The sequence below is a fragment of the Populus alba genome, chromosome 1, assembly GCF_005239225.2.
Source record: "Populus alba chromosome 1, ASM523922v2, whole genome shotgun sequence".
Taxonomy (NCBI): domain Eukaryota; kingdom Viridiplantae; phylum Streptophyta; class Magnoliopsida; order Malpighiales; family Salicaceae; genus Populus; species Populus alba.
This window is the reverse complement of record NC_133284.1, coordinates 23,366,143-23,438,231: the sequence shown is the minus strand read 5'-3', so window position 1 is coordinate 23,438,231 and position 72,089 is coordinate 23,366,143. Positions and strand designations below refer to the sequence as shown.

The 72,089-nt window shown below is 34.2% G+C and overlaps 3 protein-coding genes across 3 annotated transcripts in view; 2 read left to right on the top strand and 1 right to left on the bottom strand.

The window, feature by feature from the left end:
• LOC118040200 (uncharacterized) overlaps positions 1–484 on the top strand; it is a 7,704-nt gene extending 7,220 nt beyond the window's left edge. Inside the window, exon 12 of the transcript XR_004686029.2 lies at positions 1–484. This exon is cut by the window's left edge and continues 73 nt beyond it. The gene's annotated coding sequence lies outside the window, so the exon portion shown is untranslated.
• A 15,454-nt stretch (positions 485–15,938) lies between these two features.
• LOC118040253 (potassium transporter 7) lies at positions 15,939–23,891 on the top strand. The gene is made up of 10 exons (XM_035047144.2): positions 15,939–16,459; positions 16,551–16,779; positions 16,872–17,120; positions 17,315–17,365; positions 18,374–18,634; positions 19,796–19,848; positions 19,995–20,115; positions 20,329–20,583; positions 22,156–22,678; positions 22,970–23,891. Exons 1-10 carry the CDS (start codon positions 16,199–16,201, stop codon positions 23,505–23,507), a joined length of 2,541 nt encoding a protein of 846 aa, XP_034903035.1. The 5' UTR covers positions 15,939–16,198; the 3' UTR covers positions 23,508–23,891.
• A 6,329-nt stretch (positions 23,892–30,220) lies between these two features.
• LOC118040250 (copper-transporting ATPase PAA1, chloroplastic) lies at positions 30,221–66,724 on the bottom strand. Its single transcript, XM_073405261.1, has 16 exons — positions 66,228–66,724; positions 66,047–66,100; positions 65,619–65,772; positions 61,931–62,005; positions 61,547–61,824; positions 52,854–53,087; positions 52,440–52,538; positions 52,115–52,264; positions 51,660–51,691; positions 47,419–47,565; positions 45,653–45,785; positions 34,667–34,764; positions 33,744–33,984; positions 32,635–32,838; positions 31,245–31,325; positions 30,221–30,531 (listed from the first exon to the last, which is right to left on the bottom strand). Exons 1-16 carry the CDS (start codon positions 66,639–66,641, stop codon positions 30,271–30,273), a joined length of 2,655 nt encoding a protein of 884 aa, XP_073261362.1. The 5' UTR covers positions 66,642–66,724; the 3' UTR covers positions 30,221–30,270.
• Between the last annotated feature and the right edge of the window lie 5,365 nt (positions 66,725–72,089).

Sequence of the window (72,089 nt, the reverse complement as noted above, 5' to 3'; positions counted from 1 at the left end):
CAACGTCGACAAAATTGACAGTAGGGGTTGACGATGAGTCTAGATGATGGATAGTCCAAAGCTTGTTGAAAACACTACTAGCACAAATGACAACATGTATAAGCAATGACAGCGTGTATGGACAATGATAGATTAGGTAGCAATGTATGTCTAACAATTCAACAAGACATAGATTGATGTTTGACGAATTCTGACTTGGACGACGAATATTTGAAAGCACGCAAGCACACCTATTTTGGCAGCACTTGAGTTGGTAGAATAGACAACTGGTTTGTTGGGTGGCAAGCAAGGGAGATGCAATAGTTGGGGCAGTTATTAGCATTTGATTGTTCACAAAACTTGCATGTAGTCTTTATATAGTTTGTATGTAAGTGTGTAGCATGTAAGTTCTATGAGTAGGTAAAATCATTGTGCATAGCATGCACAAATAAACTTGTGTATTCTTTTTGTTGAGATTAATAAAATGTTGAGATTATTCTTATAATTCAGTGTGTTAAACTGTGTATATCCTCTCTACTTTTGTATTTCTACTTGTGTTATACAACATGGGATAGTGTGAGAGGAACTTTTTGGTAAGGGGAAACACTTAGTTGCTAGGTAAAAACAAGTGGGGCGACAAAGGGAAGGTTGAGTCTGGTGGGGGCTAAACTGTCGTATAGTAGCATAGATTTTGATGAGAGAGTCAACCTTGTGGCAATTAGTATTAGAGCATGGGATGTTTTGGACAAAACAACGAACAATACTTTGGGCAAGATAATAAACAGTTTTATTGAAGCCATTGTGGGATAGTTTGCGAAACTGGTGGCTTTACATCACATGCCAAAGGGCATGAATGCGATTAGGAAAATATTGGAACGTCTAGAGAACTTGATGGGGTTAATTTTTGAAGATGAAAATAGTTTGTTGAACGACAAGTTAGAGTTGGCAATGGATGTTGTTGAAAAGGCTGATGGACAATATGTTGAATTTGAGACTGAAATTGGTTGAAAGTTGCAGGTTGTCGATGAAGAAATTTTTGTCTGGGGGAGTGTCTAAGCTATGGTCAGTGTTGGTTTTTCAAAGCTTAAGGTTCTAGAACCTAAGCTGTTTGGTGGGGCTAGGAGTTCCAAAGAGTTGGAAAATTTTGTGTGGGACTTGGAACACTATTTTAGCGTGGCCAAGATCAACATTGATGAACGAGTTGACATCGTGATGATGTATTTGTTGGTTGATGCAAAGTTATAGTGGCAGACAAGGTCTAAGGAGGACTTAAATGTTAGGAAACCAAATGTGGAGACATGAGAGGGTCTGAAACAGAAGATAAATGAACAGGTTTTGCCCAACAATACGTCCTGGATTATGAGAGAAGACTTGAAAATGTTGAGGCATGACAGGTCAGTGAGAGATTACGTGAAGAGATTCAGCTCTTGGATTTTGGATATTGACAACATGTCTAAGGAGAACAAATTGTTCAACTTTTTGTCTAGAGACTTCAACTGCAGGCACAGTTGGATTTGTGGAGGAAGAAGATTCCAGACTTGTCGTTGGCCATCATTGTTGTCGATGGACTGGCAGGCTTTAGAGTAGAGGCCAGTGAAGGGACTCCTGGAACTTCTGAGTTTTTGTCAAAGCTTTCGGGGAAGAAGGATGACACCAAAATGAAGAAATTTCGTTGTGTAATAAAGCTAATGAGTGCCTAGAAGCATTTGAAAGAGGTTAATTATTGTTCATTAACTTTGGAGGGAGAATATTGTAGTTATCACTCATTTACAGTCACTGTACAGATTAAATTCACTAAAAACATAATTTTATCTTTCTCGAAGAGTTTGTTACATCTTCCCATTCTTTTAATAATATTTTGCTTTGAACTTTTATTGGTAAATCCTCCCACCTTTTTTTTTTATTTAGAACCGATTTTTATGAACAATAAAAGTAAAGATTGCTAAAATAATTATAAGCCTATCTAATTAACAATAAAATTCAGTTTTTATTCTAAAAATTTGGTGTTGAATTTTGCTTTTTTCTTTAAATACTAATCTTTTTAGAGTTTGGAAAATTAATAAGAAAAATAAAAATGTAATTTAAAGTGACATGTTTTGTAACATGGTGCTCCATTTTTAGAGTTTAATAAAACATTTTTAAATAATTGTGGGGGTATGTTTAAACTTAAAACGAGGGTTTTTTTTTTTTTTGTTAAGAGTTTGATTCAAGGTGAGTGCTAATAAGGGTATATTTGCTATTAAAAAAGAACATTACTAGCACAATTTTCGTATAGTGTGTAGTTTAATAATTATATAGAAACAAATGTCATGTGAAAGAATTCATAGAATGTGTTGAAATAGCCTTAATGTGAAAAATTTTATAGTACTCAATGGGTAATTAAATAAGTAATTTTTTTTGGTCAACTTGGAAGAAAAATAGTTGATGAAAGATAAAAACACATTGGAATTTACTAGAAAAATAATAATATTTTTATATATAGTAAAAAAATAAATTTTTTAATCATATATATATATATATATATATATATATATATATATATATATATATATATATATATATTAGTAGTTACGCTTAGAGAAGATGAAAAGTTACTAAACGCAAGTATTAGGTTATGTTTGTTTTCCGGAAAGTAATTTTCGAGAAATCACTTTCCAAAATTTTTTGTATTTATTTGCCATAAAAAAAGTTGGTCAATGGAAAATACTTTTCAGTCAAAGAAAAATTTAGCTTAGTTTTCAGGAAAGTGTTTTCCTGGAAAATTTGGGTGGAAAACACTTTCCGGAAGTTGTGAAAAATTTAGAAATGTCATATTATTTGTTGATTTATCAAATTTGATCCTTAAACTTTTGATTGCTATATATATTTTGTTTTGAATATTTATTTTTCAATTTCATCTCTTAAAATTTAATTTTTATATTAACTTTGGTCCTCATTTTTATAATTGTTATTTGCTTTTTTTTTTTTTTTATTGAATTTTTTTATCTATCAAATTTGGTCCTCATTTTTTAGATTGTTAATTATTTTATTTGAAATAATTTATGAAATGTTAATTATTATTATTTTAATTTCTTCATCTTTCATTTTTTTAAAAATTTAATCTCTATTATTTTGATTATTATTTATTTTATTTGAGATAATTTATGAAATTATATTTTTCTTCAATTTCATTATCCTTCAACTTTTTAATTTGTAAGATTTGTTCCTTATTATTTTAAAAAACTAGAGAAAAATAAAACATTAATAAGTTATTTTTCAGCTCATTTTCCATTACATAACCAAACACTATAAAATGTTTTCTAACTTATTTTTTATTACACTATCAAACATTGAAAAGTAATTCACTTTCCTAGATTATTTTTTTAAAAAAAAATTATTTTTCAACAAACAAACGGGACCTTAATAATTACTCTAAAAGTTATCGCTTTAAAGCTTCTTAGCAAGGGCTTCAAAACCTATTTTTTAAAAGTTAGAAAGGAAGTAGAATAAGGAAAAATATTTTAGGTAGCTCCTTCAAGCACCATAAATATCCAAAAGTGTCCCCTCCTGCTCCTTCAATTTTTGCATGGACTGGCCTTAAGTCATAGGGCCATATTATTTTTTCCTGTAAAAAATTATATTTATTAAGTGTTGTAAGTATTAAAAAAAAAAAAAACTTGAGATTCTAGTCATAGACCCGACCCTAAATAAGCAGATTTTATTTTATTTAAATGATAACAAAAATTACCAACAACATCAAATAAAAAATAATAATTAAGATAGCTTGGAAAAAACTTTTTTCAGAAGAGGAAAAACATGTAGCTCAATTCTTAGTCAGTTAAATACGGAACAATAAAATTGGATAACAAAAGAAAAAAAATTGGCTTAAGTCAACTTAAGTTAGAATGACAAACTTGTACCTCGGGTGATAATGATTGAGTCAAACTGGGTTAACTCATCAAACTTGCAACCTAAGTCATTAGATTAGGATAATCTGATAGAAAAGAAAATGACAAAAACAACAAACCCTTTTATTTTAAAAAAAAATCTAATGAAATTGGAAAAGAAAATGTGTAAAAACACCGATGTCAACCTGCATTAACTTTTAAAACTCATAACCCGAATCATTACATCGTAAACAGTATATCTAAAAAAACATATGAAGTCCAATTCCTAACCAATCAAATGTTAAAGGACGGAATTAAAAAAAAAAAAAACTCAATTATATAGAAGGATCCAAAATTAAAAAAAAAAATAGCGATTAAAAAAATGATGATCAAAATTAAAATAAAAAATAAATTAGAGGACAACTATAGACTTTTTTTTATTGAAGGGTTAAACTAGAAAGAAAAATCAATTTAACAAAAAGATAAAAAATCAAAAGAATGAGGACCAAATTGAAAAAAATAATATATCATAAACTAGGATTGAGTGATGAAATTGAAAATAAATTAAGATTTTACAAAAAATCCAAGAAAAAAAATAGTGTTCTCTAAACTTTAAAATGGTCAGCGTGAATTTCGAGAGGAGAAGAGAAAAAAAAAATAAATCATCGTTGGCGACAAATCATCCCACCATTGCTGCCACGCATCGTTATACCAGGAAAAAGGCATCATAACGATTCCAATGATACAACGAAAGGGGAAGTTTTCATGTCAATAGACATTACATGCGCCAATCACCTTTTCATTTAAATAATATTTGGTATTTATTAAAAGACCAGAATGTTATCATTCAATTTGATAACAAAAAATAAAATAAAATGAAAAGATGAAAAAACCCCTAAACACAAGTTTATATATATATATATATATATATATATATATATATATATATATAAGAGTAATTGAGTCATTTTACTTTGTTTAAAGTAGTGAAAAGACAACAAAGACCCTAGATGCCGGGTTTAAAATTTGTGCCTTTAAGATTAATTTAGTCATTTGGCTGCTCTTAAAAAGAAAAAGACAATTCTACCCCTGATCAATGTGATACTGACAAATGGATATTATGAAATGATTGAATTACCATCAACACCAAGGCCATTGATTTTTTAAGGAATAATAAAACGGTAATTATATTATTCTAGTGAATAGTGATCTATGTCTAGATGTACAATGAATTTCCCTTTTGTTTTAGTTTTTTTTATACACACACTTCAAATAATAATTTATTATGCAAGTGGTTCTGAACAAAACGCGAAATTAATTACACCTAGTTAGTGCCAAGAACAAGTGTAAGTAAAAAATTAAAAACAAAAAATTTTACTTTTTTAATATAATAATAAATTAAAATCTATGTTCTAACTTGTATAGAACTAGAAAACATATGCTTTGAAAGATAAAATAATTTGTTTTCTAACTTTTGAAAAAGAAATTTATTTTTATTGATTTTGTAGTTTTATTTATTTTAAAATTAGATTATCTGAAGATATTTATTTCAGGTGAGCTGAGCTAATAGGATAAACTTTGTATTATGCACATCCCTTAGATGAGCTATATAAAATCAATAAAGAAATATAATACGAAATGGAAAACAAAAACAAAGAAATCAAAGGAGACCAAACTCTATTTGTATTGTATTCAAGATGAATCTCGTATGTTCTCACCTTTCAACTTCTCTAAACTAGATTTTTCTTTAAAGTCTTTTATGCAATTAATTTATCCTTTTAAATCCATATCAAGTATTCATTTTTTGATCGAGAGGACATGCATTATGGACAAATAAAAAAAGAAAAAGGATATGATCATTTTTTAAAAACACACAAAAGTTGTCATATCTTGGGGTTACAATCAAAGAAACACTTTTAAAATTATATCTCATGATTTCTTTGCAACATTAGACTTGAATGGAGATGATCCTTAAAATTTGCGAGTTGATTCTAAGGCAAGAAAGTGATTTTCAAACAAAAACCGGCATTGATCGAGTTTGCAAAGTCCTTGATGGAAATGACATTGACACTTTTTATAAGTCATTATTGAAAAGTTGAGTAGTTAGGGGGTAATGCAATGGACCTTATGAGAGATAATAAACTTACTTTTTAAAATCTCTTAAAAGACTTTATACTGTAAGTATTATAAAGAAAGGGGTAACTATCAATATGACAAAAGAATAGTTAGATTATGATATTTTGACAAAACAGGCTGAAGAAAGGCTTGATAGATAAAAATTTAAGTTTGAAAGTCAATTTGGTGAAAATTAGAAGAACTAATTAAGTTTAAAGACTTAATTAAACTTCTAATGAGTTTTATGGATTCAATCAATGACTTATTTGAGGAAAAATTAATAAGGGAGGCCTAATTCGAGATAATTTGCAATAAATGGAAGATAAGAGAATTGAGGACTACATTGAAAAAACCACAGACCAATGAACACTTTGTAAAAAACACTGAAATTTAAGGGTTCAAGTGAATAAGGCTAAGGGTGAAACTAAATGGAAAATTTAGAAGAAGAAAAAAACCCTAGTTTCCCCCTAATGGATGCAAGTCATTTGTTTTTTAAGCCTAAACCTTGAATGACATGTCATTCAATCACCATTCATTATTATATTCCTATATATAACAAAAACAAAGTTTGTTTAAATTCCCACCTTTCATCCTTAATTCCTCCCTTACATTTTCACCACTCCATACAAATCTTAAGCTAACTTATACCTTAGTACTTGTACTTCTCTCTAATCTAAAATTACAGCCCTAATTGCATTAAAAACACTTGCAAATTCTTTTCTAAAAATGCTACCTAACACTACTCCACTTGTCAAAAACAACCTTTGTGTCCTCCATTTTTTAGTTGTAGAGCAGGACAAGCGTTTGTCCTTAACTTTAATCCATGGCCAGGATCTATCCCTAAACAGCAAGGGTTTAAGATGACCTAACTCACTAGCTCTAGATCCTCCCTATTTATGCTATAAAATATCTCAAAAAACCTAAACACTATCATAAGCATCATCTTTTAGCAACGACTGCATCATCATTTTCCTTAATTTTTGCAGCCTAAAACAACCCTTAGATCATCACAAAACAACCCCCACCAAAACACTCTATTAAGAGAGAGAAAAAAAAAACAAGACAAGATAAATTTTGTGACCTTTCAAGCTCAGAAGAAAAGGAAAAGAATAAAAGAATACTCCTTTTGGAAACAAGAAATATGACTTATCTTCTCCCAAACAAGTTGCAACCTTTTTAGGCCTTACACCACTACAACAAGCACCATAACAAGAAAGCAATGTCCACTTCTTTTTCTTCACTCGCAGCATCTATAATAATAGACTTCTCTAGTAAAGAGCAACAATAGCACTTTTGTAAGACAAGAGCAATAGTAGATCCCTCAAGCTAATTATAGCAATCATTCTAATCGAGAGCAAAAGAAAACCTAGTCCAAATTGAGAGTAGTTATTTAAAGGATTTCAGTTCATCCTCAAAACAAATCAGTATAGCCTTTTAGTAGAGAAAGCCTCAAGTTTCAACAGGCTTCCTACTTCATTCCTTCATTGAAACAATCTTGAGTAACAACCCTCCTCCATCTGATACGATCCAAGGTCATATTTGAATTTTGATGTAAAATTTTCTACTATCTAGTTTTACACTATCAAACACAACTATCAACTCAATCATTAGATTATGTTGAAATTTTCACAAGAGTTTTTAGACATTGTTCTACGTTGGGGTAAAATTTTAAATCAATTAAAGTTCAAGAAGGCCTTATGATATAAGTTATAAAAGACTATATGAATTTTGTTATTTACTTCCTTTTGACTTGTGAACTTTATATTTGGCAAAGATGTGGCAACTTGTTTTGAAAACTTCCTAGTTCTACAAGGGTCTTTAATGGGTGCACCATAATTTTCATATGTGGTAAGGATTCATTAATATTTCAAAATCTTTTTCGTACAAGGATTTTTTATTCATCCTAGCTACACAAGAAAATAAAAGCTGGTGGTATTTAATGATAGATTGGTTAGTTTATTTAGGGGAGTTTTCTAATCCTACAAGGAAGGTTAAAGGAAAGAAATAAGGGTTTCCATGTTTTGAAATTATTCTTTAAAACTACAATTAATTATCCTAGACAAACAAGAAAACTAAATGGGAGGTAACTTCAATAATTAATTTCCTAGCTTATTTTGGATATATAAAGGTGGCAACAAAGATCTTAGTGTTTCTAGGATGAAATTTTTGTTTATGACATTATTTAAACTAGAAAATTTATCAATCTGATGTTATTTTGTTTAATTAGGTGCAAGAACTTTAGTTTATGCTTCAAATTTGTTATTTGTTATTATTTTCATCATGTTTTAGCTTAATTAATATACTTTGAATTTATTGTAAGTGGGTAAATATTAGCCCACAAGTTTTGGGTTCATTAGTGTTATTAGTTAAACTATTATATAAGGTTTTATAAGTTGAAATTATCAACAAACAAGGATTTATAAAATAAACTTGTGTTTTATATGATGCAACTTGTTTTTTTTTGTTAAGATAAAGAGCAAATTTGACTTATTGACGACCAACTGACTTTATAGTATTTTTCTTATACTGGTGTCTTAGGACAAGTTTTTATTGTGTTATACCTTTATTAGACCTGTTTTAGTTTTCTGAGATTTGTTGAATCTTGTTATGTGAGCACGTGATCATGAAGTTCACATCACTATCCTTGAGCATTAGTCTCTATTATAATCAAGAATACTGCCAAGTATGGCACTTTACCTTTTTATAAATGCATTACAGTGATAAAGTTAGTTGGCCTTCTTAATATATTTTTGGTTCACTAAGGTTGTTCTTTCTTTCTATCCTTTTCTCTTTACTTATGATAATGTATGATTACATATCTTTTATATTTGCATTTGTATGCTTATGGTTTTTTTTGTTTTTTTTATTAAGTTGCTCCTACAGTTGCAAATAAAAAAGGGCAGCAAAATAAAAAGCAGAAAACTTAGAAAGGGTTTGTAATATGTGTGTGTGTATGTGTGTGTGTGTATCTATAAACACCTTTATTTGTTGCACTCACCATCCAAACCCATGACCATTAGCTTTTAAAACAAAAGATAGTATGTGTGATTGTTTCCTTTTCACTTTAAAATATCTAGATAAGTTGAAAAATAATATGTTAGATCTATTAGACATATTAGTTTGTCTTCATAAGTTGTTTATGAGTCAAACTTCAAGTTCTATTTGGTTAGCATGCAAAACTGGTTTGAATGACATTTTATTCTTTATTTCTTATTGAAATCAATTATGGGGAAAGTTATTGAAAAAATAACATGTTTGATCTGTTACATGCATAACTTTGCTTCTTTATTTTGTTCATGGGCCAGGCTTCATTTTCTTTAGTCTTTTTTTTTATGGATTTGGCTAGCCTCCCTCCAATTTAGAGATTTTTTTGACTTGTTTTAACATGGGCTAGGCTATAATATAAGCATGTGTGTTATACAACCCAAGCTACATGAGCTAATCATTTTTTTTGGGTTCTTAAGGCTTGTTTGGCAAACAAGCCCCGAGGAAAATTCTAAGCCTTGTATTTTTTTTTTTTTTGTAATATTTTGTCAAACATGACTTTAGTCTAATTTTAATAAATACTCAAAGTTTTGGAAGATCATTTTGTAATTAGTTTTAATTTTTCATATTATTTTTACCCTTTAATATTTAATATTTGAAATTGTGACATACATGCGAAGCACTTTTTCAATATTAAATAAACTTGTTTCTTTCTGCAAAAACAATAAAAATCTTTCTTTAAAAAATACAACTTTATCTTAAATTGTATTTGGTCAAGTCTCTCAAATAAAAATCATATATGCATAAAAAAAAACATCGCATGATTTAATATTTTTTTAATATAAAAAATTCATGAAATATATATATATATATATATATATATATATATATTATCTTTGAACGTATTTTTGGATTTAATAACAAGTTTATTAAATCCATGAGAGCCTGGTCTATATTTCTAAAAACACAAAAAAAAAAAAAAAACTAATTGTTTATTAAGGATTATGAACTTATACATAAAATGTATTCTCAGTATTAAAAGAAAAAATACAAAAATATTTTTGGACTCTAAAATGACTAAACTTGACTTAAAAGTCATGGTCCACTCTACTGAGATGAATCAACTTTTAACTAATAGCCAAACTAATAGTTAGAAAAACATAAAAGTGCTTTGGTAATTAAATAAATATGCAATTAGGTAGGGTGTACTGTGGGTGATATTATCCTTTCTATACAGAACCAGTTCCCTTATCCAGACTCTGAAAACCAGTTAAGGTTTTTAGTGACCAAAATATTAGGTGGCGACTCTAGACCTATTTAACTAATAAAGGTCAAGAATTTCTTGTTTCTTTAACCCACGTCTAAAGATCCCGATCTGGGAAGACGATCACCACGATGACACATATGTACGACGTACCTCTTTTTAAACCCATCATGCTTGGCCTTCATGTTAAACTGCCAAGGTCTCCTCAACAAGATATGTGTAACATGTATAAGAACAACATTATATACAACCTTACTTTTAAACTCTTTTACTATTAATAAAAACAAAACCTGTTTAGTCACCCTAACTTCTCCACATTCATTCAACCATTGAAATTTATATGGCTTAGCATGCTTAGATGTTTTCAGGTTCAACTTTCTAACCAAAATTAAGATAGCAACATTAATACAACTACCATTATCAATTATCATACTACATGCCTTATTATCAATGTATCACTTGGTATGAAAGTTATTCTCCTTTTGTTATTTTACATCCTCTTCACAAACCTGAACACTCAAAGATCTTCTTATAACTAAGGATTCTCCTTGCATAACATAATCTACATCACTACAATCATCAAGATTTGACATTCCTTTCAAATCATCATCACTAGCCGATTCCACCTTACCATCATCTTTTATAACCATAATTCTTTATTGAGACATTCATATGCATAATGCATAGGCCCTTGACATCGAAAACACCTAATATGTCGCTTATGCTTTGGCTGAGCAATATTTTTCCCTTTTTCCTCCCATGCCACAAATTGCTTCCTAACAAAGAAAGATTTGGCTACTTTTGGTGTAGTCATTGGTTTCACTTGTACATTACCCTCTCTCATAAAATTCAACTTCCAACCCAAAGAGAAACTTAAATATCCATCAAGTTTTGCACTACCCTTTCTCCTCAACTGTTTCTCCACTTTTATAGCCATGTGTACCATATCTTTAATTTTCATATAATGTTGTAATTCCATCATATTAACAATGTCTTTATTTAATCCATTAAAAAACCTAGTCATTATGGCTTCTCTATCCTTGGAAACATTAGCTCTAATCATAACAACTTCCATGTCTTTAAAGTATTCATATACACTCTTAAAAGCTTAAGAAAAGGTTTTCAATTTATTATAAATCTCCCTATAATACAAACCTTTTCCTTAAAATTGTCTTTATTTCATCTCAAGTTTCTATTAGCATTTTTTCATTATACCTTATACTTATAACAAGTTGATCCCACTACCTAATTTCATAATCAATGAATTCAATCATAACTAATTTAACTTTTTTTTCTTCTAAATACCTATGGAAATCAAATGCAAACTCCACTTTATTTTCTCAATCCAAATAAGCTTATGAATAACTCTTTCTATGGAACCCTAAAATTTTGAGTTTAAACACTACACAAATTATGATCTAAACCATCATGCTCCTCATAAGTCCTACCCTAGCCGAATATGTTAGTTAGTCATGACCTACCTCCCGTTCTCCTTCTAGACCATGACTCATACACAGGACTGTATTGCATTCAAAATTTTCCACCATAATTAACTGCATCATCCTACCTTTCTTCGTCAAAATTATTACTCACACTCTTATCATTCACTATAACTCTAATGGTAGGCATTTCAAATTTCTTTTCCTTACAAATATGAGCTTCTTGTCTACAAATCATCTAATCAAACTTACTCATTAATGCCTCTATCATAACTTCCATTGTATCATGTCTTTCCTCTATAATTCTCGCCTTTTCTTGTTCAACACTTTTGGAAGACATTATTTGTACTTGAAATAATGGTTAGTAACGAAGAAAAGTGTTCCTTACATAAACCTCATGTTTTTACTCATAAAAAAATAACTTTTCTCATGTTTCATATAATTTATTAGGCTTTTCACTCTACGCTTTTAACCATTTTATTCCCGTACTTTGGTTCTTAAAAGTAATTTAGCAAATGATCGAATAACTTACCAAACTATGCAATGATTTATTTATATTTAAAGACTCAAGAATAAAAGAATATTCAAACTTTTCAAAACAAAACTTGAGGACAAACTTTTGAATAACAATGTAAATTTGTGAAAATATAATGACAAAAAATGAAGACATGAAATAAGAGTAAGAATTATTATTAAGAAACAATGAAAAATATGAAATTCAATCAAATAAAGAAAACGATGCAAGAAACTAAAGAAATTAATGCAAGATAATTCTATTCTACCCAAATTTGCATGAAATCAATCAAGATCACCAAGAATTTCTAAGACAAGTTTTGGTTAATACCTTAGTTCATGCACGATCCAAAATTTCTAAATTTTTTTTCCAAGAATCCTTTCAAGATTGCAATTTTGATTCTTATTTCTTTTGTTCTTTTTTTCATATGTTTCAAATTTCTCAAGTCTCGGAGATGATCATAATTTGTTGTATTGTATGCAATTTTTTGACAACTTTAAGACTTTTCCTTATCAAAATCGATTTTCTTCTTTCATTCTTTTTATTAGTCGAAACCTTAGAGAGAGAAAAACCAAGAAAACAAACCATAAATATGACAAGATATATATATAAAGAAAACCCTATAATTACTTGTAATAATAAAAATTAAAGAGATATAACTTGAAATTAGTCATGCTCTGATACCAAACTGATGTGGAATTGTCCCTTAAATTGCTAATTTAAGGTTTGAAGAAAATTTTACAGCTTAAACTAACAATAACCTTGCCTTGGAGAACCAAAGCTATATGCAATTAATCACCCTCACCTTATGTCTATAACGAGCGCAAATGAGAAGTATAAATCATAATGAAGTTGATTAATCATTCAAAGAGTTTACAAGATTAATTAAGAATTTAGTATGATAATCACTCAACTACACAAAAAGAAACAAAGCATGTGGCAACTTTAGAGAAAATTTTATAAACTAAAAAATAATGTTAATAATTGGTTTACATAGTATAAAGCTAACTTTAATTTGGCTTAATGGACCTAAAAGTAATAAATTGGTCTTAACACATTAAAATCTCAAAATAACTAAAATAATAAAGTAAAACCTCACCCAAACAAACCCTTAAATGTTGTAGACCCTATAAACTAAAATATAAATAAATAATATCCCAACTAATTAAAACAAGACCACAATCAAATTTCATAATATGTTGGAAAAATTAAAGTCTGACTTCAAACAAATGATTCTCCCATGTCTTGATGAATTAAAAAGTTTATCATATATCACCATAAAACTATGAATGTCTAATTTTTAATGCAACTAGAATTACATCAAAATTCATTATATATATTCAATTATGGCCAAAATAATAGTGAAGTATCAAAACTAGCAGATTTAATCTTTTTATTTCCAATCTTTCTGTAATGTCTGGATGCTCTCGTACATACCTCTCTTGAACATGAATCAATTTGATCAAGTCTTATTTTTCATTCTTTGATATGCTCTTGAAACCCACCTTAGCTCATGTATTTTAAAGAAGTCTATTAATTGTTTCATTAAACCTCTTTGCTTTAAGTCTTGTAACTAGATAGACCAAATAAAACCTCTAATAAATCTTTTTGTATTGAAGCTAGAATCACATCATCTCCCTTTTGATATCAACTCTCAATTCTTTCATTTTTCTTTTAATGAAATTGTGTTTCGTTGCATATTTAATTAAGCTCAAGATTGGCATAGTTTGGATCTTAACTATTTGACTCAACAACTTAAACACATTAGCATATACAAAAAAATTGTAGGGCAAAGCTTTTAAAGACAAGATTGAACCACTAAAAATTGTTGGGATCTTTATATATATATATATATATATATATATATATTGAAACGGGAATACAACATGAAGCTTCTCAAATAAAAAATAAAAAAAAAAATCCAAGAAAAGAAGGAAAAAATCTTTCAATAACCAGTAAAAAAAATAATTCTTTCACGTTATGTTTTTTTTTTAAAATAACTTATCAATAATCTAGTACATGAGGCACGTCACTACATTTTCCAATACAAAGGATCACAAAATTCAACTAGTAAACATGGGAACAAAAGTCCAAACAAAAAAAGATTGTTCAGCCACACACACACACACATATATATATATATATATATATATATATATATATATATATTAGAATCCACGATTTTTATTTTACAAAAATATAAATATATTTTTTGTATAATATGCAATGGTTCAGTGATCCTACAAAATGGATTTTTTATTACATTAATTGGATAAATATTTTATCTTATTTGATTAAATGTTTTGATTTAAACTTATTTTTTAATTTTATTTGTAGTTAGTGTTAGTATTTTTTAATTTATTATTATACATTATTTTTAATTTATTTAATTATATATATGCATGAATTTTTTTATTTGCATGTGAAAAAGCTTTTAGCTATAAAAATACATAGAAAAAATATCAGTGTATAAATTTTTTTTAATAAGAGATAAAAATATATAATTCGCATGAAGCTTGCATTACATGCATAGTAAGTTAATAAAACCTAATTTTATTCAAGTTGTTAGATACTTTTAATTTGAATAACATTGAAAAAAATAAAAATCATGAAAAAAACTAAATAAAAAAACTACCTCCACTAGCATTGTTCTCTAACGGCTTCGTGCATGTTTGTTATTGTGCAATTGCAATTAAAAAAAATAAGTTTTAAAAAATATTTTAAATTGTGGTTTTCAAATAGCAAGTTTTTTAAAATATATACTTGATTAAAATTAAGATAAAATTTTAAATAAATCTCCATTAATAAAAAATAGATTTTTTAGCTTTTACAAAACCAACATTTAAAATATAATTATGTATAAGATCTAATACAAAAATAAAACTTATTTAACTAACTAAATAATTTTGTTCCAGCAAGTTAATAAAAAATAAAAGTTACCACCATAAATTTTAAAAAAAGTATATACATTTTTTTAATTATCAAAGTAAATTAAAAGTTTTGATAGAATAACACCATAATTTTATAAAATAGCACACTTTCATTTTATTGTGCTTCTGAAATGTAACATTTACAAAATATTACTATTCCTAAGCACGACAAAATAATTATTTTATTTTAAAAAAAAAACATTTAAATATGTCATGCTTTTAAAGCGTTATAATTATTAACTGGTCGACCGATTTAATATAATTATATAACCATAACAATGATTATACAATTATATATGTATTTATAGATCAATACAACAAATTTAGGCCTTTATGAGAAGGTTTGATCGCATCATACTAAAATAATAATTTAAAAGGACCATAACTTTCAATATAATCATTGAATCGAACTTAAATATTTATAAAAGTTTTTATAAATTGTTTTTTTTATAGAAGTTAAGAAATGAACTACTTCATTATTAGATTTTTAGATTTTAAAAATCTCAACTCAAGGTCCTGGTTTTGAAAGTTTTAGTAATTTTATAACTTTTTTATAAATCGAATTGACCAATTAATTTTGAATTTAAATAAATATCACATATATAAACTATAATAACAATTAAAATTTTTGTTATAATTACTAATCATGTTATGTAATAGATATTATGGTATTAAAATCGTGATATTTAATTAAATATTTATATATCACAGTTCTTAATAGCATATTTTAAAATATATTGTTTTACCAAAAACTTCTTGCTTATTAACTATTTCGCAATTTGTTTGCATCTTCCATGCTAATTTCACAATTTATCCTTCAACCATTCGCCTAAAATTGAGAGACCACGCAATAATTTCATTTTCACCCATTTTAATTTATATGTATAATTTTCTGAGAATTTGATTGATTGATAATCGAATAGAAAAACTAACGAAGGTCAAAAAAATAAAAAAGGAAAGGAAAGGACAACAGAAAGAAAGGACCCTAACGGCAAGTAATCCCAATTCGATCGATCTTTTGCTTATGAAACACTGGTACAATTCCAATTGTAATGGCAGAGGAGAATCACATTGGCTGATCCGAGATAAACGGTAGATTTGCTTCGATGGACTCTATGGACTCGATGGAGTTACGGTGGGTGTTCCAAGACGACGACGACGACGAGGATGATGATGATTCAGTGATGGACAACGACAACGGCGACGAAAATAGCAGACAGCTGCACGGCGGTGGATTAGAATCTGACGAGGAAGATGAAGAGGACACAGGGGAGCAACGGCTGTTTCGAACAGGCCCCCGCATCGACTCCTTCGATGTGGAAGCCCTGGAGATCCCGAGCGCCCACCGCAACGATAATTACTACGAGGTGGAAACCATTATTATTGTTGCTGTTGCTGTTATTGAATTTGGTTTGTAGAAAAAGAAAAATTGATTTGAAAATAGAAAATGTTTGGCAGGAGTTGGGTGTGGGAAGGAGAATAATACTTGCATTTCAAACACTGGGAGTTGTATTTGGTGATGTTGGAACCAGTCCTTTGTATACTTTTGGTGTTATGTTTACAAAGGTGCCTATTAATGGAGAAGAAGATGTTGTTGGTGCATTGTCTTTGGTTTTGTACACATTAATCTTGATTCCACTTCTCAAGTATGTTCTTGTTGTTCTTTGGGCTAATGATGACGGCGAAGGTACTACTTAGTAGTTACTACTGCTCACTTAATTACTAATTATGCCTAGTTATAATCTTACCATACATTTGATTCTATTCACTATATTGCAGGTGGTACTTTTGCTTTGTACTCTTTGATTTGTCGACATGCTAAGGTCAATCTTCTCCCTAATCAGCTTCCTTCCGATGCTCGTATATCTAGCTTCAGGCTTAAGGTGCCCTCCCCAGAACTTGAGAGATCTTTGAAAATCAAGGAGAGACTTGAGACTTCGGTTACTCTCAAAAGATTGCTTCTCATGTTAGTGCTTGCTAGTACCTCTATGTTGATTGCTGATGGGGTTGTTACTCCTGCTATGTCAGGTCTGTTTTTGTTTCTTTGGAGTTTATTAAAATTATGTTATTGTTCTTATGTACGAAAAAGCTATTCTAGATATTTTATTGACGTGCCCTTCTTTTATTGTTTCTGTGCACACCATGTTTGCCATATTTTTCTTTGGTTCCTAGTAACTAGTACCTTATGATTTACTTGGGTATCTTTGTTTGTCTCAATGCAGTAATGTCAGCTGTTGGTGGTCTGAAGGTTGGAGTAGCTGCAATTGAGCAAGGTGATCTAATATTCTGCTAGCCATATTTTTTTTTTATATAAGAGTTAGGGTTTCTTCTTAACTTATCAGTCTGAGTCTGGCATTATTCCTTTGAGAATTGGACATTTGGAGCCATTCATTTCCTTTCTTTCTCCTTTTTTGTTTTTGTTTGGGAAATTGGGCTCTAGATTTTGATAGGGGGCTATTGTAACCTGGACCGCTGTCAAATAAATTAATAAATAAATATAGAAGGAAAGTAATTGTAACTCTGATAACATAAAACTTTGTTTGTTGTGTGATTTATTGGAGATCTAAGATAGTGTAATCATAGGTGGGGTTTGTAATCTGATTTTCCATTGAATGATAGGAACAACAAAACATGATGCAGGAAGAGGCTGTTTCTGCATGAAATAGTTTATATAGCAAAACATTTGTAGCAAAAGCAGTAATAGACAGATCATTTACTGGTTATATGGTTCAGAAGGTGCTCAAAACTATCAGGGCTGATTTATACACCCAATTTATTTCTCTTCTAAGTCCCCATTGGCAACTAGGGGAATGGGTTCTTTCCACAGACCAATGCCCTCTGTAACTTAATGATTGTAGTGCTTGGCTCGGGCATGGATCAAGACTCTGATTCATTGTGAACATGTCTGAACTTTTTGAACAGACCGTCAATTTAAATTTATGATGTGGATGAATTTTGTCTCCAGTTCTCATGCTTTTGATTGTCATGCTGGGCTATAGTTTATGCCTAGCCCTCCTCTCCCCCTTACTGCCAAAAAAAAAAGGCAAAAAGAAATTTCTGGCAAGTTTTAGGCTGTGTTTGTTTTGTGTAAAATATTTTCCTGGAAAATGAGTTAAATAGTTCCTGTTTGAAATTAATTTGATGGCAACCAAATTAGCAAACCTTGCATGCCTTCTATTACATTGTCAAATTTAAATGTCCTTGCCTTTTTTGTTTTTTTTTCGCTGTGGAAAACTAGCTATAATATTGAGTTAATTATTTTTGTTATTTGTTTTGTGCAGAGCATGTGGTGATGATTTCAGCTGCCTTTCTTGTAATTCTGTTCAGTGTACAGAAGTTTGGGACCAGTAAAGTCGGACTTGTTGTAGGCCCTGCTTTATTCTTGTGGTTTTGTTCTCTTGCAGCCATTGGGATTTATAACCTTGTTAAATATGATAGCAGTGTCTTAAGGGCATTTAATCCTGTTCATATTTATTACTTCTTCAAGCGGAACTCAACTAAGGCGTGGCGTGCACTTGGAGGCTGCTTGCTATGTGCAACAGGTAACACACTAATATAGGATTTTTTAGTGCTTAAATGCAATGGTGCTTGCTGTTTATGTTTAGTGGTAAGGCTTACTGATTGATTCCCATCTGTAAATTTGGCTGGCTTTCTAATTAGTTCACAAAACCATTTTCTTGTTTAGTGCATGGATAATATTCACATTGCTTCTAGTCCAAACTGTTATGAGGTTCGTATAACCTTAAGAGTGTTGGATAATTGATGTTTGAAGCTCATGAAAGAATTTAGGTTAATGCAGCAGAAATTTTAAAGTTCATTGATAAGTGGTAACTGATAGGGGATAACTGGATTTAATTGGACTAAAAAGATTGATCTTTTTGGTATTAGTGGCAATACAGATGGCCTAATTTTCATCAACTTATGAGAGTGTTCGATAACCTTGTCATTTCTCTTATTAAATGGAGATTGCAGTTGAGTTAACCTTGAAGGCATGATGGAGCTATGATGTCAAAAAGTGTGGAGTCACTTCAACTACCAAGTGTCAAAGGGTAGATCCCCAAGTCTCTCTAAGCGGCACCCTATTTTTTTCTAAAAATAAGCCGTAACAAAAATAGAGATGGAGGGGATTTGTTTTCTAGAGGATGTTTGGTTATGGGAAACTCCCCTTTTGCTTTCTTCTTGGGAGGATGGTTAATTCTCCATTAAGCTTTTGTAATTCCCTTTTACATGTCTACTAATAGCATGGGAGGTATGGGCCATGCCTCCAATTCCAATTTTGAGATTAAAGAAAGGAAGTGTAATTCTTACTGAATTGTCCTCTATGGATGGAAAATTAGTAGCTAAAGTACCCTCCATGAGAATTAAAGTGGCCCTTACATGATTTTCTGGAATTGGAAGGGACTTGGAGAAATTGACTTGTGTTCTAGCAAGGGCAGAACACATGTTTATACAGTTCTTGGTATACAAGTATTTTCTATTTAGCCAAGGTCTCTTGAAGCAATTGCTCTCAAGTAAAGGCAAAAATTCTGTAGTGTAGCGTGGAACTCGTAAAAAATTCACACCAATTTAAAGAACGCCTGAGCCTTGATGATAATATGAACTTGGAAGGTGATGTTTACAGCTGTCATAACTGAATCTTATTTTACACTTTTCTTTTATGATTGCTTCTGATGGATTCCATCTCTCTCTGTTTGGTTTTTTAGGATCTGAGGCAATGTTTGCAGATCTGTGCTACTTTTCTGTGAGATCTGTGCAGGTAAAGAAGCAAGAAAATACCTGTTTAATGTATCCGATATAGAATCTCTGTCTTTCTCTGATTATGTCAAGTGTCACAGAATTTTATATTTGTTGTTATGTTCTGATTGCTGCAATTCTGATTTATTTAATAGTGATCTTTTGCAGCTTACCTTTGTATTTCTCGTTTTGCCATGCCTTTTGTTGGGTTATTTGGGCCAAGCTGCATACCTTGTGGAACATCACACTGAAAATATGGCTGAGCTAGCCTTCTTTTCTTCGGTTCCAAGTAAGGTTCATTCTTTATCTATATCAATATGGTCTATGCAATTTAATTAAGTACAATCTAATTGCTACTTTCACAGCCTTCTTGTGGTTTGTATTCTATGTTCTTAGAAAATAAATTATTTATTGTGGTATAAAGTTGAATTCAATCCTGCTTTACATTTGGAACCTATTACGTTCAGTCCTGTTGCAACAAGTTTTATTCCATGTCTCGCAGGTGCTGTTTTCTGGCCTGTCTTCCTCATTGCTAACTTAGCTGCATTAATTGCTAGTCGGACTATGACTACTGCTACGTTTTCGTGTATAAAACAATCAACAGCACTTGGTTGCTTCCCCCGTCTTAAAATCATTCATACCTCTCGGAAATTCATGGGTCAGATTTATATTCCTGTCATAAACTGGTTTTTGCTGGTAGTTTGCTTGGTGTTTGTCTGCTCTATCTCAAGCATCACTGAGATGGGAAATGCATATGGTAATATACTTGTTCCCTAGTTTTAATTGAATTTTTTCTTGGCATTCCAATTTCTACTGTTCATCAATTATTGAGTTTGCTTTTCTTTTCCCTTCTTTTTAATAATACAATGAATGTGTTGAAAAAAGGCCAAGTGAAGGATACATAGGAGTATACAATAAAGCACCACCAAAGAAAGAAATAGGAAATGATCGTATCTTACATTCTAGCAAATAGAGATCAAAGAAGACCAATCACGCAACATCCCAGTTTTAATTTCACCTGCAGCATGCCCCATCCCTTCAAACGCTCTGGACTTCAAAGACTTGATTGGAACCTTCTGCCATGCAATTATACTACTGCATTTCTTTGACAGTTCCCTCCAGGTATCTACTAAGTACTGTCTTAGATATAACCCAGTGAATACCAAATAAGGACAAGATTGCATACTGTATTTATTCAGCAGCCAAGAGAAAAAACAGAATCATTTTGATGAAATTATCTACCATGAAGATGTGTGATAATGCTGCCACCAACACTAACTTGAAATGCTGGTGCAAACTTGCAGTTGACACTTGCATAGATATAACTTAACTGGTAAATTACACTACATTTCAAAATAATTTTATCTTGAAGCGCCTTCTTGTATACATGCCCCATTGAACAAAGTTTCTCCCCACTGTAATTGCCCATCCTGAATGGTGGTAAAAATAATAAGCTAGCTTTCGATGCAGAACTTCTATATCGCTCTTATTAGTGCAAGTTTCAAATAAGTTTGGTTTTGTTTTGTTTCTCCCCCCTTTGTTTTACTGTTTGCCATTATTTGAAAGTAATTTTTGTAGCCTGCTACTCGATTTTTTAATCAATTTGCTGAATAGCGCACTTTGCTGGGTACTTGAGAATACTTTTCTTTTTCCCCCTGAGGCTCGAGTAGTTTCCCTTGGAACTAAGCCAAAAAAAAAAAGTAATGTTAAGCTCGCAACCCTTTAACCGATCAGCAAATGAAAGAATTTCCTTGGATAAATTCGTGTGCATCATTTAAAACTTCAGGGAGACAGGTTTGTACTTCATAAGGAAATGAATCATATCTTAATAGTATTGCTGCTGTTGATTATTTGCTGAAGTTTCATAGGTTGGATGTTTCTTGTTCATGGCATGTGGCACCACAATGTTATAACTGCTGTTTCTGTTAATTGTTTGGTGATTAGTTTGTTTCTTCCATACCATAATGTGAATATCTGGGAAATGAATTGACTATTGAGCTTCTTCGGTTCTTCCAATTATCTTTGGCATGTCTTTCATCCTATTTGAAAAGCAGCGCATTTCTTTCATCCTATTTGAAAAGCAGTTACACTACTGCTATTCTTGAGTAGCACATTTCATTTATAAACAGTTGCATTGAACATCATGCAGATAGTGAAGCCATGTTTTGCCTCAATTATTTTGGTCTGTATGCAATGTGTTGATGGTAATAACCTGCTCTGTGTTGGAGAGTCTAGTCACTTCAAAGTTATGCATCAAACTAGCATGCTTTTCCATTGCAGTGATTTATATAAATAATTTAATTGTTCTGATGGTAATCTGTTATTACAGGAATTGCTGAGCTGGGGGTGATGATGATGACAATGATTTTAGTAACTATTGTTATGCTTCTTATATGGCAGATAAACATCATTATTGTCCTGAGTTTTTTGGTTATTTTCCTTGGAATAGAGTTGGCCTTTTTCTCATCAGTTCTAGGGGGCATGGGAGATGGAAGTTGGATAATACTGGTTTTTGCTGTAGTTATGTTTCTTATAATGTTAGTCTGGAACTATGGGAGCAAGCTCAAGCATGAAACTGAAGTTAAGCAAAAGCTTTCCATGGATTTGATGCGTGAATTGGGACCCAATCTTGGAACAATCAGAGCCCCGGGCATTGGTTTGCTTTATAATGAACTGGTGAAAGGAATACCTGCAATTTTTGGCCATTTTCTTACTACTCTCCCCGCTATCCATTCAATGATTATATTTGTGAGTGTAAAGTATGTTCCAGTTCCAGTAGTGCCTCGGGGTGAAAGATTCCTTTTCCAACGAGTCTGCCCAAAAGGCTACCACATATTCCGTTGTATTGCGAGGTAACGAGTTCAATTCTTGTAAGTAGGAGTTGTCAACTTGTCATCTGATGCATGGAAATGTCATTTTGAGTTAAATAAATTGGAAACTTAATTTCATGATGATAATTTTATTGCTAATTGTCATTTTTTTTCTTGACTGTTTAGTTTACACAGAAGTACCAACAGGGGCACCTCACAGTGTTTGGGGTGTTAATGGACATTAATCTTCTTATAATTATCCATGTTCTGTTTTTCTTCTTACCTTAGTCGTACCCTATTGCCTTAAAAAGTTCAATTTAATCACTTAAACAGGTATGGCTACAAGGATGCTCGGAAAGAGAATCAGCAGGCATTTGAGCAGCTGTTAATTGAGAGCCTTGAGAAGTTCATTCGTCGGGAAGCCCAGGAACGTTTGTTAGAGAGTGATGGGGATGATGATACAGACTATGAGGATGACTCCTCTAGTACAAGAGTCTTAATAGCTCCCAATGGAAGTGTCTACTCACTTGGAGTGCCCCTACTAGCTGAGTACATCAACACAAGCAAGCCCATTTCTGAAGCAAGCACATCTGAGGCGGCAAAGCCAGGGACGCCTGGAGACCCTACAGGTTCTGATGCAGAACAGAGTCTTGAAAGGGAATTGTCTTTTGTTCGCAAGGCGAAAGAATCTGGAGTTGTATATCTTCTTGGGCATGGAAACATTAGGGCAAGGAAGGATTCCTGGTTTATCAAGAAGCTGGTCATAAACTACTTCTATGCTTTTCTGAGAAAGAACTGTAGAAGAGGGATAGCGAATATGAGTGTACCCCACTCACATCTCATGCAGGTTGGCATGACTTACATGGTTTGACAATTGATCTTGATACAAGCTTTAGCCAAGCCTTGGTAATTTTCGATACCATGTAACCGCTGTTGATTGGAAGTAGAATACACTGGTTCACACATGGTTAGGACAATTTATCAACATGAGACACATCCATGTGTTTACACATGCTTACACATCTTCCTAGCTATGCCCGGCCATTAGGATTGCCAGCCCATGGAACTCTTTAATTTGGGAATTTTGTAGTGTTCATAGTTAGGTTGTGTTTAATGCAACTGATTTTTACTCGTGTAGTTACCATTTCAAAGTGATGTGAATCTGATATGGCGTGAAAATCCCATTTCATATTGTCCTAAAAAATTTGATAACCCAGTTGAGTTTTATGAAGATGATGCTTTTCATCTGATACCACTTTGCTGTCTCTCTTGTTGACTCCAGCCATGTTGACTTTTCAACAGACTATAAGATTATGTTATCTTTCTCATTCTCTCTGAGCTCTCCATCGGCATTAAGAGAGCTTCTTTTCCTTCCTTTAATTTGCTTTTCTTTAGAATACGGTGTTGGGGGTGATTATAAAGAACAGGGCTTTATATTTTCAATTCCATGGCACGAATTTTTGGATTAGATCTCACACAGATTATTCCTCTCCCTTTTTTTGTTCTAGTGATTTCTTGTGATTGTTTGTTGCTGCCATTTTTTTTTGTTCATTTGGAACAGATCTGGTACATTAGGAACTAAAGAAAGAAACAAGCTCCCAAGGAAACTAGCACCAGCAGCATCACCACACAAAGCATGCTGAACCAGCTGCAATGGAGGCCACGACCAGAAAATGCATGATGGAATTTCATGTTAAGTGGATCTTGTAATGATGTGATTAAGAATCATAGTGTCGACACAGTTGGTAAGACTCAAGGTGTATTGTCTCTTTCTTGAGCAAAAAAGTACAGGATCTTTGGATGGATGGAAACCCTACAAATATTGTGCTTGATGGCCAGAAGTTTGAGAATAAGTCCACTTCTATCACTGAGGTTCACAAACTAGTAGATATTTCAGGTGGGCTTGGCATGTTGGAAGTACCAAGGTTAGCTTCTCCTGTTCCAGAGCCAGATTCTTCTATTGGAAGAATGCAGACTATTGATACACCTGCTACCTTAACTCCCAAGTGTTGATGGAAACGAGTCCATATTCGAGGAAGAAGAATGCATTTTGGATTTAGGAACTTCAAGTTTTGTAGAGAAAGAACTTATCTATGAAGGTGAGGCAATTATTTTTGAACAAGCTGATAAAACTGTGAGGTCCAAGGACAAAATCACTCTATGACAAGGGAAACTGATAAGGAACTTTTTGAAGAACAATGCTAGTCAGTTGATCTCTCCTTACCTATTTTGCTTACAAGATGGGCTTAACGAGCGTGAGCTGAGGATCTTCATTATGGACAATGGCGAGGAGCTTATTCCTGGGTACCTAGAATTTATCAAGGAGATCGTTCATTATGTCGCGTATAAGCCTTGTCTGTATTTTGCTAGGGGGTTTTGCAAGAACGAAGAAAGTTGCAGGTTTTCTCATGGTGTTGAAAATATGGTTGAGGTTAATGGTGGTGGTTCTTGTGAGGAAAATAGAGGAACTTTATTTGCAGCAACAAAACAAAACGAGAGATATTTTCTCCATGAAACATTGAATTATGAGAAATTGTCATGGATGCTTGATTGTGCACTAAGATCTTTGTTATTTCGTTTTCCTCCATGTGCAAATCATATAGAATCTTTTAAAGCCACAATGCTTGATTCATTGTTGTTGTTGCTGAAATAAATTCTATTTTTGCAGTGGATTATGCCACAATGTCTTGCTTTTTAGATGACCATAAAAACATTTTTGATTTTATGTTGAAATAGAATTCAGAAGTGTTTTTCATGTCATTAATAAATCCATCTTAATTACTATCAGAAAAGCCATGCAATTTTAACTTTTGACTCATCTAAAATTGAATACCAAAGCTGATTGTTCCTTTGATATATCTTAGAATTTGTTTGGCTGTTTTTAAATGTTTTTTATTTGGACAATGCATGAAACGAGATAAAAAACTTGTTGCATAAAGTATATCAGGTCTGGTTGCCGTTAGATACATCAAACAACCAATTAAGCTTCTAAACTTTTCTTCATCAACTTTATTGGTTCCATCTTCTTTGTTAAATTTTTCTTTTTAATTCATTGACGTGGCTGTTGATTTCCAATTCTCCATGTGAAATTTCTTCAACATTTCCTTTGCATACTTCTTTTAGCATATGAATATTTCATTCTTGCTTTGCTTGATTTCCATTCTAAGAAAATATATCAAAAGGCCAATATCCGTCATTTCGAAAGCTTGCATCATCTTCTGCTTGAATTCTTCAACTTGTTGTATATTGTTTCTTGCTACTAGAAGATCATCAACATAAAATGATATTATAAGAATATCATTGTTAGTCTTCTTTACCTAGAGAGTTGCTTCAGATAAGCTTTTCTAAAAGCCAAAGCTTATAAGATAATCATTGATTCTGATATACCAAGCTCTAAGTGCTTGCTTTAATCCATAGAAAGCCTTTTATAGCAAGTAAACTTTATCTTTTTTTTCTTGAATCACAAACTCAGCTAACTGTTCAATATAAATTTCTTCATGCAGAATACCATTTAAAAAGGTCGACTTAACGTCTAACTGGAATACCTTCAAATTCTTATGTGCAACAACAACAAACAATAGTATGATAGTTTCCATTCTTGCTACGAAGCAAAAGTATCAGAATAATCAACACCAAATATTTAAGCATACCCCTTAACAACCACTTGACCTTATGTTTATTGATGGAACTATCTGTATTTAGTTTAGTTCTGAACTTCCACTTTACTCCAATGATATTTTTGTGTGGTGGTTTGTCAACCAGTTCCCAGGTGCATTTTTTTTGGATAATTGATATCTCCTTCTCCATTGCTTTCTGCAATCTAGAGTCTTGGAGAGCTTCTTCATATCCTTCTAATTCACAGATTACTACATTGCTCCTTTGATAAATTTCTGCAAGAGATCTTGTGCCTTTGATTGGTGAATCTCAATTGATTCATCTTGTTATTGAGGTTTATCTTAATCTCCAAACACCTCGTTGTTTTGTGAGTCTTTCCAATCCCATTGTTCCTCTTCATGGAAATGAATATCTTTTGTAATGGTCATCTTTTGTGTTTGGGGATGATATACTTTGTAGACTTTAGAAACAAAACTATAGCCTACAAAAATACCTAGTATAGCCTTCTTGTCAAGTTTATCCCTCTTGATCTGTGGAAGATGAACTAACATAAATTGCCAAAAAAATTAAGAAAGCTTAGTGAAGGTTTGTAATTATAGGAAGCTTCAAATGGTGTCTTTTCTTTCAAAAATTTGGTTGGAAAATGATTCTGAAGGAAAACAACTGTGTTAGCTGCTTATTCTCAAACAATCTTGGGCAAATTCATCTCATGTAGCATTCATCTAACCATTTTCATTATGTATTTGTTTCTTCTATCACTAACTCCATTTTGTTTTAGAGTGAAAGGAACTATGAGTTGATATTCAATGCTAGCATCTTTATAGTATAGATTTAGTTCTGATAAAGTGTATTTTTTTTACCATTGTCAAATCTAATAGCTTGAATTCTACATCTACTTTGATTCTCCACATTCTTCTTAAATCTGTAAAAGATCTCAGGTACTTCTAACTTGTATTTCATAAAGAAAATCCAACTCATTCTAGTAAAGTCATTAATGAAAAGAATGTAACAGCGGCTATCTTTTAATGAAGGAGTTTTTAGAGGGCCTGCTATATTAGTATTAATTAACTGGAGTTTTCATGCACATCTCCAAGTTTATTTTGAAAATGGTTTCCTGTTTTGTTTACCAAACTGACAAACATGACAATTTAGTAATTGATCAGTAAATAAAAGCACACCTTTTATATCATCATTCTTCTTCATAATGAGCATTCATTGTTGATGACAATGCCCCAGCCTTTTATGCCACACTTTTGTGTTATTCAGCTTTGTTGAAAAAGTTGTGTGCTTCTCCTCAAATGTTGAAGATAAGAAACTTTTACCTCTCATTTTAGCTTGCAGTATTTTTTATCTAGCGGCATAAAAATTATGCCAGAATTGATCTTCAAAAATCATTTAATGCCTTTCTCTATTAGTCGTCCAACACTTAACAGATTCTTATCTATATCAGATACATAAAGAACATCTAAAATTGTTTTTATATTAAAATTTTATATGATGACAATGGTTCTTTTTCCCTTAACTATTATACAATCACCATTTTCAATTCAAACATTTGCAATTTCTATAAATTGCAATGTTCTAAAAAGATTTTTGTCAAATGTCATGTGATTTGTGCAACCACTATCAATGATATGAGAGTTTTGAATTAAAAAACACGTGGCTACAAACATTTGTTCTTCATCATCTTGACTAACAACTTGAGTATCTTCCTCTTTTTCCAGTTGATTTATTTTTCCTGTAAAACTTCTTCTTATCCTTTTCAAAATCTTGATGCTTAGCTGGTAAAGCTCCTTCTACAAAATGATCCTGCCTCATAAGTCTTCGTTGTTCTTAAGCTTATAAGGCATTCAAAAGTTTTGCCAAAGTAATTTTTAACAGATCTTTTGCATTCTCCAATGTAGTAATTGAAGCTTTATATTTTTCTAGTACTGTAACAAGAATATTTTCAACAATTCTAGAGTATGTAAATGTTATTCTCGACAATCTAACTCTATTAACAATACCAAGTAATCTATCTGAGTATTTCTTTATAGTCTCAGATTTTTTTTATTCTTTGTAGCTCAAACTCTTGTATCAAGTTTAGACTTTGCATGTCACGAATTCTTTCATCTCCTGCATATTCTTCCTTCAGATAGTCTCATACATCTTTTGCTGATTTAAGAGACATTATTCTTGTGAAAATGTTTGTTGAAATAGCAAGCAAATAAATATGCTTTTGCTTTTGATTTCTTTATTTTTCTCTCTTTGTGACCTTTGATTTGAGTCATGGTTGGATTATTTGGTAATGGAAGAATATCATAATCTTCTTTTGATTTCTTTATTTTTCTCTCTTTGTGACCTTTGATTTGAGTCATGGTTGGATTATTTGGTAATGGAAGAATATCATAATCTTCTTTAATAGCTTTCTAAAGATCTAAGGCCTCCAAATAAGTTTCCATTTTTATTGCCTAAAGTTTATAATTCTCTCCATTAAAGATAGAAAATGTAACATGAGAAAAGCTTGTTTTAGCTTCCATTGCAAGTCCCTTAAAAAGAATGCTCTAATACCAATTGAAAGTATTTGAGTGGAGAAAGAAAGTAAGAAGAGGGTTAAAAACAACGAAAGAATGTTTACTGTTTTATTGAGATGAAGTGAATTGATTTCTTACTGATTGAAAGCAATCCTTACAAATATATATTGAATGAAATAAACTAAACTATTAATTTATAGCATTAAATCATGCTATAATCTGCAAACAAACTAACTGACTAACAACTCCTAAAGACTAGGAAAATTATTTATTTTTGCTGCAACTAAAAGATTTACATACAGAATTTTGAAAACTCTGAAGCAATCTTCAACACAGGATTCCATACCAGCATAAATGAATAGTTTGACCACTCTTATATTGGAGGGAAATATTGGCAAAGAAAAACCTTCATTATATCTGTGAGTCACGCGTGCTTGTCGAGCCATACAAATAGAAAGGAAAAGTAGTAAACATGGTGCGATAATTATTAAAGAGAGGGAGTTATTCACCGACTTCAAACCCTTTGTCACTCCTCGGCAAACATTGGTGACAGGGGCCAAATTATATCATAAAAAAATAGAGTTGTCACCTAATTATTAGAGAAAACTAGAGATTCTAAAAATTAACACTAGTTCCAGAGATTTCGATAAGGAGTCAGTTATGCTTCAAAGAAAAACAACACCACTCTTACAGCATCCTCTCTTACAAAAGATTACTTTTACTATGTGTTTTCTCTTAAATGTGTATTTTTTTATTTCTATTAATTACCCGAACCTTTCTTTTTAGTTTTTTTTTAAACCATCCGACAAAAAAAGATTTGACATCAATCCCTACAATGAAATATGTATCAGTTTGATTGTTAAAATTCAGTATTAATCCCTAAAAAAACCTTTTAAAAAACAAATCGATATGAATCCTAAAAGAAGTGACATCACAAAAAAAGGATGATTTCAAATTCTTGTTTCTTGATTGAATGCTTTCTTGCTTCTTGCTCTATGTCTTTATCACTAGTGTTTCATGGTCTCTTTTTTTCCTTCCTCTCATGAATTTTTCTAGTCTTTTTTTTTTTTTTTTTTGTTACTGGTTTTCACCCCTCTTGCTTGGACTTGTTGCTGCATTTTTATAGGTGAGTAACAATTCTTTTTGAAAAGAAAATAAATCACCATCTTTATGAGGATTGATTCTCGGAAATCAAGTGTTGACCACCATTATATCGTTGCTTGATTTGTGGACAGAGAAAAAGATGGTGTTGGTTTTGGAGGGAAGCTGACTGAGTAAGCATGTTTGGCACGAAATCTGTAGTAGATTCTGAGAATTAAAGCTTGATTTCTTATGTCGTGATTGTATGCATCTTTTCATCATTTGGTCGCCAAAAACATCGCATAATCTCTTTCAATTTCCTACTTTCATTCCTTTTTCCGCTAGTAATTCAATCTGCTAACTCGAAATACCAATGTTAATATAGAAAGATGAAGAATAACCAAGGTCTGTATCTCTACACTCCTATCACACCTCTCTCCATTGAGAATCAGAATAAGGCTGTTTTGTTTTCTCCTTCTGGTACAAAAGAACAGAATCCACATCAATCTTGGTGTTTGGAGATGCTCCGTAGACTTTTTTCTGCTTCAATGAGAATTTGAATCTCAGAAGCAATGAATTTGTCATCACTCCAATAGAACTCAAACCCATGAGGGCTCCCGCAATTGACGGTGTCAGTATGGTCCCATTTACTGGCAGTAACATTCCAGCTGCAATCGGAATTCCAACCTGCATTTAGTATACAAGCAGCATCAGATCAAATCTTGGAGAAGAGCAAAGCAGAAACAGTTTTTCGCTTATTTAAGTCACAGGAGATGCACAAAAATTCACCTATGCCTTATTTAATGATACGAGAAATTGCTAAACTGAGCTACATGCAAGACCTTGGAAATAAATTTACCTCACAATTACTGGATTCTATAATTCTGCAGGAATCAAAATGCAAAAGAAATGGTAAGGGTGCGTGTGGACAGTAGGCTTAGAAAGGGTTGAACTAAGCAGTATGTTGTCCAGGCTCAGCCTGGTGAATATATGCACTGCAGCTTCAGTTTGAGCTGAGTTTTACCGAGTTGGCAAGGAATTCCACAGATGACAACCACACCAAATTCAGGAAGGAAAAGGATAGCTGCAGGTTTGATCCATGTTAAACTTCAGAATTCTGTTCTTTTCTATGATTTGTAATCCAAATATTTTGCTTCTCTCTCTCTCTGTTTAAAGATATTTGACTAAGAATATTAGAAACAGCATGTCCGTTATTTCTTCATAAATGTATCAAGAAGTCACAACAAATGAAAATTGGCTGACATAGTGACATCAATCTCTCTCTCAAGGTGCATGCTTTCAGGATCTGCCATATGGTCCCTTTTGCCCAGAGTTACTTTTATTACAAGATTTTAGTGCTGAAACATATGGCTATTGCTTGCATGATGCAAAATACTCACGATGTTATATGCAAAGGCCCACCAAAGATTTTGCTTCACAGTTTTCATGGTTAGCCTGCTCAGCTCCAGTGCATCAAGCACCTGTACAGAAATAATAAAGTCAATAACACCACCACCAATAGGCTTATATGTCCTGAGGTCAGACCTGCTAAATCAAAATCTTTTTTAGCATCAGCTTAGAAAATTAAATTATAATAGTGATTATTCAAAGCAGTGGGTGGAAACAAGATAGCTTGGTTTTGATTTGCTAGATTAGTTTAGATACATGTTGGATACCTGTTGTTTTGCTAATATATTGAAATGCATGTTGACTTTAGCTTTGAATTTTATCAATCACTTTTACTAGACATGAATCTTGTTATTATGATTAAACAATTAGAAGCGTTATCATCATGTTAATTTAGTAAAATTATTATAGATTTGCTAAAAGTTGCTAAACAATTCACATGTACAGTAGCAGTGACATTTATTTTATGCCCAGTCACTATCCAAGACCATGGCTGTACTGTCCTCTCCCATCAACCAGATAGGGAAAAAAACCAGGAAACTATATTTCATTAGAGCAAATAAATTTGATTGTAATTTTGGCGTAGTAATTTGCAATTAACTGTGAGAATCAGCACGACACTCAAATGTTACAAAAGAAAAGATGCGTTTCACTCACAAGCACAAATTCTTTCCTTGTGCATAAAATAGGAATTAAAAGAATTGACATGCTAGGACTTTGCGACAGCAGTTGTGCTTGAGAACCACAAATGCAAAGGCTATGAAACAGGGATGGTATGGGCATAAAGCTACAAAAGCTGTGCTGTAATGTGGGTTTCAATTACAAGCATGCATTCTTTCTTTAAGCATGAAATAGTAATGAAGAGTTCACATGCCAGGACCCTGTGGCCACAACAGTGCTTGAGAATGAAAAGCGTGTAGGCTATATGAAAGATGGTAGAGCCATGAAAGACTGTAGGCGGTTAAATGTCAACTAGTAACGAAAGCTTTATAGCTATGGCTAAGAAAATAGAATGCTTTGTTCGAGGCTATCTAATTAAACCTCTCATTTTTTACTATCAGAAGCAACTTTTGGTATATCTACTTCTACAACTTATGTGCATATGAAAAGCTTGAAAAAATGTTTAGAATTTCAAAGTTGATATGGCACAGGAGAATCATAATTATAAGACAGTATCATGCAGTAGAATTACTACATCAAGGAAAAATTAAAAACTACAATTTTGGCGGCTAAGCACTTGGGTTCCAAATCGCTATGCGTTTATGCTTAAAAAGAAAAAGAAAAAGAAAATCCCCCCCCCCCCCTCCATATAGGGACAAGTAGAAAAGAAATAACATTTACTTTCACAACCAAGGTTTAAGATTATGTCCTCCTTCCAAATACCTGTGACAATCTGTTACCCATCAGCACGATAGAGGATACCTCACTGGCAGCTCCAACACCACCTCCCATGGCAACTCCAACATGTGACTCAGCCAAGGCAGCTGCATCATTTATTCCATCACCGACCATGGCTACTATGCTCTGATCCTTCTGAAGTTCACTGATGAACTTTTTCTTTTCATCTGGCTTAACTCCAGACAGCACGTGCCAACACAGCATGTTTTGAAAGTCATGCATGACATATATTATCCATACTATAAATTTTTTAACATCCCACAAAACCAAATACTCAGCCATATGACCAGTTCTTCAAGCCTGGTCTGTTGGTTGTTGGTTTAGCCTTTTCCAGGAACCTCCAGTCTGTGGTTTGACAGACCGGAACAAGTACTTGAATGCTTGAAACTAAATCAAAAGTAATTTGGCATTTGAGATTTGAATGATTTCATCTCCGCCTCTAGTAAATACAAGATTCTTAAGTGTCCTAAATTCCTAATGCGGTTGTTTAGAAATGAAGCATGTATGATACATGAACCATAAAGAATCTCCTGCTTCCATCATGGTTAGAGGTGATGTTGGGTCTCCATAAAAGGATTTTTGAGCTACAAATGTGAGTGTTAGCATCCATGAGGTAAAGAATCTCCTGCTCACAGCATGCACGTTTATATGAATTTAAATTGGCATGTCTTTCTAAAGCAAAGGCATTCTCAAGGTAAATTATGACTGGCATCACACATTGTCAGGTCTCCTTGAAGCAAAAGGTACTATTAGAGGCATGCGAGTTCCGTCTCAATTATTACAATTGCATAACGAAAAGAACTATAAAAAACTTCAAGAAAGACGATTCAAATATGAAAAACTACTGTAAAATTATTAGATAATTTGGACATAATTCTTCATGACGAAAAGCCTTCTTTTTTCTTTTTTTAGAAGGCTTGTGAATACCCATTTAAGTTCTAATACTTGTAGATTTATATCAAACAAGTGAAAGTGGCATGGGGTTCGTGTCCATTCCAATTCTATTCGGTCGTTGTTCCAGACAATTTGTGATGCAAACTCCCATCCTTTGGGCCAGAGATTTTAAAAAATAATAGAAAATTAAAGCTCCTTACCTTCTCTTTTGGAATGCCAACAAGTGAAGCAACATGCTCGGCAGTACTCTTTTTGTCACCAGACAACATGTACACATTTATTCCCTGACAGGACAAGGATTCAACAACTTGTCGAGCATCTTCTCTAATCTGATCTTCAAAGTAGATAAGTCCAGCAAGGGTATTATCCACTCCAACATAGACAACAGACTGATTCTTAAGATCTTCCACTTCTTGAAATGGTTTCTCATCAACTCCATGCCTGCAAAAAAGAAATGCCTCAAAATCATAATTGTAATGTGCCAAAAATATCTAATATGTAGATCCCTATATTGGAGGTGCAAGAATGTCATCTTTAATTGAGTATTCTGATGATACTCATTCCTCATTTGTTTTCACTCAGGTGAACTTTAGAAAACACTTCTCACATGTAATATGGTTTATCCTTTGAGAAAAACGTTATATGAAGTATCATGAGGCAAGGGAACAGGACATGGAATGGCATCATGCATGTTTGCTAGCCCATTGATGTGGTCATGGTCAACATTCAGAATCCTGGATCAATGTCATGAAGCATAGCCGGTTTGAATACCTACTGGTATTTAAAATCAAATCATAGCAGAGGTGCTACCACAGTTTGTTGTATCAATGGAACTGTCCAGAATAGCAAAAAAGAACGCTGCACTTTCCCCCACAAAAGACCATTTCCTATCATAAATATGGTTTACCATTCTAAAATTTTAAGTATGACTACATGGATATGCAATGTGGATAGTACATGGAATTGACACAATGATATGAAATTTTTTGAATCGAGAGATAAAAATCAAAGATCACTAACGAACAATTCATTGATGTGGGCACACATACAATTTAGAATCATAGAACTATCTTAACTTACAGCACTGTGGTACTTTATACAAAGCAACCAACGAGTGAAATACCTTTGAATCCAGTCTAGTGTTCCAATAGACACAACCTTATTCTCAATGGTAGCCACGGCACCAGACCCAGGTTCCTCCATGAATGTTCCATCGGTCACCTGCTACAAATTGCTTTTCCATGAGAAATTTGAGAATACATGTGAAGCAAGATAAATCAAGCCCCAACATGATGTTTTGGATACACATGGATAAACCAAAATTAGAAAAACATCATTTTATTTCAGATCCGTGAGGGATCTAGAGAAGAGCAAACTTTTAACTTTTTTTTTACTTCTCAACAACGATGGGTACAACTAGTTTTAATGTCTACAAATCAAAACACGCAACCTAAGAACCAAAAAATGGCTGGGATCTTTCTCTTTACCTCAATCTTTCCTCCTCTCATGAATGGTTTTATAGTTTTGTTCTGTCTATCTAAACAAAAAGGTTGGGTATATTCCTGAGTGATCAAGGTACAGAAAAGATGAATGGTTTGTTCAAGGCTATCTTGGCAAACATGGAATTCTCCACCAAACCAAATGGTTGGATACCTAGCTCAAATGATGTTGTTGAAAGAAGGAATTGACATCTTCTTGAAGTTGCCCAATCCATCATGTTCATTATGAATGTTCCTAAAGTATATTGGGGGGGTGCAATTCTTTCAGCAGCATATATTATCGATCATTTGCTGTTGAAAACATTAGATTTGAAGGTGCCTATAGATCTTCTTCAAGGTAAATTTTCCCTCCGAAAGTCTTTGGTTGTGTTTTTTTGTTCATGTATCTTCAGAAAAACTAAAAGTAAACTGGATGCAAGAGCACAAAGATGTGTCTTTGTTGGGTATTCAGCAACTCAAAAGGCCTACAAGTGTTGGTGGGAGAAACCACTGGTGGTGGCTTTGAAACACTCAGAGGGGATAAAACACACTGTTTTATTACACAAAACCCGAAGCTTACAATTAAACACAAAAGCTTAACAATTACACGCCCTCTCTCTCTCTTTCTCTTTCTAGTGTTCCTCTCAATTCTCTCCACACACAATAACATAAACTGGGCACTCTATTTATACACGAAACAGAATACAAAAATTCAAACTTTCCAAATGTGAAGGCGGCTGGCGGCCGGTGGTGTGAAGGCGGCTAGCGACTGCGGCTGGTGGCTGGCGGCTGCGGCTGGTCGGTGGGTGGTTGCCTTCCTTGACTGGAACCTTCTGGATTGAGTTTAATATTCAACAAATCTCCCCTTTAAACTCAATCGAGGGATGTCATGCCAAGCATGAACTTTAATCGGATGAATGTTTCTCCCTTCAATGGCTTTGTGAAGATGTCAGCAACTTGATCATTTGTGTTGCAAGATATCAGTTGGACTTCTTCATTCTTCACATGTTCCCGGATAAAGTGATGACGTGTATCAATGTGTTTGCTCCTCTCATGATACACTGGATTCTTTGCCAATGCGATTGCTGATCGATTGTCAATGTAAATCTCTGTAGGATTTTCTTGAGGAAATCCCAAAAACTTCAGCATATTCCTTAACCATATTGAATGGCATATGGCTGAGTTGGCAGCAACATACTCAGCTTCACAGCTTGATAATGTGACAATCGATTGCTTCTTGGATGACCATGTGAAAGATGTGTCTCCCATGAAAAAGACAAACCCTGTTGTGCTTTTCCTTTCATCCAGATCTCTACCCCAATCACTATCCGAGTAGCCTACAAGATTAAAGTCTTTACTTGAGGTATAAAACATACCTTCATTCATTGTACCTTTGATGTAGCGAAGAATTCTCTTGGCTGCATTCAAATGAGACTGGTCTGGTGTCTCCATGTATCTGCTGACGAGTCCGACTCCGTAGAGTATATCTGGTCTGGTACATGTCAAGTACCTTAAGCTTCCTACTAAGCTTTTGAAGTAAGTTGGATCAACATTTCCAACCTTACTCTTCCTCAATTCCACTCCATTCTCAACTGGAGTTGATACCGGATTGCAGCTTTCCATCTTGAACCTTTCAAGAATATCTTTGGCGTAACCGCTTTGGGATACAAAAATCCCTTCTTCCTTCTGCGTTACTTCTAAGCCAAGAAAATGTGACATTAGACCAATGTCAGTCATTTCAAACTCCTGTACCATGCTTCGTTTGAAGTCTTCAAACATGGTAGGGTTGTTGCTAGTGAATATCAAGTCATCAACATATAGGCACGCAAATAAGATGCTGCCATCTGCTCCTTTCTTCACATATATGGCGTGTTCATATGGACATTTCTCAAATCCATTATCTTGAAAATACCTGTCAATTCTGGTATTCCAAGCACGCGGAGCTTGCTTCAAACCATAGAGAGCCTTCTTCAACTTGTATACTTTGCCTTCATTTTCAGCATCAATGTATCCAAATGGTTGTTCAACATAGATCTCTTCTTCTAGGAAGCCATTCAGAAATGCTGACTTCACATCGAGTTGATAGATCTTCCATCTATGTTGTGCAGCTAGTGAGATCATCAGTCTGATTGTTTCTAGCCGGGCTACTGGAGCAAATACTTCTCCATAGTCAATGCCTTCTCTCTGTTTGTAGCCTTTAGCCACTAATCTGGCTTTGTATCTTTGCACTTCTCCTTTGGCGTTCTTCTTCGTCTTGTAGACCCATTTGACACCTATTGCTTTCTTGTTTTCTGGTAGATAAGTCAGCTTCCAGGTATCATTCTTCTCAATGGCATGTATTTCTTCATCCATTGCTTCTATCCACTTCTCGTCTGTGATAGCTTCATCGAAGCTTAGTGGGTCACTATCTGCAAAGAAACAAAACAGAGTTGTATCTTCCATAACCTGAGTGGTATCGTACAACTCTTCAAGGTTTCGCATCTTTCTTGGTCCTTCTGACGAGGATGCTGATGGTGGTGTTGATGATGATGCTCCTGGTGTGTTCCTCCTGTTGAATACAGGGAAACTGTGTACCGGACTTTGTGGTTCAGTTGCTGGTATAAACACTGGACTTTGTGGTTCAGCTGCTGGCACAATCGGTTCCTCTACAAGTACTGTTGGTACTTCTTCACCTTCAAGGATCAAATCAAGATTGATCCATTTGATTGCTTCTTGATCACCATTCCATGCCCAAGATTTATCTTCTTCAAAGATAACATCTCTACTCGTAATCACCTTCTTCGTGATGGGATTATACAGTCTGTATCCCATCCTTCTTTCACCATATCCGACAAAGATGCATTTCTCGCTCTTATCATCGAGCTTTCTCCTTCTTGCATCTGGGATCTTTGCATATGCCACACAACCAAAGACTCGTAGATGAGTAACACTTGGTTTGTGACCACTCCATGCTTCTTCTGGAGTAACACCTTGCAAACTTCTGGTCGGGCAGCGATTTAACAGATACACTGCACATGATACAGCTTCAGCCCAGTATTGCTTGGGCAATTTCTTTGCTTTGAGCAGACTTCTTGCCATGTCAAGAATCGTGCGATTCTTCCTTTCTGCTACACCGTTCAGCTGTGGTGTATAGGCTGGCGTTGTCTGATGTCTGATGCCTTGTTGTGTACAATAGGCTTCAAAGTCATTGGCTGTATATTCTCCTCCTTGATCAGATCTCACTGTTCTGATCGTATAACCAGTTTGCTTCTCCACAATTGCTTTAAAATCTTTAAAACAATTGAATACTTCTGACTTCCTCTTCAGAAAGTATATCCACGTCTTTCTACTAAAATCATCAGTAAAAGTGAGGAAGTACCTATTTTGTCCAGTTGACATAGGCGTGATTGGGCCACACACATCTGTGTGTACTAATTCCAGTGGCCTCTTTGCTCTCCAGTTGACTTCTTTGGCAAAACTGGATCTGTGATGTTTGCTGAGGACACAACTCTCACAGACTTCATCTGGATGATCAATGTGAGGCAAACCTTTGACCATCTTCTTGCTTGCTAGCATCTTCAAACTCGTGAAATTCAGATGTCCAAGCCTCAGGTGCCAAAGCCATTCTTCACTGTTGGTGATGGCACTCAAACACCTTGCTGCATCATACTGGATGTTCAAAGGAAACATCCTATTCTTGGACATTTTCACGTAGGCCATTAATCTCCAATTGTTGTCTCTAATTGTCAGATGACAATTCTCCGAGTAAAAAGTATAGCCTCTCTCCAAAAGTTGACCTAAGCTGATTAGGTTCTGTTTTATGGCTGGGACATAATAGACATCGGCGATGTAGCTGGAATCGCCATTCTTCATCTTGACTGGGATGTTGCCTTTACCTTTGAATGGAACCTTTGTGGTATCTCCAAAAGTAACTAGACCTTGCTTGGTCTCATCTAGATTACTAAATAACTCTCGGTAGCCGCACATGTGATTGCTGGCTCCAGTATCTAGATACCATATGTCCTCCTTTTTCTTATCAAGTCCTTGTTGGACAAGAAATGCAGTTTCTTCTCTGTCATCCTTCTCTACATAGTTGGCTTGCTCACGTATCTCCAACGGAGCTTTTCTTCTGCATTCAGTGCTATAGTGCCCAAATTGATTGCAACTATAACATTTGATATTCCTCTTGTCACGGTTATTGTAACCGCCTCCTCTTCCTCTGGGAGTGAATGCTTGTTGGCCTCTGCCTCCTCTGGTGGTGTTTCTCCCACCTCTTCCTCTAAAACTTGTATTCCAAGAACCTCTTCCTTGGAATCTCTGAAATCCACCTCTGGATTGTTGACTTCCTGCTTGAGTGGTGTAGCCACTTGATGAAGTCTCCCCTTGCTCATATCTGTCATTGAGGGACAACTTTGCTTGTAAGGCATGCTCAATTGCCTTATCTCCATTTCGCTTTACAATCTTCTGCTCATGAGCTTGCAAAGAACTCATAAGCTCATCAACCGTCAACTTGTCCATATCTTTGGACTCTTCAATTGCGACAACAACAAAATCGAATTTTGGATCTAGGGATCTCAAAATTTTTTCAGTAATTCGAGCATCGATGATGGCTTCTCCATTTCTCCTCATCTGGTTGACTATCACCATAATCCTTGTGTGATAATCAGAAATAGACTCCGAGGACTTCATTTGCAATAACTCAAATTCTCCTCGCAAAGATTGAAGACGAATCTTCTTGATTCTGTCAGCACCTTTGTATTTCTGTTGGAGAGCCTCCCATATATCATGTGATGTTTCAGCGGAAGCTATGATCTCGAATGTATCTTCATCAAGACCTTGGTAGATGATGGTCTTGGCTTTGTTGTCCTTCTTTCTGTTGACTTTCAAGGCTTGCTTCTGAGCCTCTTGTAAAGCATCTTCTCTTTCTTTGGACTCTGGTTCATCATAACCAGTTTGTACAATATCCAAACACTCTTGTGACCCAAGAAATGCCTTCAATCTGATGCACCAACTATCATAGTTGTCTTTGGTCAGCTTCGGGATGAGTGTATGTGTACCTTCTGTAGTCATTTTGATCTTGGAATGACTATATCACCTCTTTGGAAGCCGAATTTGGACAAACGGACACTGTAGATCGATCCGGAATGGTCCAAATAGTAGGGAACCGGTCTGACTTTGTTGAAATCGGGTCAGAAAATGGGTGAACCGGTCAAAAAATCACTTCTGTACGGCGGGCGGTTCGCTGGGTTGAACCGGGAATATTCTGTGGAATATTCTCGCGGCTTGGCTCAGACTGGAACGCGGCTCGGCTCGACTCGGAGTGCGGCGCGGCTTGTGGCTCGGCTAGGACACGGCTTATACGGCTCGGCGCGGCTCAATATATGGCGCGCGTGTGGCTCAGTCGTCTTCAACCTCGGGGCGCGTGGGATGCGCGTGGGCGATCTGGCTGAATATTCAGGAGGCGTGTGTGGGCTACCCCGAACTCCGATTTGGCTGATTTTTGCGGCAGTGAGTTTGTCTTGATGAGCTCTACACTTTGGAATGATCAAAACTTGTTTTTGACAATTTTGAAAATTCGGATATACCCCAAAACTCTTCTGTTTTCCGATGAACGGGGCTCTGATACCAATTGTTGGTGGGAGAAACCACTGGTGGTGGCTTTGAAACACTCAGAGGGGATAAAACACACTGTTTTATTACACAAAACCCGAAGCTTACAAATCAACACAAAAGCTTAAACAATTACACGCCCTCTCTCTCTCTTTCTCTTTCTAGTGTTCCTCTCAATTCTCTCCACACAATAAACATAAACTGGGCACTCTATTTATACACGAAACAGAATACAAAAATTCAAACTTTTCAAATGTGAAGGCGGCTGGCGGCCGGTGGTGTGAAGGCGGCTGGCGGCTGCGGCTGGTGGCTGGCGGCTGCGGCTGGTCGGTGGGTGGTTGCCTTCCTTGACTGGAACCTTCTGGATTGAGTTTAATATTCAACAACAAGTGCCATTATCCACTGGTGCAAGACCAATACTCAGTGAACCAACCAATATGTTATCCAGGAAGGAAGAATCTAAGCAGATCAATCAAGAAGTAAAGAGAAAACAATGAAAAAAGATAAGGGATTAGTAAAGGATAGAGCAGAAGGATGGTTCACCCGAGTTCCTTCTTCATTCATTTATTGTTTGTTAAAAAATTTCGTTGTCTTTCTCCATGAACATTCTGTTGCATACATAGCAGCGGTACAAAGGAATTTCTTACAAAATAGGAATTCTTAACACCAATTAACCAAGCCATACGTAACCTCTATAAAAACTAAGAAAACAAAATGTAAACATAACATAAAACATTGCATACAACTTAAACATCAGTAAATAAAACAGTTTTGAATAGATTGTTAAGGTTTCTTAACAAGTGAAGAAGAAATGAGGTGAAGAACAGAGGAATTGTTAGAGAGAATTTGTGATAGAAGAGATGAGACTGAATTGACTATATTCTATATTTTTCGTACCCATATGATTCCCTTGATCTGTGTTTTATAGTAACTGAAATAACTACTAACTGATTACTCTAACTAACTATAACAGCTGTAACAACTCTGCTAACTAACTATTACTAACAGACTAACAGAATTAATAACCCTCAGTGGTTGCGTGCTGCAGACGTTATCAACTCTGCACTTCCTTTATTTTTCTTCTCTTCATATACTGCACCAATTCTTAGCAACTAGGTACGTAACAGTACCCCATCCATGAAAAGATTCTTGGCCCAAGAATCTATAGTTGGAACAATTCAAGTATCAATACTGAAATCTGGGAATTGCAATTGTAGCTCTGTCCGCTCCTCCCCGTAGCATCTTCAGGGAACGAATTTTACCAATGAACTAAGCCTGCAACCACTTCTTTCTAAAGCCAAGGTTCGTAACATAGATTGAATGTGCATCGGTCAAAAAGTATTCCCTCTCTTAGTCTTTTCTCATTCAATTTGAAATCAATTCCCAGTAATCACTTTCACTTGCAACAGTTCCCCTTCCATCAAAGCTTTCTTGTCCTCAAGGAAGAACTGAGGAAACCTAAGAGAAAATTCAGCCACAAATACCCATGTTGCCTCTACTGGTGAAAGTTCCTTCCAATGAACCAGTACTCATATTGCTGCCTGATCTCTCCTCTTAGTCATCTTTCTGTCAAGTATAGCTCAATGTAGAACGACAAGGTGGCTGTTGTTGTTGGAAGGTGTGGGCAATGTAGCTTGTCCTTGTGACCTACATGCTTCTTCAGTTAGGAGACGTGGAATACAAGATGAGTGGCAGCAAAAGAGGTAGATTCAGCCTATAAGCTACCGCCCCAATTTTCTCCATTACCTAGTAAGACCTATAGTATTTTGCTGTCAATTTTTGAGATCGTCTCTGAGCAAGTGTTTTTTTGTTGTTTGTAGAGTTGAAGTTCAATGTTGTTACATGTTGTAAATAGCATGTAATTAGGAAGTAATGTAGAGCCTAATTATAGGGATTCTAATTAGTCTAATTTTCTAATATAGGGTTTCTATTTGTCGGTCAGAGTATGTCAAGATATAATTAGCCTATCTATTTATGGAATGATTAATACCTGTAAATATTTTGTGATTTGCTATATATTTTAGCTTCCTATTTAGTTAGGTAGAATTAATATAATTGTTGAGATTCAGCCCTGTAATTAGCTCAAACATGGTTATATAATGAGTAGAACACTCACAAAGAGATCATTGAATATAACTGACATTGTATCAGAGCCTAAAACTTGAGTTAGGTTTTCTAGGTCAATTCCTTTTGAGATTGTGAGGGTTGTTGAGTCAACTTAGTTGTTTTCTTTGGTTTCCGGAATCTCTAGAAATTAGAAGTTCATTATGGTGTGGCTTTTGTGGCTGGTTATGCTGGACAAATTGTATTGCACACATTGTCTCTTCTCTTTCTGGGGTAAGCAATTGTTTTGGGCTTGTTCTCTTTGTGTTAGGCTGTTTCGGCTTTACTGGTTGGTATTTTTGTTCTTGTTCTTTCATTGTTGTGATACGGGAATCATGAATATCAACTCAGATTCTTGTGGTGTGCAGTTCACAGGTAAAAAATATGGTACTTGGGAATTTCAATTTTGTGTATTTGTTACATGAAAGGAGTTATAGGGCTATATTGATGGGAGTGACCTGGCTCCAACTAAGCTTCCTAAATTGGCTTAGTGGCAAGTCAAAGATGCTAGAGTCATGTCATGGATCTTAGGATCTATTGACCTTTAGATTGTGCTAAATCTGAGGCCATACAAGTCTGCTAAAAGTATATGGCAATTTTTAAAAAACATTTATGATCAAGACAACACAGCACAACGTTTTCAATTGGAATATGAGATTGCCAAATACATTTAGGGTGACCTCTCCATTCAAGATTATTTTTCTAGATTTCAGATCTTATGGGGCAAATTTATTGATATGGTTTATGATAAGGTGCCTGATGCATCTCTCTTAGTTGTTTAGGAAGTTCATGAATAGAGTAAGAGAGACCAGTTTTTAATGAAATTACAGCTTGAATTCGAGGCAACTCGCTCAAATTTGATGAACCGTGATCCTCTCCTTCATTGGATGTGTTTTGGAGAATTAATCCAGGAGAAGCAGCGTCTTGGAACATAAGACAAATTTCAGCAAGATACCATGACATCTAATGTCATGGCATACGCAGCTCTGCTCTTGGGAAGGTAGGGACAGAGATATGTTGAAGGTTCAATGCTTCAGTTGCAAGGAGTTTGGGCACATTGCTACCCCCTGTTCAAAGAAATCTTGCAACTACTGCAAGAAGCCATGCCATATTATCAAGGAATTTCCTATTCATCCCTAGAATTGTCAAGCTCATGCTTATTAGGATACAATTGGTTCTTCTTCTGTTGGTCCTTTTACAGTTAGAGATCAATTTGTTCTTACTCCAGAGATGGTTCAGCAGATCATTAGGTCAGCCTTAGGGCTCCAGGGTAATGGCACTACTGCATCTCAAACTTAGCTTGTTGATTCTGCTACATCTAATCATATGACTAGATTATCAGACACTCTACAATGTTCACGCTTATCATGGTTCATCTCAGATTTAGATAGCTAATGAGTCATTTAGCTATTAATGAAGTTGGAGATATTAATTCTTCTTTCAGAAATGTTTATGTATCTCCTGAACTTTCTACTAGCCTTATCTCCGTAGGCCAGTTAGTTGATGATAATTGTGATATTCTTTTATGTCGTTATGGTTGTCTTATGCAGGATCAAGTGTCGAGGAAGACAATCGCAAAGGGGCCTAAAGTTGGAAAACTTTTTCCATTGCACTTTTCCATTCCTATTGTATCTTTGGCTTGTATGACAATTAATTCTCAAAGTGAAATATGGCACAAACGTTTAGGTCATCCAAACTCTGTTGTTTTGTCTTATATGTTAAGTTTTGGTTTATTAGGCAATAAAGAACATGTTTCTAAAGCTTTTTCATTTGATTGCTTGATATGCAAACTTGGCAAAAGTAAAACTCTCTCATTTCCTTCTCATGGTAGTCATGCTGAAAATGCTTTGATATTGCACATAGTGATGTCTGGGGCATTTCTCCTATGATTTCTCATGTTAAATACAAATATTTTGTGACTTTCATTGATGATTTCAATTGATATACTTGGATCTATTTTCTTTAGTCCAAATCTATCCGAGGTCTTGTCTGTTTTTCAAACATTTGTAACATATATTGAAAACCAATTTTCTACGGGTATTAAGATTTTAAGGTTTGATTCTAGTAGGGAATACATTTCCCACGAGTTTCATGATTTCTTACATCATAAAGGAATTGTGTCTCAACGCTCCTGTCCTTATACCCCGCAGCAAAATGGTGTGGCCAAATGTAAAAACCGACATCTATTGGATATTGTTTGCACCTTATTACCTAAGTCTTCTATTCCTTCTAAATTTTGGGTTGAGGCATTATCTATTGCAGTTTACCTAATTAATAAATTGTCCTCTCAGGTCTTGAATTTTGATTCTCCATATCTTCGTTTACACCATCAGCATCCTAGTTGTCTTAAGTTGCACACTTTTGGATGTGTTTGTTTTGTTCATTTACCGCCTCATGAACGACACTTTTTCCCTAGTCTGTTAAATGTGTTTTTATGGATTATAGTATTTTTCACAAAGGCTATGTATGTTATGATCCTAGTTCTAACAAATTTCATCCTTCTTGTAATGTTGTTTTCTTTGAAAATCTATATTACTTTTCTACCCATGTTAAGTCCTTGCTTGAGCTTAGTGTTCTTCCTTGTTATAATGAATTGCCTCCTCTCCTGAATGGTTCAAACCCAGAATTATGTATACTCGACGTTAACCAACTTTGCCCCCTCTCGAGTTTGATACTACCTCCACACCTAATCCAACGCGTTTTGCGCCCCCCTAAACATGACATGGCTCCTACACCTAGTCCTCGACGCTCTGCACGAGTATCACACCCTCTTGATCGGTATGGTTTTAATGCTACTTTAACTTCTATTCCTATTCCTACTTGTTTGAAACTGTCATCTTGATGTATCAGAATTGTTATGCACGCACATCTCTTATTCGTTTCCATGCTTTCCAATAATAATAACATGAAAAACAATAGTGCACTAGGTGCATATGTACCTTCACATTCTGACAACCAGCAGCCTGTGCAGCTTCTACTATAGCTTTTCCAACCGGATGAATAGTATTTGATTCCACGCTTGCAGCTAACTTCAAGAGTTCAACCTCAGACAACGTAGCATCTGGATTTAGTCTGCATCAAAGCATGGAAATTTGAACTTCAAATCCATAAAAGCAATCATAGTTAGCAAAAAAGAACGCATCACCTTCAACAGCAGTATACAGCCAAAAACTGTTAAAGGACCTAAATAAAAGATGCTGAAAGTCAAGTCTTTGAATCGGTCAACATGGTCAAATTAACGATAATCAAAGTAAGAAGTTCAAAGCACTAACTCTTTCTAATGTACATTAATAAAGAGTTGCATAAGTGAAAAATAAAGATTCCTGGAATACACAAATTGAACAGGAAAAAGTACTTTAAATGTGCACAATATTTAATTAGAAGTATTTCCAAGATCAACAAGTTTAAGCAGCCGAGTGACAGCATGCAGTCATTAAGCAGATAGATTTATTCACCAAGGAACAAACTACTTGCACCTGACATTTGATTTTTTAATGAACCGGTTGCAAGTGCTTAATAACAGCCACAGCTACTTGGATCACGATAAAAAACTGAATCTGCAGTCTGCTACATTTGGAAGCAAGATCACTAGAGGATTAAACCAGTAATTATATTAAAAAAAGAAAAAGAAAAAGGAAAAATCTGAAATTTATTTATTTATTTATTTTCTTCCTAGATTGACATAGATAAGAATACTTAAGCAGAAAAACTGCTCATGCTTGTTAGGTCAAAACATATTTATCAATTAACACAAACACAATCTTGAGTTGAGTCAATAAATGTGATCGAGGTAAAAAAGAGAGAATCCATTACAGATTTTTCATGCCGGGGATCTTACATGCTAACTGTGAACAAGAAAAAAAAATCACTCTCATAAATGTGAATTTGATAAGCAAACATCACAAGAAAATAATTTTGATCACAACAATCAAAACGAGATATAAAAATCCTTTTTATTCTAAAAAGGTAATGAACAAGATGTTTCTATGGAAACTCCTAGCTTGGAAGTTGAAATATAAGACAAGGTTTGCAGTCAAAATGTTGACACAAGTTGCACCAAGCCTGGAATTGAGTTGCCACAGTGCTACAAATGTACCATGATATTTGACTTCCAAAGTGATTCTTTCTACAATAATGGCCATCAAATCATAATTTTCTTTTATATAAAAGTTGAAAGCTTGGTCCTTTGATCTTTTTGAAATCAAACCTTTGAATCTTTTGACCATCCTTGGCATCATTACAAACAATGTCTCCATCAGCGAAACAAGGAACTCATTATGAGTAATGTCTTCTAGGTTTTTCAGTGGATAAAATACTATGCTCACACTATATGGCATGATGCATCATTGTTTTTATTTGAGGAAGATAGTTGTAACAAACATTTAGGATAAAAAATTTCAGACTCCAAACATTTTCTTACTTTGATAGAGTTATGTACATGTCTGAATCAATGTCTGTTCAACCCTTGATAACCAAAGCAACAATAAAATACAAGAAAGTGACTTGAGAAAATAAGACTAAGAGGAAACTGACACCAATGGAAACCCCAAGAAAAGTGAAACAGAATTTGTTCAACCAAACAGAAAATAAGTAAAACACAAATGGGCCAAACATAGATAAGCATGTTATGTAGTATCCATGAGAAGCATGTTGTTAACACAAATACATATGATCTTTTCTAACGCGGTTATTGTTTTAGGTTTACTGGAGAACTAGGTACCATACTGAGACTCGTACCAAAACACTGCAAGAGAGTTGTAGAGCTAGAGAAATTGGATTTCCTTGGTTCAAAGCTGCGGGTAGAATGCGTGTCCCAAACATGCTCCAGAACATAAATGTAGCTGCTGAAATTTGTTGAATATTAAACTCAATCCAGAAGTTTCCAGTCAAGGAAGGCAACCAGCCACCAGCCGCAGCCGCCAGCCACCAGCCGCGGCCGCCAGCCTCCTTCACACCGCCGGTCAACAGCCGCCTTCACACCTGGAACAGTAGATTTTCGTATTCTGAATTTATGTATAAATAGGGTGCTCAGTTATGTTATTTCGTGTGGAGAGAATTGAGAGGAACACTTGAAAGAGAAAGAGAGAGAGAGGGCGTGTAATTGTTAAGCTTTTGTGTAATTGTAAGCTTCGGTTTTGTGTAATAAAACAGTGTGTTTTATCCCCTCTGAGTGTTTCAAAGCCACCACCAGTGGTTTCTCCCACCAACAATTGGTATCAGAGCCCCGTTCGCCGGAAAACAGAAGAGTTTTGGGGTATATCCGAATTTTCAAAGTTGTCAAAAACAAGTTTTGATCATTCCAAAGTGTAGATCTCATCAAGACGAACTCACTGCCGCAAGAATCAGCCTGATCGGAGTAGGAGGTAGCTCACACGCGCCACCTGAAGATTCTGCACAGAAGACCACGCGCAGACACGCGCTCCAGAGGTAGACGACGAGTGTCGTCCACGCGCGCCATATTTGAGCCGCTTACGCCGAGACCAGCCGAGCCGATAGCCGAGCCACAAGCCAAGCCGTACTCCGCGCCGAGCCGAGCCGCGTTCCAGCCGCAGCCGAGCGAGAGAATATTCCACAGAATATTCCACAGTATATTCCCGATTCAACCCAGCGAACCGCCCGCCGTACAGAATTGGTTTTTTGACCGGTTCACCCATTTTCTGACCCTATTTCTACAAAGTAAGACCGGTTCCCTACTATTTGGACCATTCCGGATCGACCTACAGTGTCCGTTTTTCCAAATTCGGCTCCCAAAGAGGTTATATAGTCATTCCAAAAGCAAAATGACTACAGAAGGTACACATACACTCATTCCGAAGCTGACCAAAGACAACTATGATAGTTGGTGCATCAGATTGAAGGCATTCCTTGGGTCACAAGAGTGTTTGGATATTGTACAAACTGGTTATGATGAACCAGAGTCCAAAGAAAGAGAAGATGCTTTACAAGAGGCACAGAAGCAAGCCTTGAAAGTCAACAGAAAGAAGGACAACAAAGCAAAGACCATCATCTATCAAGGTCTTGATGAAGATACATTCGAGATCATAGCTTCCGCTGAAACATCACATGATATATGAGAGGCTCTCCAACAGAAATACAAAGGTGCTGACAGAATCAAGAAGATTCGTCTTCAATCTTTGCGAGGTGAATTTGAGTTATTGCAAATGAAGTCCTCGGAGTCTATTTCTGATTATCACACAAGGATTATGGTGATAGTCAACCAGATGAGGAGAAATGGAGAAGCCATCATCGATGCTCGAATTACTGAGAAAATTTTGAGATCCCTAGATCCAAAATTTGATTTTATTGTTGTCGCAATTGAAGAGTCCAAAGATGTGGACAAGTTGACGGTTGATGAGCTTATGAGTTCTTTGCAAGCTCATGAGCAGAAGATTGTAAAGCGAGATGGAGATAAGGCAATTGAGCATGCCTTACAAGCAAAGCTGTCTCTCAATGACAGATATGAGCAAGGGGAGACTTCATCAAGTGGCTACACCACTCAAGCAGGAAGTCAACAATCCAGAGGTGGATTCCAGAGATTCCAAGGAAGAGGTTCTTGGAATACAAGTTTTAGAGGAAGAGGTGGCAGAAACACCACCAGAGGAGGCCGAGGCCAACAAGCATTCACTCCCAGAGGAAGAGGAGGCGGTTACAATAACCGTGACAAGAGGAATATCAAATGTTATAGTTGCAATCAATTTGGGCACTATAGCACTGAATGCAGAAGAAAAGCTCCGTTGGAGATACGTGAGCAAGCCAACTATGTAGAGAAGGATGACAGAGAAGAAACTGCATTTCTTGTCCAACAAGGACTTGATAAAAAAAAGGAGGACATATGGTATCTAGATACTGGAGCCAGCAATCACATGTGCGGCTACCGAGAGTTATTTAGTAATCTAGATGAGACCAAGCAAGGTCTAGTTACTTTTGGAGATACCACAAAGGTTCCATTCAAAGGTAAAGGCAACATCCCAGTCAAGATGAAGAATGGCGATTCCAGCTACATCGCCGATGTCTATTATGTCCCAGCCATAAAGCAAAACCTAATCAGCTTAGGTCAACTTTTGGAGAGAGGCTATACTTTTTACTCGGAGAATTGTCATCTGGCAATTAGAGACAACAATTGGAGATTAATGGCCTACGTGAAAATGTCCAAGAATAGGATGTTTCCTTTGAACATCCAGTATGATGCAACAAGATGTTTGAGCGCCATCACCAACAGTGAAGAATGGCTTTGGCACCTGAGGCTTGGACATCTGAATTTCACGAGTTTGAAGATGCTAGCAAGCAAGAAGATGGTCAAAGGTTTGCCTCACATTGATCATCCAGATGAAGTCTGTGAGAGTTGTGTCCTCAGCAAACATCACAGATCCAGTTTTGCTAAAGAAGTCAACTGGAGAGCAAAGAGGCCACTGGAGTTAGTACACACAGATGTGTGTGGCCCAATCACGCCTATGTCGACTGGACAAAATAGGTACTTCCTCACTTTTACTGATGATTTTAGTAGAAAGACGTGGATATACTTTCTGAAGAGGAAGTCAGAAGTATTCAATTGTTTTAAAGATTTTAAAGCAATTGTGGAGAAGCAAACTGGTTACACTATCAGAACCGTAAAATCTGATCAAGGTGGAGAATATACAGCCAACGACTTTGAAGCCTTCTGTACACAACAAGGCATCAGACATCAGACAACGCCAGCCTATACACCACAGCTGAACGGTGTAGCAGAAAGGAAGAATCGCACGATTCTTGACATGGCAAGAAGTCTGCTCAAAGCAAAGAAATTGCCCAAGCAATACTGGGCTGAAGCTGTATCATGTGCAGTATATCTGTTGAATCGCTGCCCAACCAAAAGTTTGCAAGGAGTCACTCCAGAAGAAGCATGGAGTGGTCACAAACCAAGTGTTACTCATCTACGAGTCTTTGGTTGTGTGGCATATGCAAAGATCCCAGATGCAAGAAGGAGAAAGCTCGATGATAAGAGCGAGAAATGCATCTTTGTCGGATATGGTGAAAGAAGGATGGGATACAGGCTGTATAATCCTATCACGAAGAAGGTGATTACGAGTAGAGATGTTATCTTTGAAGAAGATAAATCTTGGGCATGGAATGGTGATCAAGAAGCAATCAAATGGATCAATCTTGATTTGATCCTTGAAGGTGAAGAAGAAGTACCAACAGTACTTGTAGAAGAACTGATTGTGCCAGCAGCTGAACCACAAAGTCCAGTGTTTATACCAGCAGCTGAACCACAAAGTCCGGTACACAGATTCCATGTATTCAACAGGAGGAACACACCAGGAGCATCATCATCAACACCACCATCAGCATCCTCGTCAGAAGGACCAAGAAAGATGCGGAATCTTGAAGAGTTGTATGATACCACTCAGGTTATGGAAGATACAACTCTATTTTGTTTCCATGCAGATAAGGATCCACCAGAAAAGAAGAAAGCAATAGGTGTCAAAAAGGTCTACAAGACGAAAGCCAAATTAGTGGATAAAGGCTACAAGCAGAGAGAAGGCATTGAAGGAAGAAGTGTTCATGCTTGGCATGACATCCCTCGATTGAGTTTAAAGGGGAGATTTGTTGAATATTAAACTCAATCCAGAAGTTTCCAGTCAAGGAAGGCAACCAGCCACCAGCCGCAGCCGCCAGCCACCAGCCGCAGCCGCCAGCCTCCTTCACACCGCCGGTCAACAGCCGCCTTCACACCTGGAACAGTAGATTTTCGTATTCTGAATTTATGTATAAATAGGGTGCTCAGTTATGTTATTTCGTGTGGAGAGAATTGAGAGGAACACTTGAAAGAGAAAGAGAGAGAGAGGGCGTGTAATTGTTAAGCTTTTGTGTAATTGTAAGCTTCGGTTTTGTGTAATAAAACAGTGTGTTTTATCCCCTCTGAGTGTTTCAAAGCCACCACCAGTGGTTTCTCCCACCAACAAAATTGTCATCACCCCATACGTAAAGTGCCCAGACACCTGATGAAACAAGAAAATAAAAAGGAGAGTAAAGTTCCTATGAATGTCTACATGAACAAAAACACATCTCAAATTCCTGTACACTTTTGGTACAAAAACTAAGGCAAGGATTGAGGGGGGAAAGAAGTGAGAAGTAAAAAAAAACAATCACTACCAACAAATAGCTTAGAATTCGATAATAGTGGATGATTAATAGAAACACTGCATATAACCCAGTTTTAAAGATTTAAAACACTCGTATATATTGTTCTGACATAAGCATACATGTTTCGAAAACCAAGTTTGTTTCTGAGATCAGTTGACCATGTAGATCAACTTCCCTCAAAAATTGCAAAACATCTAGGCAAGAGCTTGTTTGTCTCAGCTTCCCCAGAAACATTGAACACCATCATAACAAAATATACCAAATGTAATTGAAGAAACCTTGTCAGCCAAGCGTTGGACTGGAGCTTCCCTGCTCTGTGCTTCTTCCACCAAACGAACAATGTCTGCCATGGCAGTCTCACCCCCTGGTCTTTTGACTTCAATTGTTAGAGTTCCATTGAGGTTTATACTTCCAGCTGATACTTGACTCTAGAGCATTCAAAAATACTCTGTAATTAGCAATATCAAAGCAGGTGCAACTGCTATAATTAATGTAGCACAGGATGGGTGCATTTCTGAAACAAATCATCATGCAAATATGCAGCACTTCTACAGGATGACGTCAGAGAATATTCATTGGTTGCATGTAACTGGAGAATAATACCCCAGGTAGTTTGGTTAGTGGCAATGGTTCCCCTGTGAAACTCGACTCATCAATGGTGCTTCTACCAGCTGTGACTGTTCCATCTGCTGGAACACGATCCTAAAACAACACGAGAATGCATGTCAAGGGGATCATGTATACAAAATTTATGCAGCGGTAACAAGTTTCTCAACCTCTGCAACATAATTGAGAAGCCCAAGGAGAAATGGGGGAAAAAGTAAGCAAAAAAAAAAAAAAAAAGCCTATTGAAAAGCAAGACATTTGTCATAGAAATAGCATCTCACGAAGGCCAAATCTATAAAGAGCAGGTTATTAAACAAGACATTTAATGTGTGGACTCGTAAAATGAGAAAATTAATATTAATATTAAAGCTGCTGGTGTTACATGAACAAAAGAGATAGTCCTATACTTACACCAGGTAGGACAACAATTTTGTCTCCAACAGAGAGGCTGCTGCAAGGAACTTCAACAATTGAGCCCAGGTCTTTTGCATCACCATTGACCACAAGGCGAGCTTTTGTAGGTAAAACACTTAGAAGTCCAGTCATATCACTGGTTGCTTTAATTTTAGCTCTCTGATCAAGATTCCTTCCTAGCAAGACAAAAGCTATTAACATAATCGGTTCCTCAAAGAATGCCTTCCAACCCTGCTTCCAAAGAACCCATTGACAGGATTAAAGTGTCAGCAGATAATCTCTAAATAGACCAATCACCCATTTAAAATACAATAAGTAAGTTGTTTCTTAGAAATAAAATAAATAATATAATCTTCAATTATGCACAGGAATAATTAAATCAAAAGCTTCACAGAAGAATCACTTAATAAACAGATCCCATGACTGTTAAATCAAATAGTAGCAATATTTGCATCTACTCAAGTTCAATGAATATGCCTGTTAAAAGTATTATGTAGTAGATTCATATGCACCAGTTAGGAGAACTCCAGAATAATATTGCAATCATGTACATTCTGTTATTCTTATTTTGGATGAACACACAAGTCATCAGGAACCTGATTTACATGGGTAAAGAAACAGTAAGTGAAGAATTTTTAGATACATAGCCCTATTGAACATTTAAATTATGTTTTAAGATATACTTAAGGTTTGTGAACAAAATGCAAGATAGTAATGAATGGATTCAAGTGAAATCAACCAGCAATTTGAAAATAAAATATATCAGAACTTACCGTGCATTTGAGTTTAAAAAATGCCCTACATTTCAGGGTCAGACGTTCACCATTTGGTAAAGACAACAAAATATGGCAGGAACTTGTTTTGCCCATATATTACACTATTTGAGATGTAGAGCGTAACAGAAACAATTGGTTGCACATTTCTGATCATTACAGCTTTCTAGATAGTTTACAACTCTACATTGTCATGATATGTTCTTGCTAATATCCCATTGCAAGTGGTTGGGTACAACACGCAAACCCTTATTGAGCTTTTAAAGTGGAAATGTAGTAAAGCCTCGGTGTAGTTGCAAAAGACCCCCTTTTATCTCCATCAAAACCTCTAATATGCAGAGAGAGAGAAGCAGCACTCCACTAATAAGTGGAAATGGTGAACAAGCTCCCCAATGATGTTGGAACTTCTTCAATTTGTACAGAATTTCTTCATCAATATGTTCTATAACTGGCAATCCCACATGTAATATGTCCAAAACTTTAATTAATACCTCACTGAAGGCACATCAAGTGCTAATGTTATCAGGTCCATTGCAGCTTAGGAAAAATATTTTAGTGGTAACACAACCAAATATCAAATTTGGGAGCTAATTACATGGACTCTTGTGCAACAAACTACGGAGGCAAATCATTAATGGTTTTAATAAAAATCTGATATATTGAACTTAACAGGAACTAAATCAAAGATATTCTAGACTCTAGTGTGTTTGAGATTCTTTATATTAAGAGTGTGATGGATTAGTTGGTTGATATAATAACTCGTGTTGGTACTAACAATCCCTTTCATATGTCACTATCAATATGCAGCCTATTCAATTGTATAGTTGACTTACCGAAATAATTGATATGTATCCTATATAAATACTGCTCTTAGTGATATGAATAAAAATCACCCAATTTAATTCTATTTTTTAATTTTAAATAACTTTCACAGGTTTATGCCTCACAATTCATTACCTTGATATGTGTTTCTATTGCATTTTGCCCCCGACTATATAGACTCAAACCAAATGCAATTTTTGTGAGTCTAGACTAGTCCTAGATTTGCTATGTGATCCAGTAAACTCTTGCCTATGCAACTTTAGTATGATCACAAGCAAACATCATTACACACCCTAACCATGTATATTTTCTTTTTCTAGCCTTGCCTCCAAATGCATGTTACACGCCTATTTCTGACCCAGCAAGACAGTTATTTTCAGCTGCTAAACGACCATTATTTTCTTCTCAAAACTTATCAATTTCATTACCAGTACAAAACAAATGCCCTAAATATTTATTAAAGTTTAAATCCCAAGTCTCTAATTTATTGTGGGCAGATTATATATAACGAAGCTATTTATCATGGGCACCTTATTCAAATTTCATCCCCAATTAATGGAGGTTACATTGACCACATTAAAACTCAAAGAGGGAAGAATTGTGAATCTTGCTTTCACAATAAACTTCCAAGGGGCTCAAGTGTGATAGTTGATGCCTTGCCATCCCAACCATTCAAATGAGTACTGTGAACAGAGCAAGAAAACTTATGCCACAATGAATCGTATTCTAAGACTACAACCCTTTACCCCTTAGAAATCATTTTTATAAGTTGGGTGAAGGCCTAAGCTCCCTTCACTCTTGGATTTACTCAATGCTCCAAGCTCATTTGGCGATCATTAGCCTTCTCCTATGCCATACAAAATTCCTCTAATATCTCTTTATCTAATTAGCCACAAAGACTCAAAACTTAAACAAAGAAACGATACTAGATAAGCATGTGACTGAATAAGAGTAATCTGACCCCCATAGAGAGAAAATCACCTTTCCATCAGTCCAATCTCTTAAAGACTCAATAATCAGATCCTATACAGAAACCAGCGCAACTAGTAAACTCACCCAAAGAATCCTCCTAAAAGGAATCCCTCAATGCTCTATTGGCCACTCCAAAATCCATTGCTGGCACAACTAGCAAATTCACCCACAAAATCATGTACCAAATATAACTTTGCCACTCCACTCTTTATACACGTTAATTTGAAACCTGGAAAATGCACCAAATAACTGCAAAATCATCGGTACATTCTCAAAACATCCTTTAAGTCAAGGATGGTATTATCTGCAAATTGCAACTCTACATCCAATTGCAGACATTTCACGAACCCTTTCTCCACCTATCTATCAACCATTTGAGTATAGGTGTCCAAAACTACTTGTGAACAGCTATTAATAATTTTACAGTTCTATTTTAGAAGTCAAAGTTGACTCTTCATCACTGTAGAAGGTAAGATCAATTCAGCAGACACTTCAAGACACCTTATGTCGGCACATAGTTTAGGCTTAGAAACTAAAAATAAGGGAATCCTTCAATAGAGCAATTTAAAATGCTTTCTTGATAACTTACGTATCTAAAAACTCTAGGGTTTTGAATAGTGGAGAAGGTATTCATTCATAAGCTAAGTGTTACATCCAGGGAAAGAAATATTTAGCAGTATTTTGTTTCAAAAGAAATATTTAGTGTTGCTAAACTTTAATAAGTAATTTCTCAGTTTCAAGATGTCCGATGTATAGGAAATAAAATAGAAAGTGATATTGCAAAAAGAAATGTAGAATTGTTGTTTCAGATTTTTAGGAGTTTCTATTTCTTGTTTTCTAGCCTAGAAATCTGCTCTTTATTTTTTTATTTCCTAATTTTGTAGCCTTCTTGATTTGGTGACCTCCTCTACTATATACCTTGTAACCAAAACTGTTGAAAGAATAAGAAAGAAAATTCTTCTTCCAAAAACCTACAACCTCGTGCTCTTTTGTTTTTTCTCTTCTTCTGATGATGTCATATAAGTCAGCAATAACAGAAGCCCAAGGAAATCATACCATTCCTTCTGAATCTTCTAGCACTTCAAAAATAATTTCACCCAATCCCATTATTCCTCCCAAACCCTTATCTCTTGATTTTTCACAGAATGCAACCCTTTGTCTCACTGTTACACAACTCAATGGACACAACTATCTCGAGTGGGCTCAATCCATAAAATTGGATACTGATGGCAGAGGCAAAATGGAGCATTTGCCTAATGAAAGACCAAAACTTGAGGTTGGTGATCCCAATAAAAAAATGGTAGTCTGAAAATTCTCTTATTATTGTTTAGCTCATCAATTCCATGAAACCAACCATTGGAAAACCTTAATAAAGATGGCTGAGAGGCTGTCGGAGATCTTTATTCAAACCTAGAGAATTATTCTCCATTTTTTTGTTGAAGACTAGACTTAAGAAATCCAAGCAGAATGATAGTGATGTTACTACATATACAGCGAATTGGTAACATTATGGCAGGAACTTGACTATTTAATGTTGAAGTATGGGAGGACTCAAATGACCATGCTCGCCATAAGAAGAGAGAAGAAAATGACAGGGTTTACATGTTATCAGTTGGCCTTAACAAGAGTTCGAATGAGGTCTGAGGTTGCATTCTTGGCAGGAACCCATTGCTCTCTATTCAGGAAATCGTGAGGAATCATGGAGAAAAATCATGTTGTGCAACACCAAACTTGGTGTCAACTTGAAACTTGAAAGTTCTGCTCTTGTGACAAGGTGTTGTTTATGACAACGATGGACACAAGAAACCATGGTGCGAGTATTGCAAAAAACCATGGCATACAAAGAAAACATGTTAGAAACTTCATGGTAAACTAGCAACCTGAAAGTCAAGATCCAAATGTAACAGTTGTGCCTACCAAGCCATTGCTAATGAGATTTACGTGCCTTCGATCAATTTGGATTCAATCCCTTTTGCCAAGAAACAATTAGAGCACCTGTACAAGTTGATTCTATCTCTAAAAATATCTTTAACCCAGTCTTGTTCTCTAGTATGGAAGAGTAACTTCCTCACTACAGTATTTTTTAGTGTTATCCCTAACTTTATTCATTCTTGGATAATTGATTCTAGTGCACAATCATATAACTAGTTGCTTCAAATTATTCTCTTTCTATAGACCATGTGTAGACAATAAAAAGATCAAAATTGTAGATGGTTCATTCTCACTAATTGTCGGAATAGGAATAGGAATACGAACAATCAAACTCACTTCATTGTTAATCCTCTATGATTTGCTTTACATTCTCAATTTGTCTTGTAATTTGTTGTCCACAAGTAAAATTACCTACAATCATCAGTGTTGAACTAATTTTTACTCTACTTATTGTGAGTTTTAGGAATCGACAACAAGAACGACAACTGGTAGTAATACTAAGGAAATAGATGGACTCTATTATCTTGATGATGGATTTCACCTGAGTAGACAATGTCAAAGTACTTCTTCAAATTCTGTTTTTGTTTCCAAAGATAATGATATTATGGTATCTCATTATAGGTTAGGTCACCCTAGTTTTCAGTATTTAAAGTACTTGTTTTCCAATTTATTTCAAAATAGAAGGCCATCTTCTTTTCAGTATGAAATTTGTCAGCTTGCTAAATTCATACATCTTTTTCCACACAACCCTACAAATCGACAACACCATTTATTGTGATCCATAGTAATGTATTATGGACAAAAATGGTTTGTGACTTTTATTGATGATCACGAGTAATTCTGGTTTATTTAATGAAGGAAAAATCTGAGGTGGAAACAATTTTTAAAGTTTTTTACACCATGGCATAAACCCAAGTTCAAAAAAATATTCAAATTTTGCAAAATGATAATGGTGGAGAATATTTCAAAACCATGTTACGCAACTTTTTTCATGAAAAAGGAATTGTTCATCGAAGCTCATGTGTTGACATCCAGGACAAAATGATATGGTTGAACAAAAAAATAAACATGTATTGGAAGTAGCTCGGGTATTACCTTTTACCAATCAAGTACCTAAATACCTCTAGGGTGAAACTGTTCATATTGTTCATATCTCATAAATAGAATGCCTAATAAGGTTTTAAGCTTTGAAACACTTTCAATGTTTTTTCACAAGTTTTATCCAACAAATCATCTTTCCTTTTCTTTGCCAGCTTTTATTCATACTCATAGTCATAATAAAGGAAAGCTTGAACCCGGAGCCAAAAAAATGTGTTTTTGTTTGTTATGCTCTCACTCAAAAGGGAATAAATGTTTTGAACCCAACTGAACAAAAAATGTTTGTAGCAATGGATGCTACTTTTTTTTTAATTACATCCTTACTTCACGCCTCATCTTCAGAGAGAACCAAAACAAAGATTTGGCTATGTTTCATAATTTTTTTCATGCCAACAACTCATAATATAATCTTTCTTCAACTATGATCATTCAACCTAAAACACAAAGTGTGAACCAAGTCCTTTAAATACTGAAAAGTCAAGTCTTCCTATAATGTTTCATGATCCTTACAAAAGAGAAACATAAACAAGAACCATACCATTTGATGTTGTCCACTCACAACAAAGGACAACTTGAAAGAAAGATTCATCTAATCCCTTGCACTACTCAGAATTCATAAACCCCTCCAAGTAATATCCTCACTAAATCTATACCTAAATCTATACCTCAAGATAAGCCTATTTCAACTTCGAGTTTTGAGTCTTTTAGTTATAAACCAAAGTCTAGTTCTAATCATGAGTCTAGTGATTGTGATGTTCCCGTTGTTGTTTGTAAAGGTGTGAGGTCTTGCACCCAACATCCATTGTCCAATTATGTGTTATATGAAAATCTCACATGTTTTTCATGTTTTAATCTCACAATTGTCTTGTATGGAGATTCCTAATGCTATACAAGATGCTCTAAAAGTTCCTGAATGGAAGGACACTGTATTTGAGGAGATGAAAACTCTTGAAAAAAATAGCACGTGGGAGTTAGTTAATATACCAAGAAGAAAGACAATTGTAGGGTGCGGTGCATATGGCTATTTATAGTTAAAGTATAAATCAATATTACAATTAAGTATAAATCAAATGGCTCCCTAGAATGATATAAAGCTCAATTGGTTTCCAGAGGATTCACATAGACCTAGGGACATTTGCTCCAGTCATAAAGCTCAACTCTGTAAGAGTTCTATTGTCAGTTGCAATTAATTGTGACTGCCCTCTGCAATAGTTGGATGTAAAAAATGCATTACTCAATGGGGACCTAGAGGAAGAAGTACACATGGATGCACCTACAAGATTTTCTGTAAAGTTTGGCACAAAAAAGTGTAAAATGAATAATAAATCTTTATATGGGTTAAGACAATCACCAAAAGCTTTGTTCGAAAAATTCAAGAAAATTCACTCAATTTGTTAAAAGTCAAGGGATACTAGGACAAGGTGATCAAACAATGTGTATAAGACATTCACAAGATGGGAAGAGGAAGAGAGCAATATTAATTGTGCATGTAGACGATATAATTCTTATTGGGGATGATGTTCTTGAGATGAACCGATTGAGATCTTCCCTCTCATCAACATTTGAGATTTAAGGATTGATGGTCCCTCAAAGTATTTCCTTGAAATGGAGATTGCTCGATCAAAGAAGGGGATTATTGTCTCCTAACATAAGTATATCCTTGATCTTCTTATGGAGTTTGGGTGGTTGTAGGCCAGCAGACACTCCAATAGATCCCAATCAAAAACTTGGGGATGACAAGGAAGGCAGGCTAGTGAATACAACATAGTATCAAAAGTCGATGGAAAAAATGATTTACTTATCACATACACGACCCAATATTGCATTTGCTTTGAGCTTAGCAATCAAAAACTTGGAGATGACAAGGAAGGCAGGCTAGTGAATACAACATAGTATCAAAAGTCGATGGAAAAAATGATTTACTTATCACATACACGACCCAATATTGCATTTGCTTTGAGCTTAGTAAGTCAGTTTATGCACTCAACTACACAAAACATCTTGAAGCAGTTTATCAGATTCTCATATACTTGAAAAGTACATCATGCAAGGGTTTACTCTTCCAAATGACCACACAACAGACAATAAAGGCATATGCAGATTGAGCAAGTTCAATCATTGATAACAATCCACATCAGGATATTGTACTTTATCCGTGGGGAAACACAGTTACATGGGAAAGTAAAAAAACATGTGGTTGCAAGAAGTAGTGTTGAGGTAGAATATAGGGTTATGGCTAATGGAGTTTGTGAAATGTTATGGCTGGAGAGAATTCTTGAAGAGTTGCGAATGCCAGTGAATATGCCAATAAAGTTGCATTGTGACAACAAAGTTGTTATAAGTATTGCACATAATCCAGTACAACATGATCGTCATCATCGTACAAAGCATGTAGAGATTGACAAACACTTCAAAAAAGAAAAAGTTTGATAGTGGAGTTCTATTCATGCATTTTGTTCCTACTACCCAACAAATAGTTGATATCTTCACCAAGGACTTTGTAGACCTAGGTTTGAGCTTTGTAAGCAAGTTGGGCATGATAAATATATATGTCCCAACTTATGAGGGGGTGTTAGATTTATAGGAAATAAAATAGGACGTGATATTGAAAATAAAATATGAAATTACTGTTTCAGATTTTTAGGAGTTTATGTTTCCTTTTCGAGCCTAGAAATCTGCTTTTTATTTTTTGATTTCCTAATTTTGTGGCCTTCTTGATTTGGTGGCTTCCTCTGCTATATATCTTGTAACCAGAATTATTGAAAGAATAAGAAAGAAAATTCTTCTTCTTCCAAAAACCTACACAATAAAACTTTTAAAAACAAAGGAAATATCAAAGAAAAGGACAGGAAAAAAAAAAACCAAGCTGCATATACACTTCACACTTGCATGAAAAAATTTTACTACCTTCCAGATCACCTACTTAACACTGCAATTTAGTTCTAGAAAAACACATGCAATGAATTGTATGTCATAAAGTATATAAAGCAAAAGCATAAGAAGTAACCAGCACTGCTACCATTAAAGAAAAAAAGATAAACATTGAATCCCAAATAAAAATAGAGATGTATACGAATAGGAAATATGACTCACCAGCTTTGGTATTAGTGCAGCTAATGAGCTAACAGCAAATGAGGATAACGCCCCAAGACCTACTAAAGTGTTCATATTCGGAGCTCCCTTAGAAAGGCTTTTAACACCATCAAGAATAAGTTGACCCCCAGGACCAAGCAATGTAAACAAAGACAAAGACACATGGAATCCTACAGAGTGAAACACATGGATCCATGGAGGCTTAGCGGCAAAAATATGAGAAACATGACCAAGGAGGCATACAGCACAGAGAGCACAAGAGACAGCAAGCTGATGACCTGCAAAAAAGAGCAATGAGCATGATTTCTTGATAGATGAATCATCAGCATATAAAGTGTTAACAAAATTTTTAATCTCTGCAGTAATGTGTATGAGGATATTTACTGCTTTCTTTTAGGCGATCACGCTTTTCATCCATTTTCTTTTCAAAAATTTTGAAGAAATTCTGCCTTCCAGCATCTGTACATAAACAACCATTCAAGCAGCATGGATGTTAAGTGTATTCCACAACAAGGGTAGAAACATGTTAAGCAAATGAATACAAAACCAATCCTGATAATGGAGATAAAGGTTATCAAAATTAATAAATCTATACATGAAGCTCTGAGTTGGCTTAAAAACTTGGTCACTTGAAAAATAGCAGCAATGTATGGAACTTGGAACTGGTTTCATCAGATTGGAACCTAAAAGGCAACGAGGCAGAAAGTGTAGGATTCATTACTTATCAATAAAAAAGGATTTATCATGTGCCATTTATTAATAAACTTATTAGCAAAAGAAAAACAAAAGCCCAAAAAAGGACTAGTGCGCCCTGCACAAGCAAAGTATAAAACAGAGCACCTACACTAAATTAAAAATAATAATAATAACGAAGCAGATTCTTATCCTCAAGCATTAAAAGAAACTTGAAAGAATCCCCTAAAAAATCACATTACTGAATCTACAAACCCACATGACAATTTAGTCAGTATCATATTATACTTTACTAGTACTTCCTCGTAAGGATATCCTCTCCAGTAGCTCTTGCATTTTTATCTAACCCAAACCAGACACCCCTCTCAAATAAACTAGCATAAACTGAACTAGACCAAATGGTGAAAGAAACATTTCCCCTATTTTGCTGGCCACTACACGATGACCAAGTAACTCATCAACTGATTCTACAGAATTATAAAACTCATCAACTGATTCTACAGAATTATAAACATACTACACCGATTCAGTATAAACTTTTTCATCTGTGACAATTTTGCATATGCTGAAATATGAGAAGAGATCTGTGTCCACACCAAAAACAGAAATAGGAAAAGCAGTCTGTCATGCTATTCTTCTAATGGAACATACTGCCTTCATAAATAAAATACACATTGGTGAGATTTAACCTCAATGCAACCATTTTTTTGTTAGGCCAATAATATAGCATATCTTCCCTGAGGCGGCACCACAGTGATAAATGGCAACGTAAGCATCCACCAGTAGGTAAGACATGTTATATTACGAAGTATACTATTGTCTCAATTATCCTAAATAAATTTAACAAGGATATCAAATTTCCAAGCACTTTTACATGACGTTTAAATTTTAGCAAGAGAGTGGATGGGTCACAATGTCTATGAAATTTGTAATGTATAAACCAACAAATTAAAGGGTCTCTAAAAAATTGCATAGTATTAGAGATGAGAGAGATAAGAAACACTTAGCATCCTTATCTTGAATTAAGAAGATGCAATCAACTAAAGAACCACATTAGCATATCAATGGACAAGAAGGTGCAGTCTTAAGATGAAATTGTTGTAGTGAAAAAGAAAATTTATAGCTCCAAAACATCTAAACATCACAAGCAGAAAACCACAAGTTGTTTAAAGCTAAACTGAAGACAAGGTGAGGAAACTGTAGACATAGTGCTTAGTAGTTAGTTCAGATTTATGTTCTAACTCTAGGAATCCATGCATTTGCTTACAGACTTTGTCTAGTGACCGTAAGAAAATACTGTTAGCAATCTCATTTTATGGGCATGCTCACAAAAATTCTCTGATAAGTAATCTATAATCCCCTTATTACAATAAAAATAAGTCATATCTAAATCAACAACAGTGGAAGTGAAAAGAGCGATTCAATTCCCTAAACCAAAATTTTTACCATATTCAGCATTGACAACCATGAACAAATTATTTGTTTCTATTACCAGTCATAATCCAACTAGCCAGCATAATGAAACGAGATGCTACTTCTAAATCTTATTACTATACACAGATAATTAGTGCAAGGAAAACACTCCATGAACCTAGCCACCTAGACCACATTCTCAAAAACAAACAATGAAGGGGAATTCAATGAGTTCTTTACAAGACTAAAACTAAATTAAAAGTTATACTTCCATTGGCTACAATGTAAAACTGCATGTTTACAAACTATAAAACAGCTAACTAGGCCAGTGAAAGGCTGATGCCTGGCATTCAACATTGTTGAATAGCTACAAATAAGCATATTCATCAACTGAAAACATTTAGGAGCTGTCTGCTTTTATGAAAATTTGTTCAAAGTTCTTAAAAAGGTAATATGAACAAAGATGCTTGCTTGCCTACTGCATCTTAAAAATGGTTTTGGTATATTTATGTTCTAAATAACCCAGTAAATTGTTTTTTTCAGTGACTCCAAAGGTTGCTTCCAAGAGAAGTGATAATAAAAACAAGTTTTTGAAAGCAAAGAGAAGAAAAAATTACTCAAAAGATTGTTTTGTGTTTCATTAGCATGATTACGAATACAAAAAACTGAAATAGAATAAAATATGGCCACAATATTCTGTACCAATAGACATCTAAGAGTTGTGGTGGCATATAGAATCAGGCAGATAAACTTTCTGACAAAGTAAAAATCATATAATGAACGTGAATGATGTTCCCAGATACACAACTAATGCTTTGCAAGATACAATAAGAATTGTATCAGACTTTGCAAGTAACAAAAATACAAGGCAGTGAACTTTCCCTCTAATTTTGTAAAATACATTAAAACACCATGTTCCCAGAATAGTACACCCGATCACTGCGATGTCACTTTCTCTTGCACGTGAATACAATCAACCTTTATAAATGAATATCCTAGTCTCTCGATGTTAGTTAAATCAATGCCAAATTCAGATTGTGCAATAACAGATCCTCCAGGGCTCCCAAGCACCAGAATTTTTCTCTCTTCAACCAATCCACCACAAGCTGTTGAGATTTACCTATTGAAGGGAGAAATCATAATATCAATTAACACTTCTATAAGTGTCCTTTCTTATCTAATATAATGGAGAAGATTTTTGTAAGATTCTTCTGAAGAAAGCAAGTCACCATCAAATTGAAACTCAATGAATTAGGGACATACCATAAAGAATTATGGTCGCTCCTCACAAGAAATCTTTAGCATTTCTACATTGAAATATCTCCTTCGGTAGCTCCCTGACCTGCCACTAGCCCACCAAAATTCACATAAATCATACTGAAACTCTGGAAGCATGGGAGTGTCACTCTGGGTTAAGATTTCAGGGTCTTCCAGCATTATTTAGGCATCCTCTCGCTGGTATGGTAAATTCAGTCCTATATCAGTTTGGGAAGCTACTTTAAAATGCTTGGTCTGGTTTTTATCGACTAAACGGACAATTGGCTGTTTCAAAGAGTGGAATATTCAGTGTTCACTTTTTTGCATGTTATCCACATGCAAGAAAGACTAATTTAATATTACTTCTTGCTTGATTTCTTGATTATTATTATTTTTATTTTTTTTTTGTTCTCTTGTTTTTCCTGTCAAAGGTAATCAATCTCTCGTTTGTTATCTTGAGCACTTGGGTGAAACCAAAGTATTAGAATCTCAAACGCCATATGCAAGCATGTGAGAAATACCGCAAAATTAAAGTAACATCAATAATCTAATAGTGACAGCGCTGATTAATTTGAAACAATCACGGAATGCACGAATGGGGCAAAGTAAATATACTCAATAGCTCATTACACATTTCAACTAGAGGGAGGAGTCTAATCACAACAATGATGATGATGACCACTACAATGATGGTGATGTGATGGTTTACCTCGAAGGTTAGACATGAAACCACAACTGGTCAGATGCTTTGCAAGTGCCTCACCTAGCTGTTTCTGCCAGTTGGGTACACCTTTTGCTTCAGATACTGGCCACACTATTGCAGTCTCTGTAGCGAGATTGACACTAGCAGAAGATACTTGCGGCTGTCCATCAAAAGAACATAGATGATGATTACAGAAAACAAATTGGAGGCAGAAAGGGGATGCAGTGATTCTTTTTGTGCTTCGTGTCTCAAATATTTCATAAATTAAGGATAATTCTGCCAAACTTCTTAAGAACCATCACTAAAAAGACTTCTCCAACTGAGCTTTTTACTCACATTCCTAAGTTTTGTTTTGTAAGACAAGCAAATGAAGCAACAAAAAAATAATTTCATTGTCCAAAGAAAAAATCAAAGAAAAGAAAATGGAATCTTACTTGACTTTCAAGTATTCTTTTGACACTAGATGCACATCCCCCACACGTCATTCCCTGCCAGCACAGCAATGGTGTTTTAGCTTTTCTTTTCTTTTCCTCCCCCCCCACCACAAAGAATCGTAAAATAGCAATGATTATTTAATATAAAAACAAAAACCAGAGTTTGTTTTAGACTTCTTACTCCAACATCAAGTATGATAACATCCGGCGACAGCGCCGAAACCTCCTTCGCGCCCACCGCTCCCGCAACCGAGTTCGACTCCGCGTCACCACCGTCCGATCCACCACCTCCGGCGCCGCTGCCAAACTCGCCGCCACCTCCGTCGTCGCCTGAGGACGAGGTCTCGAAGGACGCCGCGGAGCTGGAAACGCATTCCAAGCGGCGGCGTAGCAGCGGGGCCACCGTGCACAGAAAAGGAGAAGAAGCAAGGGCATCGTTGTTGTACGAGCAGATGGAACTGAGTCGGAGAGTGCCGCGTTGAGACGAGGAGTGGCGGAGAAAGGAACGAGCATTGTGAGTAATGAAATGACGGTTGACTTTGGATAAGGTGAAGAAAGGCAATGCCGTAGCCGAGATAGCCAATGCAGAGTCCATTTTTTAACAAAATCTCTCTTCAGTTTTCTCTGACCCTCTCTCTCTATATATATATGAATTACAGCTAGCGCTATCTGCACGTTTATTTTATTTTATTTTTTTAGTTTAACGTGGGTGTCCGGCCAGCTTACACCACCTCTACTAATTTTAATTCATTTGGATACGGATGCAAGGCTAAGCAGCCAGCAAATTTTGACTGAAGTGGGAGTCTGGCAAAATAGTATTGGTGCAGTCTTTTTATTTATTAGCACGTGTACATCCTTGTTTATTCTCAAAATAGGCTTGCTTAATAATTAATTACTATTTATTCTCAAAAAAAAAAAAGTATTTGGGTTATTGTCCACGCTCGTCGTTTTGTATTTAAACTAGATACTTGACCCGCGCACAATGCCGCGGGTCATTTTTTTTATATAAAAAATATTAAAACAAATAAAAATTTAAAATTTTTTGGTTTTTTTACAAAACTATATCTAGTAATCTTAGGTTTGGCTGCAATGTCTGACCTAAAAATAATATTTATAATATTAATAATAAAATTAAACTTGCATGACCCAAGTTTAAATGAGTCTGAGTGCAACACCGAACCTAAGAATATTGGATGTGGGTCTAGCTATAAGGTCGTGTCATAAAAGTGTGATAATTAAATAGATTAATTAAAAAAACAAGAAAAAAATCAACATAAAAGAAAAAACTAATGAAGAAAAAGAAAAAAAATAAATTAATTGGGTTAACTCTTTAAACCAGGTTATCTTGTAAAACCTGGGATTTACATCATGAAAGTTTGATAACTAAATAGAAAAACAAATGACGGATTTACTCAGAATTAACTGGATTAACCCATCAAACCAAGTTAACCCGTCAAGCCCAGGACACGTGTCATGAAAGTATGAAAGTCTGATAATTAAATAGAAAGAAAATTAACTTTAACAAACTAAACTAAATGAAAAAAATAACTTATCAAATCAGGCCAACCCATCAAACCCGAGATCCGTATCATGAAAATCTGATAACTAAATAAAAAAAAAATTAACATTAACAAACTAAATCAAACAAAAAAAATTAAAAAGAAAAAAAATAGTTATATAATACAATATAATATAACACAATATAATAATATGTATAATTATAATTATAATATAATATATTAATAAGTAAATATATTAGTAAAAGGCGTGACATGCTCGCGCGATGCCGCGAGTTTGTAGCATGCTTGTGTATTATTGTGGATTTGTGAAAAAAATCATATAAAAAAAAAACTGTTACCATCCACAATATTTTAAAGGAAAAAACTACAAAGCTATATTATCAACCAGCTCAATATTAAAAAAATAAAAAAAATAATCAACAAAAACAATTATGAAAAAAAAAAAGTTGACAATTTTGGAAGAAAAAAAAGCAAAAAGCAAATAATAAAAAAAATGGAAAAAAAAAACATGTGGGAAAAGTTAAAGCTAAATTTTCAACCAACTAAATATTAAAATCATTTAAGAAAACATTGTAGCAATTTATAGTGTTTTGTGAGGAAATATAATACTATAATTCTCAACCAGCTCAATATTAAAAAAAAATCAATAAAAATAATTTTGACAAATATATAAAAAAAAGGAAAAAAAAACATCCAGGGAAACAATATAACAATCTATATTGTTTCATGAGAAAATCTACAGTTGTAATTTTTAACCTGCTCAATATCAAAAATAATAAAAACAACAAAGATAATTTAAAAAAAAAAAACATAAGAAAAAAAAAAGCATATAGGAAAACATTGTAGCAATCAACGATATTTTAAGGAAAAAAAGCTAAATTGTTAACCGGTTTAGTATGAAAAAAATAAAGTTGACAAAAAAATATTTGGAAAAAAAATATCGATAAAAAAAAATATGTGGGGAAACACTGCAGTAAGGCAAAAATCATGTGGGAAAACACTGTAATAATCTACAGTGTTTTAAATAACTACAAAAATAAATTCTTAATTAGCTTAATATGAAAAAAAATAAAATCGATAAAGATAATTCTGAAAAAAAACAAATTATTTAATAAAAAAACCATGTAGAGAAATACTGCAGCAATCTAGTGTTTTAAAGAAAAAAAATTAAAAAACTAAATTATAAATCAGCCCAATAGTAAAAAAAATAAAATCAATAAAAATAATTATGAAAAAAAAAAATATATATATATATATATATAAAGAAGAAAGACAATTTTGGGAAAATTTTAAAAAAATGAAAAAAAAAATGTGGGGAAAGCTAAAGCTAAAGCTAAATTCTCAATCAATTCAATATTGAAAAAATAAATTTGACAAAGATAATTTTTAAAAAAAACATGTAGGGGAAACACTGTAACTAAACAAAAACCATGTAAAGAAAACACTGTAGCAATCCATAGTGTTTTTTTTTTAAAAAAAAAAAAAGCTAAAAAGCTAATTTCTCAACCAACTCAATATATATAAAAAAAAAAAAAAATCTAACAAAGACTATTTAAAAAAAAAAGTCAATTTTGGGAAAAAGAAATGAAAAAAAAACATGTAAAAAAAAGGAAACAAAAGCGAGAGAAAAAATACGCGGGGAAAGCTACAGTGTTTTAAAGAAATAACCAAAAAAAACTAAAATTCCAACCAGCTCAATAGCAAAAAAAGTAAAATAAAAAAAAATAATTCTGAAAAAAACAAAACTAAAAAAAAAATATATGTAAAAAATGACAATTGTGGAAAAAAAAAAAAAAAAAAAAAAACATATAGGGAAAGCTAAAGCTAGATTATCAGCCAGCTCAATATTGAAAAAATAAATTCGATAAAGATAATTTTTTAAAAAAAATATGTGAGGAAACACTGCAGCAAAAACAAAAACTATGTAGGGAAAACACTGTAGCAATCCATATTGTTTTCTTTTAAGAAAAAAACTACAAAGCTAAATTCTCAACCAACTCAATATAAAAAAAATAAAATCTACAAAGACCATTTAAAAAAAAAAGAATAAATAAATCATAAAAAAAAAAAAAAAAAACAAACAATGTATGAGTATATTATAGCAATTCACAATGTTTTAAAGAAAAAAGATACATAGTTAAATTTTCAACCAGCTCAATATTTAAAAAAAATTAGCAAAGACAATTTTGAAAAAAAAAAGAAGTCAATTTTGGGTAAAAAAAAAAATGTAAAAAAATATGAAGAAGAAACAAAAGTAGGGAAAAAAAAAATGCTCTGAAAAAAAAAACAGAAAAAAAAATGCTCTGAAAAGAAGAAAAAAAAAACCCTGCTACAGTGAATATCCCACGCGTTTTAGAGTTCTTTAATGTTCTGGGTAGAATTTTGATAAATTCTCTTTCTAAAATTAAAATAAAAATAATAATGCTCAATATTATCCTTAAGTCTACGAAATAGATTTTAATAAATTTAAAAAAACTAAAGAATATGTTAACACACTAATGTTTTGTATATTGAATAATATTAATTGGATTAATCTGAATTAAATTTTAATAAATTTTACAAATAATTATCATGTTTTATATTTAGACTAGATTTGATAATTTGTTTTATTTTATATTTGATAGAATTTAAATAAGATAAAACAACATATTATAATAAATTTGTGTATGGTTTTTAGTGTTGAAAATGTAAAGTACAACAAGTATTTTAAATGAAATTCTATTTTATTTTTATTTTAATAAATAATATATTTTTTAAAGAAAATCATTATTAGTTTTTATTTAAATATTATTTTATTTTGAATAAAATCTAAAACAAAATTATATTAATTAAAATTTATTTTAATAATTAATTAACTAATTGAAATTATGGAAATCAAATTTTCATATTTTAATGTTATTCTTTAATGTTAATATTATTTATATTTTCTTCCGCTCTCTCGGCGTATAGCAGATCTATGTTTTTGTAGGGGTATACCGCAATCATGAGATAAAACCCCTTTTTTTTTTTTTTTTGCACTGCTCGAATCAAGATCCGTCAAAATTAAGGATGTGTTTGAAAAGGTAATGTGAATTATATTTTTTAAAATTTTAAAAAAAATATTTAAAATATGTTTTTATATTTTTAAATATTTTGATGAGCTATTATTAAAAATATTTTTTTTTATTTTAATATATTTTTAAGTAAAAAGCACTTTGAACTATTATTATTACATTAATCTCAAACACGCCTCATAAAAAAATTGCTTAAGATTAATTTTTTTATGTTTTATTATTTTAATGTATTCTGCTTAAAATTAAATTAAAAAATTATTATTTTAATATATTTTTAAATTATAAATACTTCAAAATATAATTACACTTCAAAGCCACCTCCCAAACCTCTCTTTCTCTGCACCAACCAAAATCTCTCTCATTTCTTCTATGTCAAACCTCACCAAAATAAAAATAAGAGTAATTAAAACAATAATAATATAGGAATATATTAAAATAATATTTTTTTTTTATTTTTTTAATAATTATTTATATTAACACATAAAATAAAATAATTTAAAAACATTAAAAATATATTAATTTAAAAAATATATATTTTTAAAACCCAAGTAAAATCTTTTACAGCACCCTGTACATAATTGATTTTTTTTTTTTAACAAAAACAGCAAAACAACTAGCGCCCCTTGTAAAGAAACCCACCCAGGACGAGAGAAATCAGGAGAAAGTTATAAATTAGTTTTTTTCAAAAAAAAAAAAAAACATAAAGGGAAACTGTAAATTTTAAAGGAGCAAGAAGAGGAAGTGGAGGAGCAAATATGGAGTTTTTTGGCTAAAGCTTTGCTTAAGACAGCACAACTGAGCCTTAGTGAGGAGGAGGAGGAGGAGAGGAAGATCAGAACTCGCTATTGGTCGAGATTATTGGTCCTCCAAATGTTGGGAAGTTTGCCTCGACTAATTTTGGATGTTTTTATCTCTCCTGGCTCATCTTCTCTCTCTCTCTCTCTCGACTTCTCTCACGGCTTCTCTCTCGATCGTGAGCTTGGGGGAACTGTAGGAGAGTTGATGGCTGGTCTGATGGTGGTTACGAATGAGCAAAGGGTATGCGCAGGTTCCGGGAACAAGTTGACTCTTGTCAAGGTGGTGAGCTCGGAGATGGAATTTAATACTCAGAGTATGAAGACATATATGGATCAACCTTTAATGGGCTGCCCTCATGGTTAAAGGTGGATAGCTACCTGGACTCTTGAGACTAAGAGCGAGAGACTCATGGAGAAGTAAGGCGTGGTTCCTAAGGTGGAACAGAGGGCAAACGCAACTCCTGGATAAGTAGACTTTTAAAAGAGTGGTGAGCTAGTGATTATATTGAGATACTCAGATTATGACTGTCACACTTGGAAATAGAAATTTCATTTGAGGGGGTGTTATAAGCCTTAGGGTGAGGCTTGATCATTCCGGACCGAGCATGGATGATACGCTCGAAGGAGAATGTTGTGTTGAAGACGCTCTCAGAATGGAAAGTTTGGAAGAGCT

What these genes read in the sequence shown, in the direction of transcription:
- LOC118040250 (XM_073405261.1), bottom strand. Translation starts at nt 66,641, where the DNA reads ATGGACTCTGCATTGGCTATCTCGGCTACGGCATTGCCTTTCTTCACC. An exon ending in TTATCATACTTGATGTTGGA is followed by an intron (nt 66,101 to 66,227) that starts GTAAGAAGTCTA and finishes CTGTGCTGGCAG; the next exon opens with GGAATGACGTGTGGGGGATG. An exon ending in TTTCATGTCTAACCTTCGAG is followed by an intron (nt 62,006 to 65,618) that starts GTAAACCATCAC and finishes GTTTATGTACAG; the next exon opens with ATGCTGGAAGGCAGAATTTC.
- LOC118040253 (XM_035047144.2), top strand. Translation starts at nt 16,199, where the DNA reads ATGGACTCTATGGACTCGATGGAGTTACGGTGGGTGTTCCAAGACGAC. An exon ending in CTGCTTGCTATGTGCAACAG is followed by an intron (nt 18,635 to 19,795) that starts GTAACACACTAA and finishes TTGGTTTTTTAG; the next exon opens with GATCTGAGGCAATGTTTGCA. An exon ending in TGAGATGGGAAATGCATATG is followed by an intron (nt 20,584 to 22,155) that starts GTAATATACTTG and finishes CTGTTATTACAG; the next exon opens with GAATTGCTGAGCTGGGGGTG.